Genomic DNA, 72,089 nt, shown 5'->3' with positions numbered 1-72,089 from the left:
CTCAAGGTCTACAATTTCATTAAAGACAACATGTACACATTTTTCTATTTCAAATGTTTTCCGTTTGAAAACTATATATGCTTTGTATATAAAAGAATAGTTCCATTTACCTTGGAATAAAAATTGCTTAATTCTTCTTTTCAAATAATTAGAACAAAAACAATTTTTTTAAAAATTTTCTTAAATATTGTTTTTAAAGAAATTCTAAATTTTAAACAATAGGTACCCAACTATTTTGTATGGGTCCTTTGGGTTAGTTTGAAAATTGAAATCATTTTACAACCCAAATATATCTACCACTTGGAACACCATAATGCTTAATTTTACATTTGTTAGATGTATGACCCTTTTTCATACAATAAAAGCATGATACAACATTTGTGTTCCTATAAGTTGTTCCTTTTTCTACCCAAGTTCTACGGGTTCTATGATTATGTTTATTTTTAATTCTAGGAACATACTTATTTTTAACAACCTTATTTTCATTAGTTTTACTACATTCTCCTGAGGTTGTTTGTTCTAGTAGTTTCTTAAAATTTTCACAAGAAGCACATTCATCACTACTAGTAAATTTACCTTTTTCAAGAAATAAAACTCTATTTTTCAAAGTTTTATTTTCATCAATAATAGTTTCAAAATTTGTTTTTAAATTTTGATTTTCTTCAAGAGTGTTTTCAAAATTCAATTTTAACTCTTTGAAATCCTTTTTCAATTTCTGATGGGCTTTATCTAATTTTTCAGATTCTACTATTAAAGCAGCATAAATTTCATGCAATTCATTTTCACTAATTTGACTAGAATTATCAGAATCGCTGGATGTACTTACTTGGCTTCCAGCGTCGTCATTCACCACTAAACAGATGTTTGCTTCTTCATCTGAGTAGCTTGAATCTGAAATGGTCTCATTGTTGTCTTCCCATGCAATGTATGCCTTCTTTTTCTTGAAGAATTTCTTTTCTTCACCCTTCTTTTGATTTGGGCAGTCTGCTTTTAAATGTCCCTTTTCTCCGCACCCGTAGCATCGGTAATTTGAGGAAGATACTGGATTATCTTTCTTTTCATATCTAAATTTTCCTTTACCTTTAGACTTCATGAACTTGTTGAGTCTTTTTATCATGAGTCTCAATTCTTCTTCTTCGTCTAAGTCTTCATCTTCTGATTTACCTTTGCTTCTTTCAACCTCCGACTTTAACGCCAAACTCTTCTTGTTGTTTTTGGCTTTTGATTCTTCTTCATCAAGTCTTCCGAGGTCAAGTTCATGCTCTCTCAACTTTCCAAATAATGCAGCCAAGGTCATTGTGTTGAGATTTTGTGACTCAAAAATTGCAGTCACTTTTGGTTGCCAAGACCTGTCTAAAGATTTCAGAATTTTTATATTAAGCTCATCAGTATCGAAAGACTTACCTAGTCCAATAAGATGATTTACGATGTTGGTGAAGCGTTTCTGAACATCTACTATTGTTTCCCCTTGCTTCATCCTGAACATTTCGTATTCCTGGATTAAGGTATTCTTTCTAGCTCTCTTAACATCATTTGTACCTTCATGGGTTACTCTTAGTACTTCCCACATTTCTTGTGCAGTTTTACAAATAGAAATCCTGTAAAACTCATCAACAGTTAAAGCAGATGAAATAATATTACGAGCTTTTACATCATTACCAAATTTTTTCTTATCTTGAGCAGTCCATTGGTCACGGGGCTTTGGTTCCTGCATATTGTTAGTTGGAACAAAAGGACCAGATGCAACAGCATCCCAAATATCTATATCAATAGATTCCATAAAAATTTGCATTCTTACCTTCCAGAATGCGTAATTTTCACCTGTGAATAGTGGTGGTCTATTGATAGAGGCACCCTCTGCAAATGTTTGATGTGATCCCGCCATTTGAATGACTATCAAAGCAAGCTCTGATACCAATTGTCAGGAGCGGCTGCAGCGGAATGGTTAGCGTGGGATAACAAACCAAGAGGGTTTTTAATACTAACTTGTGCCTTTTAATTTCTACTCAGTTAAACTTACTTAGCAATTAATATTGACAAACAAAGAGAGTATGGTTGAGAGAAATTTGCACAGATGATTTTATCCTGGTTCGGATCTTACCAATCCTACGTCCAGTCGCTTATCTCAAAACAAGATAAATAGTTTCACTAACATAAAACAATTACAAACTACAATCACAAAGATACAATTTGTAAAAGTTTAGAAAACACCTCTCTTGATGCCACAAGAGATGAGACAACACCTCCTTTGAATCTTCACAAAGGATGAACACCTCCTCCGAATACTTCACGAAGGATGAACACCTCCTCCGAATACTTCACGAAGGATGATTCTCTTCCGAACACCTCCTTAGACACACCAAGGATGAACCGGCTATTTCCTCTGTCACCGTAGCAGCACTTCACCAGCTCCACAGACAAGAGTTTCACAAGCCGAACAAGAACACACAAGTCTCAAGAATTTCTGAGTATTTGAGCACAAGGGAAGAGTTTCTGTGTCTCTAGTTGGTTTCTCTTGAGAGGAAATGAGAGTCTATTTATAGACTCATCCAAAAGCTCTTCCATTTTTCGTTTTCAGCCTTTCACACTGTGTTAATCGATTAGCTACAGTGGTTAATCGATTAGCACCCCAACGGATAGTCCAACGGCTCTTAAAACGGCTAGATTTTCAAACGGCTCCTGTGTTAATCGATTAACAGCCCTTGTTAATCGATTAACGTTAATCGATTAACACCCTCTGTTAATCGATTAACACTGCAATGCTGGGCTTCTTCATGGCGCACTGGAACAATCGATTAACACCCTCTGTTAATCGATTAGCACTGCACAGTTTTTGCTGTTTGGCTTATTTTTACATCACTTTTGAATGTATACATAAAACTACTAATTTTCCTATGTTCATACAATTATTACAAAAGATTACAAGTCTTCAAAAGATCATTCTTCATGAGTCTTGGTTGTTCTTGACTTGATTTGGATATCATCAAAACTTCATCTTCATCATTTTGCTAACACATTGAACCACAATGACTCTTGTTTCAGTTCTGGGTTCCATCTTACGTCCCCATAACCCATGAAATCCCAAAATCAGGTCATGAACGTCCCCATTACATGCAAGCTTTAAGATTGGAAACAAGAATAGTAGCAATTGATAGAAAAGACATATATATATATATATATATATATATATATATATATTCAAATCATTCAACAATTACACAAGATTCAAAGGCTACAACTAACCCCAACAAGATGGGTTTGGCTCCAAGCTTACAACAATGGAAGATGGAAGAAGAAGGAGACCCAAGGAGGGAGAAGGAAATGTTCCCACATGCTCCACGCAGCCTCCAGAGCTCCAAACAGTTAAATCACACCTCCAAACCACCAAAGACCCAAACCCCTTTGCGTTTTAGGTCTAAATAGACTCAAATTGACACATCAGCAAAGGTCGCACTCAGCGCCCTTGAAAAGGCGCTCGGGCGCAAGATTTTCGAAGCAAATGGGGCTTAGCGCCCCTGGAGGGGTGCCCAGGGAGAAATTCTGACAGCAAAATGGCGCTCAACGCCCTCTACTAAGGGCGCTCAACGCGAGCACACCAGAGATTAGTTTCTGGCAATTTGTGTAGGTGGCACGCAGCCCCCCTGAACCAGGGGCCCTCAACCTGATTTTTCTGCACTGCATCTTTTTTTCTTTTTTTGTAGATTTGCTTGCTTCTTGTGGTTGGTTCAGCTCTATACATTGTTGAAGATTCTTCCAAGCACATTTTTAGCTACAAAATAAGGGGATTAGTGATGAATTTATATCAATGTAGCCCAAAACACAATTATTCATAAAACTAAGATAACACAGAGGATTAAGCAAGTTACAAGCTAGAAAAGAGTTGATTTTGCTACTAAATTGATGCTTAGATAATGGTAAGAATTAGCATTATCAGTCCCCCATTTACGTCTTTGAGTGGTAGGGAGTATAATATGTTTAATATTTTGTGGGTTGAGTTTACAGGTGCAATGACATGGAGAGGTATAAAATGATGAGGAACGTTTTTAAGTGGTGGTCCACCATAGTAGACACTTTGTAAGTGATGAAAATGGGAAATTAAAATTTGATGGGGAAACAACACAATGGTTTGGTGACCCAGATACATGAAGTTATTTTGGGATCTTATGTTCAGTAAAAGACTTGGAACATATTGAAGTGAAGGGGCTTTGATACTCTTTAGAAGGTGAGTCAGTGTTGGAAGATAGGTTAGAACTATTGACTAATGATCGTGGTGTAATGCATATGCTTAACATAGCCACGTTAAACAGTGTATTTCATATATTTGTGCTTCATTATACCTTAGAACCTAAGACAATAGAAATGATTGAGTGGGTTGAGTTGGAAGTAAATGGTGAAGGTGAAGAGGTAGAGGCTGATGGTGAAAAAGTGGTGGAGGAGGGTTTCTAGGTGGAAGGTGATGGTCATGGTGAAGTTCCAAGAGAGATGAAGAAGTGTGATGGTGCAAAGGAGGAGGAGGAAGGTGGTGGTGATGTTGATGGAGCATAATAGGTGGATGAAAGTGATGTTGCAAAAGTGGTGAAGGATGTAGTTGGTAAGGGTGATGGGGATATTCAGGATGTAGATGATTTTGAGGTATATGATGTAGATGTGGGTGTAGAGGATTTTGAGCTAGAGGATGTAGATGAGGAAGCTGAAAGTGAATGTTCATTACAGGATGTAGATATTAACAATGATAGTGATTGTTAGTTTGTGAGTGAAGAAAGTTGTTAAGATTATTGATAGGGGGAGCACTGGTTTAGTTGAACCCACAATCTCAATGATAACGGTGTTTTTGATGATGACAACACATAATTAATAATAACACATGTGTGTACTGTGTTATACATGTCATATGCTTATGCTGACTTTGTTATATTTGTAAAAAGTGCAGTATACTAGGAGATAGACCCCTAGGTCGTCTCTCAAGGACCAAATGTGGTTCAAAAATTAGATCAAACACCCAATGGGGGGTGGGGTTATGTGGACAATTTTGTGACTTGAATTTAGCTGAATTAAAAAAGGAATTCAACACAGAAAGAGGGCAGGTTTGATTATTGACTCCACTACAATGAATCCAATCCTTGATTACCAATAATTAATCTCTCAAATTCACCCTAATCCAACGCTGATTAGCCTACTAAGCAAAGACTAAACACAACTTTCATAATGCATACACTTAATCAGCTTGCCCTACCGTAGATTAATCATCTGGGATTCTCATCTCCTGAGCGAAGATTCAATACAGATTAGGAGACTACGTGTACACCAAACTGCAAGCGCAAACAGATTACACAATGCTAGGAAAAATTGGCTTAATCACAATGACAACACAACATCTCATGGATACATTGCAGATTCATCAACAACCAACCCAACACAATTAAGCTTTCATTAACATGACTTCAATGCAGCGAACCAAATGGAAACATGAACATAACACAATGAACACACAACAACGAAATTAAAACGCACCAGAAAAATGCAAAACGAAACCCTTAAAACGCACTAGAATCAACCCTTAAAACACACCCAAAAATGCAAAACGAAACCTCAATGCAGCAAACCAAAACACTACTGGAACAAGAGACCCAAAATCAATTGAGAACATTAAACAGAAAATGAAAATGGAGGTGTTGGAACGAAAATGGGGAAAAACAAAATGGAAATAGGAAGGGGAAGGAACTAAAATGAAATTAGAATGATAGGAAATGCATTAACGAAATTTAATGTAAGCTTCAATACAAATTCAGAAAACAAAAGAGATGAACAAGAGAGAAAACGAAAAGAACCTAGAATGAGCTCTCCAAAACCAAAAACGTGAAAAGAGTAGAATCAGGGAGAGTTAGAAAGTCTCCCCCCTTGGGCACACCTATCTAGGTCAAAATTGTCAAATGAGCCTAACCCCCAAATGGCCAAAAATGGCCCAATGTTCTAAATCTCTCCAAAAAGCCTTAAAAACGAAATTACAATTGAAATTAAATCTAAAATGCTTATGTGGAGAGTGATTGTTGACGTGACAGCCCTTAAATGTCCCAAAATAATACTTCCATAAGTTCCCCTACAATTAATAATGACAATAATTAGCCTAAGATAATTCAAATTAATTAAAATAAGAACTATTGAGCAAATTAAGAACAAATAACAAAATTGGGAAATAATGGACATTATTGCACAATTCCCTAATTAAATGTAGTATAATAAGCTAAGTGAAGTCAAGAAAATATTGACTCATCAATATGTGAACATTATTGTGTTGATTATAGCATACCATTGTGATTGATCTGTGATTTTATCTGTGTATGCATAACATATGTTTTTGGAAATGAAAAAACAACAAGCACAATTTTTGAACTTTAAACTATGGCAAAACAACAATTTTAAGTCGATTACATTATTGTTCAAATCGATTAAAACTCGTGGGTTTGCACAAATATTTTTCAAGTGTGCTGTGATGAATTTTGTGAAGAAAAGTTTTCAAAAATGAGCTAAGTGTTTCTACTTAATAGATTACATGCAACTTGTATTCGACTAAGTTTGTTGTTGATTTGAAAACTGTTTAAATGCTTGACATAACTGTCACAACGGTCATATTTTTAAATATGTTGACCAAGCATTTATGAAAAATTGATTATATTAATTGCGCATTCAATTAATGCATTTGACTGTTATTATTCTGTTAATACTGTCAAATGTATTCGACTACATTAATAGCCTAATCGATTAAAACGCGTCTGTTTTGTGAAATACTATATATTGACACATGATTTGATTTCTGTAAGAAACAAGAAGAAGAGAATTGATCTTTTACACTTTCATATCTTTCAGTATACTCTGTGTGATCTTACAGAAGAGAGAAAAGCTCCAAGAACCAAGAACGACCATGGTGATCGAAGTCTTGAAGGTTTCTTGTGTAGCAAGGTTGATCTGTTTTGGAAACGTCTAATCTTTCTGCACTCAAAGATGTTTTGTACGTGATCAAGAAAGCATTGGCAAACACTTAGAATTGCTGGAGTTCCCTGTGGTGATTACAGGAAGAAGAACTGTGTTCATGACTTTGAGATTGTCTCAAAGGGTTTGACAGCAGAAGAGGGTTTTCTTGCTGCGTGTCTTGTTGTTGTATTGCCTTATTTAGATTAGTGGGTTAGAGAGGTGTTTTACATTTTGACATGAGGTCGCTGTAAAAACCTTTTTGTAAAAACCTAGATCTTTATAGTGCATTGGCTTCCAACTCAGGTTGATTGGAAGGACACTGGATGTAGGCTTGGCCGAACCAGTATAAAAAGCAGCGTTTGAATTCTCTCTTGCCTATCTTTGCATATAATCGATTAATCTGTCATTGCATTCGATTAAGCTTATTGTTGCATTACATACAACCTTGCGTTTCAAGAAAAGTTCAAAGACATCCTTCTTTGCGAAAAATATTTTGAAAGCAAACATTTTTACGAATCACCAATTCACCCCTCTCTTGGTGTGAGAAACTAAGCACTCCTTTTTTAACAAAGGTCTAGTTAATGTCACCATTGAATGGTACATACGTAGTGATATGAATATACAATAGGATGGTAACATTCATTATGAAGTTGGGACTTCTACAAGAAAACTTAAACATAGCAGTTTATCAGGTGACACTTCAAGGGCAAGTGATAGTGATTCAATTAATGATGTGTGTGAATTGTCTGATATTGAGTGGTTATCAGATGAGCTGCTTAATGGTACAGACAGTGAGAACGAAACTAAAATTATAAGAAGTTATGGTGGGTTTCCCATGTTTACAATGTCTAAATGTTTAGATGATTATAAATGGGATGTAGGAACGTTTTTCACTGAAAACAAAGAATTCACAGAAGTCATTCAGATGTATGCATTGTAAAATGAAAAAAACATAAAATTTGTTAAAAATGACAAGAAGAAAGTGTTAGTAAAATGTTTAGGGGAAAATGGAAAATGCAAATGGAATGCCTATTGCGTGTTTATGTCTATTGTGAAGTCATGTTGGCTAAGAAAAATTGTTGATGTTCATAGGTATTGTTGAGATTGTTGATAAGGGGAACACATGTTTTACTTAACCCAATCTCAGAAATATCTGTGTTTTTTATGATGACAACACATAATTAAAAACACATGTATATTCTGTGTTACATGTGTGTTTTGTAGGTTATATGTTGTTCTTTACTGTGTTAATTCTGTATGAGCATATATGAGAACATGACTGTGTTGTTCATTGCATATCACTGTGTTAAATATGTGATTTTATATGTGTATGCATGACATATCTTTTTGGAAAAGGAAAACCACATGCACTTTAGTTGAACTTTAAATATGTGGCAAAACAAAAGTTTTAAGTCGATTACATTATGGGGTGAATTGATTAAAACTCGTGTGTTTGCACAGAATCTTTTCAAGTGTGTTGTAATATTTTTCAAGAAGAAAAGTTTTCAAAACTGTCATAAGTATTGTTGCTTAATCGATTGCATGTGATTTGTATTCGACTAAGTTGGTTGATGTTTTGAAAAACTGTTAAATGCTTGTCACAACTAACATAACAATCATATTTTTAATCGTGTTGACCAAACATTAGATAATAGTCGATTGCATTAATTATACATTCAATTAATTGTTGTGATTGCTTCTAAACTGTTATAAGTGAATGGTGTATTCGATTACATTAGTAGCAAAGTCGATTAAAATGCGTCTGATATGTGTTTAACTATAAATTGACACTGATTTGAATTCTGTAAGAACTTTTGTGATTCTAACACTTTCATATTTTTTATAGAAAGCTGTGTGATCTTACAGAGAAGGGAAAAGCTCCAAGAATCAAGATTGATCGTTGTGATCAAGGATTCTAAGATTTGTTGAGGAGTAGGACTTGCTGTGTTTCAAACGTTTGATCAATCTGCACATTTGGGTGTTTACTGCGTGATCAGGATTTGCAATCTTTTGAAGATTGCCTTGGTTTCCTTGTTGTGATTACAGGAAGAAGATCGGTGGTGTTCTTGACTTTGAGGGTGCCTCAAAGGGTTAGACGGGAGAAGAGAGTGTTCTTGTTGTTGGTCTTGTTGTTTACTGCCTATATTAGATTAGAGGGTTAGAGAGGTGTTTTATATTTTTGACCTGTGGTCTCTATAAAAACCTTGTTGTAAAAACCTTGATATTTATAGTGAATTTGCTTCCTGTGGTTGGAAGGACATTAGATGTAGGCTTGGCCGAACTAGTATAAAAACACAGCGTTTGAATTTTTTGATCCCTACTCTCTTTTATTTATTCGATTAAGTTGTTTGCATGTTCGATTAAATTTCCGTTGCATTGCTAATCGTTTACCTTGCGATTCAAGAAAAGTGTAAAGGCATCATATTTTTTGAAAAAGATTTTAAAAGCTTTTGTTTTTACACTTCACCAATTCACCCCCCTCTTGGTGTGAGATTGATCCTGGAAAATGGCTTTCAATTCTCAAATCTTTGGTGAAGGTGCATCCACAAATAGATAACCACTATTTGCTTGTGAGAACTATGTTTTTTGGAAAATTAGGATGGAAATTTTTCTTGAATCCGTGGATAAAGAAGTTTGGGATGCAAATCTAAACGGTCTATATGAGCCCACTCAAATTGTAAATGAAAAAACCGTTTTGAAAAACTTTTCAGAGTGGACTGAGGATGAGAATTGTAGAGCGTAGTATGATGTTAAGGCTAAGAATGTGATTGCCTCTGCACTAACAATGGATGAATTTTTCAGGATTTCCCAATGCAAGACTTCCAAAGAAATGTGGGAAGTTCTTGAGGTAACGCATGAAGACACAAACGAGGTGAAACGGGCCAGGAAAAAGTCCCTAGTGCAAGAGTATGATTTATTCAGGTTGAAAGTTGGTGAGACGATTTATGAAGTGCAGAAAAGATTTAAACATATAGTAAATCATCTCATGGCTCTCAGCAAGGTGTTTGACAAAGAGGAGATCAACATCAAGATCCTGAAAAGTCTCAACAAGAGCTGGTAGCCAAAGGTAACAGCCATATCTGAATCAAGAGATTTAACTAACATGAATATGGCAACTCTATTTGGCAAGCTCAGGGAGCATGAACTAGAACTTGGAAGGCTGAAGGAGGAAGAAGAGATTGAGAAGAAGAAATCAATTGCCCTCAAGGCCACGAGTAGAAAAGCCTCAAAGAAACTTGAGTCAGAAACTGAATCAGAAGCAAAACTGCAAGAAAAATAACTCATGAACATGATGGTAAGAAAATTTAATCGATTCATGCAAAATAGAAACTCTGTTACTAACAATGCAGGTCCTTCAAGAGGAAGAAAGAATTCAAAAAACAATGTTGTACAATGCTATGAGTGTGGAAAAGAAGGTCATATCAATCTTGACTGTCCAGACTTGAAGAACAAGCAGAAAGCAATCACAAAGTATCCTTACGACAAGAGTAGAAAGCAAAGGAAAACATACACAGCCTAGGAGAACAATGATAATCAATCTTCAAGTGATGATGACTACAACGTTGAAGAGGTGTCAAACTTGTGTTTTATGGCAGGCTCTGCACATTCAGACTATGATAATGGTGAAGAGTTCGAAAATGAGCCAATAGAGGTCAAGTATGACATGTTGTTGAATGCATTTAAGGAGATTCATGCAGAAGCCATGCGACTCCAGTATTAGGTAAATCGATTATGCTCTAAGAGAAAGGATTATGAGTATAGAATTGAAAATCTGGTAGTGGAAAACGGTAAATTGAAAAATGACTTAGAAATTGCCTTGAAATCTGAAAAGACAGTTAAAACTGAGATACAATTTGTTGATAAAAACTATGATAACTGTCCCATGCATATTGAGAAAATTGATTACTTAACCATCACGTTAGTTAAATTTACACAAGGTAAAGAAAATTTAGATGTTGTGTTAAGGTCATCTGGAAGGGCAATCAATAGGCAAGGAATGGCTATAAGGCTAAAAGTAATAGGATAAATTCAAAGAAGTTCATTGATCTTAGTAAGCCTATTACTAATGCATGCTTTTACTGTAATAACATTGTCCATAATGTTAGAAACTGCTATTATAGAAATGTTGGAGTTCCTAAGGGAAAATACAAATGGATCCCTAAGGAACAGTCTCCTGTAAATGACAAGAAAGGACCTAAGTTCATGTGGGTACCATCGTCAAAACCATTCAATTGTTTTGCACAGAAGTAGCTACAACTGAAGCAGTATAGAACTCAAGGATGAATTACAATGAAGAATTTATAAGTTCTTGAGATTCAATTTGTGGTAAAAATAGCAAATTATTTTCATGATTCATGCATCATAAATATTTGGATGAATGATTGTTACATGCATGTTTGTTGTGTGCCTATTTGATTGACTAAATTTTGTGAAAATCAAGCTACTCGTTTTTTAATCGATTGTATTATGCATTAAGTCGAATGTGTTCTGTGTATGTGATTCTCTGTTTTTTTGTAACACTGTGTTAAACACCAAGTCGATTATACTCTTAATGAAATCGATTAATAGTCTCTGTTATGGGCCTTATGTGTTTTGAAAATTTAAATGGGCTTGTTTATGTGTGATTTTGATTTGCGCCCTTATAAGTGTTAAGTTTGAAAAACTATGTTAGCTTTTAGTGTGTTTGGTAAGTATAATCCTCGTAACCCTAGAACTGTGAAAGAGTGTTCAAGAGTTCAAGATCAGATGACTGCTTCATCACCTCCCTCGGGAGGAAATAGAGGAAAAACATTAGCTGTTACAAGAGGTGCTGATCCCTCAAGTTTGATCAGCTATGATGAAAGAAGAGAAGATTTCTAAGAGGAAGAATCAAGATTGTTGTTCCCCCCAAGCATCTCAACTTGAGTCTATTTGAAAAAGAGGGCTTTCACTTTCTAGAATGACTTGAAACTCAAGGCCTCTCTACTTTAGTACAAATGAAGGGTGACTGGTACCCTGACCTTGTGAGAGTGTTTTACAACAACTTGAAGAACGTAAATGGTGACATCCAGTTAAGAGTAAAAGGTGTTAATATCTACATTGACAATAATGTGTGGCTACAAGTTGCTGGATTGAAGGCTGAAGGTCTATTCTCACATTTACCAAATTCCGAAACAAACCGGTGGCTAAAGAAAAGGGATATTTACAAAAATTGGCTGAGATTTCCAAGAAGATATACAATAGAAAGACTCTTTGTACATGAGGTTCTTAACAAAGAAGAAAAGATTACTGCTCTTTGTATCAACTATGCTCTGTTTATACTGCTATACATGTGCTCTGATAGAATGCTGGAATATGCTATTACATATTCTGATATATGCTCTGATATATACTCTGATTGTACTGCATTGTGCATATATGGCTTGAGATTAATACATGCATAATGACTATGGTGATCAAGGATTCTAAGATGTGTGATCTTACAGAGAAGGGAAAAGCTCCAAGAATCAAGATTGACTATGGTGATCAAGGATTCTAAGATTTATTGAGGAGCAGGACTTGTTGTGTTTCAAACGTATGATCAATCTGCACATTTGGGTGTTTACTGCGTGATCAGGATTTGCAATCTTTTGAAGATTGCCTTGATTTCCCTGTTGTGATTACAGGAAGAGGAATGGTGGTGTTCTTGACTTTGAGGGTGCCTCAAAGGGGTTAGACAACAAAAGAGGATGTTCTTGTTGCTGGTCTTGTTGTTTACTGCTATATTAGAGTAGAGGGTTAGAGAGGTGTTTTATATTTTTGACGTGTGGTCTCTATAAAAACCTTGTTGTAAAAAATTTGATCTTTATAGTGCATTTGCTTCTTGTGGTTGGAAGGACACTGGATGTAGGCTTGGCTGGACCAGTATAAAAACATAGCGTTTGAATTTTCTGATCCCTACTTTCTTTTATTCATTCGATTAAGTTCTTTGATATTTGATTAAGTTTCCACTGCATTGCTAATCATTTACCTTGCGATTCAAGGAAAGTGTAAAGGGGTCACATTTTTGTGAAAAAGATTTTAAAAGCTTTTGGTTTTACACTTCACCAATTCACCCCCTCTTGGTGTGAGAATATGAGTCATTCTATTTTAACAGTTGTAACAAAGATTTTAACGTGAAGTTGATGAATGTCAAATGGTTGATTCAAAAGATGGAGAAAGCAAAGAGAAAACCCAATTATGAAGGTGATGGACATTCGAGACAAAGTAATTAGAAAATAGAATCTTGGTATATATAGAAATACGATTTTTAGGGCAAGAGCCATCACAAAAGATAATATTGATAGGTCATACAAAAAACAATTTAGATGAATCTATTATTACTGTCATGAACTTTTCAGAACAAATTCTGATTCAACAATGAAAATAAAAGTTGAGAACAATCATGGTGAGGTATTGGGTTGGAAAGATATCTTCATTTTTTCTAGACCCATTATTGGGTTGGATATATGCTTTTTGAAAGGAAAATATGGAAGGGAGATGCTAACAGTACCTGGAAGAGATGCTAATGAACATATTTTACCCTTAACATATGTTGTTGTTGAGGTGGAAAACAAGGACTCTTGGAGTTGGGTCTTAGAGCTTCTCATTCAATACCTTGATGGGGAAGTTGTGTGTGCATCATGCACATTTATTTCAGACCAACAAAAGGTCAGTTTTTTCTATTTTGATTAAACAAAATTGACATATAAAACAACTAACTTGAGTGTTATTTTTTTATTAAATGTCAGGGTCTTTTGTCAACTATTCAAGAACTTCTACTTGGGGTAGAACAAAGATTTTTTGTTAGACATTTGTATTCAACGTTTCGAAAGAAATTTCTCGGGAAAAATCTTAAAAGTCTCATGAAGAGGGTAGCAAACACCACATATCCACAACATTGAGAGAGTAAGATGTGGAACATTAAAGAGGTCAATTTGGATGCCTTTAAAAACTTGATCGTTATTCCACCCAAGTATGCATTAATTGTTATAAATGGTTTATATACATTTTTGGCCCCTACTTTTCATACTTATATTCAGTAACATACATTAAATCAAGTTTTGGTCAAGATCTAGATTCACTCCTAGATCAAAGTGTGACACTCTTGTCAATAATATGTGTGAGGGCTTCAATAGTGTACTAGTTCATACTAGGTCTAAGCGCATTATTAGGATGTTAGAGGCCATTAGGGTTTACATTATGAAGAAACGAGCTATGAAGGCTCAATCTGCCCCAAAGTTCTAAAAAGATTAAAAAACGAATCATGGTTAACCAGATATTGGATACCAAGGTAACTTTAATGATAGTTATTAACATCCCTTTACTTGATGAGTACTTTAATGATACTTGTGTTATGGATTTCTATACATGACAGGTGGTTAGCAGATAAATTATTTGAAGTAAGGCACATATCTCAATTTGGGGAGCAATTTGTTGTCAATGTTGATAGAATCGATTGCACGTGTAGAAAATGAAGCATTAGTGAAATTTCTTCCTGTTATGCCCTTATTGTAATGAAATTTCAAAATTTAAATCGAGAAGAGTACATTGGCCATTGGAGGAAGTCAATATATAAAGAGACGTACAACTCGATCATTTATCCTAACAATGGTCAACACATGTGGGAAATTAATTCATATCCAGATGTATTACCCTCAAACAAAAGAATAATGTTAGGAAGGCCTAAGAAAAAGCAAAGACTAAAGGCATGTGAGGTCAAGACGAACAATACTAAATTAAGAAAGGTTGAGACCAAAAAAAGATGTGGTATCTGCAAGCAAATTGAACACAACAAAAATCTTGCCCATAAGAACCTCAAACCCAACACACTAAATCAATAATATCTACACCATAACAAACTAAAGCAACAATATTTCCACCAACAGATCTGATTCTTACTCAACAATAAACTCATATTTAATTTGTAGACAATGTTTGGACTTTTATTTTTTTTACTATTACCAGCTTCATTTTGATGTAATGATTAATTACAATTTATGGACATCCCTTTTCATTCAGTACGCAATGTATTTTGATAACTTTAAGGCTCTGTTAAACTATATTATGAGGTTCATTTTGATGTAATGATCAATTATCATTGTTGGATATCCCTTTTTTCTTAATGATTAAGCTTTTTGATGTAATGATTAAACTATATTTGCTTATGGTTGGACACCAATTTCTATTTACCTTTCATAGAGTTTTAAACATTAATGAAATTACCTCATTAATTAAAACACAACAACAACACACTTCTACTCCCTAGTGACAACACATAAAAAATTGAGATTTTTGCTTACATGGATCTTACCTTGAAGTTAGGGAAATCCTAGAATATTTTTCCCTTATTCTTAGGGGTTTTGGAAGTTCGAAACACGACACTCTCACCACAGAAACAAATGAGTTTTACACCCAACCTCCTTGCAGCGCCACTACTATGTTGTATTCCCCAACCATTGTATATGTAAGACGAAGAAGAACGAGACATTCCTCGGCTAAACAATGTTCAAGTTCCACCTTCAACAACCTCTTATTTCACAAGACGAAGAAGAACTAGACATTCCAGCTAAACAACCCCTTTAAATGTTAGGACAAGCATAATAATGTTAGGGCATACACTACGTGTGTAGAAGGAGATGAAAACCACATCAGCCACTGAAATTAATCAACAATGACACATCCTTCACTAAATATTATAGCTCAGCACATCGTGACGTCATTTCTTACCATTCAATGGAAAAGACTTATTTGTTACACATTTTCAAAATTAAGGACCCAATTGAGATAATTAAGACGAGAGGACTGAATTGAGATTTTTATACAAATATGAGGACCACTGATTTGAACCTATACTTTAATAATTTGATATGTTAAACTGTGAAAATATTCACAAAATAGATATCCCAATATTCATTATAAACTATAGTCAATTATCCTAATTGACTTTCAAATTAACACATGAGATTAATAACTAAAATATCCTTTTTATCCAATAACAAAAAATATTATATATATATATATATATATATATGTAACATCCCAAAAATATAGCATAAAACTATATACAGGAGTCATCATTTAATAATATAATAAAACAGTTACTGGAAATAAAGTTAATCTTACAATTATTAAAAAATAATCATAAAATTTAAAACTTTACAAAAGTCTTAAACTATCCCAAAACTAGGTACCTAACTGAATGGTCATTACAAAGCTAGAAATATAGTCGAACGGTTAATATAGAACTATTCTCATCTCTATTACCAAACTTTCCTAAACTGAACAGCAGGGTCCTCGCCATCCAACGCTTGCTCCAACGAACACTCATCTCCCTCTGCTCACACCCACAAGGTGATCATTGCACAGAAGAATTTCCGAACGGAAAGGATAACAAAAGAAGGGTAAGCTAGTGAAATTTAATCAATCATACAAATAAAGCAAATACATAAGTCTATGAACATTAACCACTCAAAGTTATGAAATCATCAACAACACAAACATGCAATGACCGAACGCTTGACTTTGACCATCCAGATTGTATAAAATGTCGAGTTCTAAGGATTTGTGTACTGGTGTGATGAAGTAACTAGAAACTCCATCAGCCATCACACCTGGTTAGTCCTATAAACGCCCTCTTGCCATACAGGCACTTCGGACTCAGACCTCCTACTATTCTCACCACATGACTCATCCCATTCTACTTGAGCATGGATGATCATTAGAATGTCAGGATAAATCCCAGCAAAACTCCGACCATTTATACAGTAAAACACAACAACATTCACCACAATGTAACCTCTCCTTGAGGATAATGATATTATTTCTATCAATCATACTTTAATATCAACACTCTTTCTCATACATAATACGTTTAAACAACTGAAATAAACACTCAGAGTACAACATAATCACAACCTTTTTAAAACCAAACGCTTCCTAGTGAGGTCAACCAAACGGTAAAACCATCACTATTCAGGAACAATACCGAATGCTAAAGATCAACTTAACCGATGATCAAGACCGAACGGAAAACACCCATAACATGCCAACATGACCGAACGGTCATTTATTAGGTAAATCCCTAAAAGACCGAACACAGTTAAGACCAAATATTAGATAAGACTGAACCCTATTGATGAACCGAATACTAGTACGAAGACGAACGTTATGACAAGACTGAATACTACTACTGAAATTGAACGTTAATACAACACTAAGCATTACTCAAACCAAATACTGATAAGATTGATCGTGATTACAAAGTCTAACACTTATATGAAACCTGACACTACTAAACCGAACGCTAATACCTAGAATGTCTAATGGTGAACGCTACTACCTAGTACAAATAAGAACGAACGTTAACACCTAGTACGACTAAGAACGAACGCTAATACCAAAACGAATACTACTACGAAACTGAGTACAGCTAAGACTGATTACCTGACCTAACTGAGCGTTCAACAACGAGCGCTCACTTTTTGCATAATTCTGCAGAACTTCTGCAGAATAGAATACACCCTATAATTTTCCAAAAACTGAATATTTTTCCCAACCCAGAATTCACTCCAAGATCTGTAAAATCTACAACTCAACAATCACAACAATTAACATGTCAAACAAACAATATCGATCACCCAAACATTCAATTTCACCCACATGCAAAACCATCAAACAACGTTTTCATACATCACCAACCAAACCAAATAAATTAACTAGCTTCCCTTACCTTATGAAAGCTTAACCCCAAAATTCCCAACTTGATGCTTGCACCGAAAGAAACTCTATGAACATCTATAGATCACCGTTTGGTGAGAAAAGATCAAACATAGAACCAAAATTGAAGTCAGAAACAAGAAAAGAAAGCTGATGAGAACATGCAACTCGAGACTTGGCTTGCACGTGACAGCAACCAGAATTTCTGAGAAGAGGATGAACTTACCAATTCAAAGATTGCTTTTGATCGATGAAGAAAGAAGCTTTTGACACTCCAAATGCTTAATTACTATTTGATTATTAAATAGGTAGAGTGAGATGAAGAAATTCTAGAGAGAAGAAGGAGAAAAGGAAAACTCAGAATTTTGGAGAGAAGAAGTGCATGCAGAGAATGACACAAAATTTTGAAAAGTTCACTTATATACTACCGTCAAAACCGATCGGTCCATTTAGATGCATACACCTGTCTTCCCCACTTTCTCTGAATTTCTCAGTTTTTACAATATATATTAAAAATATTGTCCAATTAATTAGTAAAATTTGTAAAAAAATAAGTAAATTATTTTGATGTGTTAGATTTTTAGAAATAAAAGTATATATCTAAGTCGAAAATAATTAATTACATGAAGTTATATTTAGCACTATTCTATATTTATATTTCTTAAATAATATAATATTAAAATTATTTTAATTTTAACTTTTAATTTATTAAAAATATATTGACATGTTATAAAATACAGTCAATCCCGTTCATATAATTGATTCACCATGAATTAGATTAAAAGTTAATCAATTCAACATAATTTACTTTTAGGTAAGTTATTAATTTTGTAATATTGTTTCGTGGTGAGTTTATGTATTAGAATATTGACTCACCTAAACATATCACTAGTGCAGTAAAAGGAAACAATAGCGGTTATTTTTGTCTATCCGCACTGGTTTTGCAACCGAGGTATATACAAGCGAGACAAAAAGTCTACCACTTTTTGCCTTGGTTCTGAAACGAGGCAAAAAGGTGTATGATTTTGCCTCGGTTCAAACGAAACCGATGCAGTAGAGGGTGTTCCTTTTTTTAATTCTTTTTTCGCCAGACGTAGAGTAGGTCTTATGCCTCGGTTTGGAGTTGAACCGAGGTAGTAGAGAGGGTTATTTTTTCACCTTTCTACAATAGTGGGTGTTGTTGAGCCTGAAACTTTACTTTGTAAGAATGGGTAATATGAATTTTGCAAACAATGCAGAAAGTAATGTGACGTGTAAGACTTCTACTCTATTATCCGTATCCTACCGTCTCAAACCAGAGAACATCAGGACTCATGCCTTGATTTCTTGACCAGGTACTGAGTCTGTTTAGACACAGGTTGAGAGTTTTTCAACTGAAAAAAGTTATGTATTTCTACTACAAATCTATACTCTATAACCAAAGCTTATACAAATATATGTGATAAATATAAGAAAAGAAAAGGAAGCAGAAGGGGTAAATGGAAGAACAAGTGCAATGAAGGGAAGAATCACATAATGAAGAATATGGTCCAAATTTGTTGACTTGAGGTCTGTCTGTGCATTGTTGTATCCATGATAAGTTTAGGGAGACTTGTTAGACTTTCTCCTCAACACAATAATCCATGTGATGACTTCCAAGTATAAGGCAACTACGCCCGGCGTAATAAGCACTTCAATGTAAGTAGTTTTCCATTTCTCATCAGGATGGAAGATCTTGAAGACCCTGAATATGTTGATGATTCCCAAGATAACCACAGTGTAGCCAGTGTTGTGGTGATATGCGTTCCATATATACTTGTACTTGTGAGTCTTCACTGGCCTCAAGAACAATGCGAAAATCTGCAAAATTTCATAAAGATAACATTGTTAAACTTCATCTTTATTGGATTAAGATATGAAGAAGAAGAAGAAGAACAAGAGTAGATTTACCTATAGAGTGGCAAACCAAAAAAGGGCAATTCCAAGATTACGATGCATAGTGTATTGAACCCCTTCTGATTCGCTTCCAAGTTTCATACCAGTTCCCCATCCAATAACACCAATGACATAAGTAGAGACCTGCGAACCAACATGGAGATAGAACCAAGCTGGATTTGCAAATGGAAAAGTTTTCATGTACCTAGAATTGGAAAAGCATCATTAGCACACTTCCACAAACACTAAGTATGTGTTTCAACATTAGAGAAGTTGAGATTTTTCACCAAGCAGCACTAAAACTGGGGATGGGGATCCTGATTAGAACCCTAGGAGCTGTTATCGAGAAGCTGCTTCACTCCCAACGGCCACCGCTTACTCTTCACTCCAGAGGCGATGCACTCGAATGCGAGGTGGAAGTCGCGCTCGCAGCCGTTATACACGACGAGGTGGTGGTGGCTCCCAGCGGTAGCGAGGCAGGGCTTAGAGTAGGTAGCGCCATTGCTGCTCCCTGAGTCGCGCCATTGCTGCTCCACCAGCTATGCCATCGCAACATCGTCGCTTCTCTCTCGTCGCATTATCGTTGCGCTCTTACTGCCATCGCAGCATCGTCGCTGCTCTCTCGTCGCATCGTCGCTACGCTCTCACCGCCATCGCATCCGCCATTGCAGGACCGTCGCTGCTCTCTCGTTGCGCCATCGCGCGCTCTCACCACCATCGCACATCGTCGAGAAAAAGGAGAAGAGGAGAGGTGCTAGGTTTTTGGGGAAAAGTTTCCTCTTTCGCTACCCAGAGGCTAGGTTTTCCTGGCTTTAAGGTCCCACGGTCCAAGCCCAAGACTTATTAGAAAGGCTTATATGCCTCGGTCCATCTATCAACCGAGATAGTATGCTCTTTAGACATTGATTGCTTAACAACTGAGACATATAGTGTTTCAAAAATTATGAGACTACCACCATATTTTGATACGTTTCGGTTCCAGAAAAACCAAAGCGTAATGTGCGAGTTAAAAATGCAATTTTTTACTAGTGTATTTTATTATATAAGTTTATTTTATATATTTATTGTATTATAATCAAAAGTGAGTTCACTCAATTCATTTATTTATATAAATACAATACAAGATTATTCACTTATTTTAAAAAGTCTTATTATTATGAAGATTATAAGTAAAGAACAAAGTATTAATTTATATAATTTAACAATAAATAAATTAAACAGTTATTAGAATATTATTAAAGAATATTATATTATTTATAAAACAAACATTCAACCTACATATTTATAAATAGTAAGAAATTATAATAAAATTGTAATAAAAATATGATAAGAAAATGGCAAAAGGTTATCGTGTTACATCAACCTATCTCTTTAACCTAACTGAACCTATTTAACGTACAGATTAAATGACTTAAGTTTAGTTTTATTTATATTTTAAAGAAGTATATTCTTTTCCACCCACCTAACTTGAATCATTGATAAGTTTAATTAATTTATGAATTTAAATTCATTTTGACACTTAGTTAACATACAAATTAAAAAATGACACTTTTAGTTAACATACTCAATTTTAAAAAAGGACTAAATGTATTAACTCACTATAAAATGTTATATATATTAATCTAATTTAGTTTGTTAAAAGATAAGTTTAATTTTAACTCACTTTAAAATATATTTGTTAATGTGGAAGCTTCTATTCTTCTCATGTTAAATCGTGAATAGTTTTTAGGTGAAATTAAAAATTAACGATAATCAAATAATAATTAGTACAACAGTGATCGAACACAAATAACATTACTATATATTGAATAAATCTCACTAAAATAAATTTTAATATTAAAAAAATTCAAATATAACTCGTTCTGATAAGACCAAATAATAATGTTAGGTTTCTCATGAACTGCTATATTTTATATTTATGTTATTTTGAAACCGTACAAGAAGACTTAAATAAATGAAGGGCATTTTTGAATTGAAATGAAAAGTTTTGGCACAGCTTTTTGAAGGATCAAAATGAAGCAAAGCAGAGGAAAGGGATTACATGATAGATGGGACCTTTTGTTATTGCACTTCGGAGTTCTCACCACCGGACCCCTCATTCAACTTGACCTAAAACAAAATATTCAAAATCAATGCTAATGATGGCTCGCGGTATAATAATGTTGCTGTACTTGTCGCAATATTTGGTTAGGTTGGGTTTTTTATGCTGCATCTTTCCTATGCTATTATTATTTTTCAATAACTTACATAATAATAATTTATATAAAATGTTAATATTATTGGCATAAACTGGGTAAATAACATTGATGGAAATATTTAATAATTTTATTATCATATATTAATAAATTTAGGTAGTTTGATTATATAATATATTAATTTCATAATTATCTTTTTATATCATATAACAATAAAATATATTGTTAATCTCGTTCAATGGTATATTATCGTGATTTTATTACACATTGTAAGATTTTAATTATTTATTGATACTCTTATAAATAAACATAGTATTTTCTAATAAGTACATCCCAATTCATATTTATTATTATACTTTTATAGGCCTTCAAATTTTCTTATTAACTTGAGCGTAAGAGAGTATTTTGAAGGTAGATCTTCTTTTTATAAAGTCATCAAGATCATCAGAATCATTACTTGGATTCTGCGCGACCTGTCTTACAAACTATGCACTCGATAAAAACATTTGGCACCCACGACCCTCTAGGTTTTTATATTTTCTTCATGTATAAATCACTACCAACTAAGGTAGAAGTGCCTCAGACCCTTTATTAGAATATTACAATTTGATGGTTCATATCATTCTTAAAGGTAAATTTAGGTATGCTTTCACATTCTATTTTATCATGAATTGAAGTATGAGTTCGTTAAAGATAAAATATATTCTTTTGGATTTATTTGATAATATAATATAGAAATCCGCTTATAAGCATGTTTCATTGTAAATATGTCATTAGAAGAATCTTTCTAATACCTTATAGCACTAATTTGCTAAAACTGATTCTATAAAATAATTAAATTTACATTTTTTTATGCTTGACCATGAACCAATAATAAAATTGTAGTCATTACTTTCTTTTATGACCCAAGATTTAAGGAATGTTATCTTGACACTCCATATATTTTTTCCATTTATTGAATATTTTTGGAGAATCCATGTCAAATATGTTTCTACTGTAGTTTTTGTACGAACTTCCTTAAAAGTAAAGAATCGTTTAGCTAGGAAGTTCTTATATTTTAAAACATAAAACTCAACTATAGGTTTTCCAAGAGAATCGTTTAGTAAAGAAAAGAGAAAATCACACAAGAGATTTTATACCAGTTCACTCCAACTGAGCTATTGTTCAGTCTCCTCCACAGAGGGTTCCACTATAATCTTCACACGATTACAAATGAGTATTAGCACCACTCCTGGTACTTAGCTACCTCGCCGAGATTTCCTTTGAGTATTGACATCACTCCTAGTACTTAGCACCCTACAGAGATTTCCTTTGAGTATTTGCACCACTCTTGGTACTCAGCTCCTATCGAGATTTCCTTTGAGTATTCAAACCACTCCTGATACTAGACTACCGTGCCTAGATTCCTCAACTAAAAAGAGTTCAGTTATAAGTATTTTAATTCTCTTCAGAAATGCAATCAACGATTGCTTACAAGTAGTTCAGACTAAATCTCTCTACGAGAGGATTTGATTACAATACAATGTAGTCTAAACACTCGCAGGTGTTTCTCTCCATTCTCTTACAATAGTAAGAAATTTGACGCTTAAGCTTGAAAGTATCTCTTTCTCTTTTTCTCTTCTCTTCTCTTTTCTTTAGCAAAGATGTATTCTTTTCTTTGAGCTATTTTCTCTCTTTTTCTCTTTAGGATGGATATGTCATTGTAAGCTCTTCTTTTCTCTTTGGCTATCCTCTATTCTATCCTCTTGATTTTCTTCTTGAGATATCTTCCATATATAGGCTTCATGAATATTTGTCCGTTAGACTAAGTTTAGAGTTTGTAGCCTTGATACTTGTGTTTTCTCTTTTTTCTTTTCATAGCAGTCGTTGTTTAAGTCAACTTTGTTAGAGCAGACATGTTTTTTCAGTCCTTTTCTTGAAGTGGACTGTGCGATCTTTTTAGACTTTTTTTCACGAGAGGAACATTCCGTGATTATCTCTGTTGTCTCTAATGTCCACATTTGATATTTGATTTGTTGCATTGTGGATGCATGTAGAATAGTTTATCAGCAAAATTAGAATAAATTGTGCATGCAGGAGTGAAAGTGGTGTGCCTTCATTACCAAAATCCACCGTTGTATGTTTTGTTTGTTGTCTAATTGAGTTATGAAAGAAAGAGTTGTCACGTGTTGCACGAGTCCCTTAGGAGAGAATGATATTTATCACTTACTACACTGCGACCAGTGCACTTGTCGTTGGTTTTGCAGTCCAACATGAATACAATTCTATTATTGGTTCATGGTCAAACATTAAAAAAAGTAAATTTAATTATTTTAGAGAATCAATGTTGGCACATTGGTAATAGAAAATGTTGGAAAGATTCTTTTGATGACATACTCATAATGAAACATGCCTATAAATTGGTTTCTGGTCAATACAATCCCTTGAGTTTTGGTTATAAAAGTCCTTTCTTATTTGGACAATATAATAGGCTTGCTATAAATGGTAACCTACTTAAACGTGATTTGTATAGTGTTTTGAGATGCTATCATTCTCTCTAATATTTAACAGAAAAGGACATAAGATATTTTCATATGTCTAAAATAAATAGTGCAATAATACTAAAATGATGGTTTATACCTCAAAAGGGAGTGAGATGACTTTTACCAAGTCCTATGGTTGACACTAAATGTTCTTAACAGAAAACACCATGAGTCCTTCAAGATGTCGTGGAAAGTTTGATCATGAGTGAAATAAGAGAGAGAGACTTCCAGAAGATTCCTCGATGTTCAAGTCAATAAGAACATAAAATATATAAATATATAAAGTGAGTATGTATAAGGGAAATTTAGCCCATACTACATATGATAATGCATTGTATTTATAAAGAGAGGTGGACAAGTTAGTAATTGATTGTCAAGTTAATTAATGGCATATCACTATTTGATTTATTATTTCCAAATGTGTGTTAATTATCAAATTTAATGGAATCTGACATATTATGTCATAATTATATTTACTTAATATTATTTTCTAGTTTGGATGTATGGAAAGTACAAATTTTATTTGAATTTGTTGGATGACAGAAACATATTGCATTCAGTTATTTGAAACAAATATTTTATTGAGATTAATTATTAATTATAAAAGTAAATAAAAATCCAATAAAATAATTAAAAGGTTATCATATGCATAAATTGTCTTTAATTGATGAATCAAAGATTAAAGAAAGAAAGCATTTATCCAAAGAACACAATGCATTTTTATTTGTTTGACGTGTGTAGAAATCTAATGCATGTAACTTTTATTCGTTTGGTCAATGCACATGTCTCCCAATATCCCTTGAGTCTATATTGTTTGAGTCATTTAATGCCTTAGTTGTCAAATGGTTTAAGTTGTCTAGTGACTTTTGGATCACCTAATAACTTAGGTAGTCTAGTTTGTATGTCATAATAGTTTTATCTAGTATCATAATAAGTAACCGAAGCAATACTTACCATCTCCATGTAAATTTGTCTCCTATCTTTATAATTGAGAAGGAAATATTTCATTATTTTTTACATTTTTTATTATATTATCTTTTTTGTATTATTCACTAAAAATACTATATTAGTGAAATTCCTATTATACAATAAAGAAAGGATTTTGGGTTAACATCATAGACCAAAAACAAGATTCATTCTATTTATTAGAACATCTAAAAAGTGTTTTTTAGCAAAAGTGGAGAACATTAAAGATAAAAAATTCTAGGAAGTTATAGGTATACGGACCTTATTTCTCTCACTTAGTCTTTAGACTCAATTCCTTCGTGTATCAGTTTTAAAAGGCTAGAGACTCAATCAAATTCCTCTCTAGTTGTTAAAAAGAACTCTCCATCAACTCATACAAAATTTTACATTCAAAATTAAATATGTAAAAAATAAGTTCAAATTAATAAGGTCAAGAAAATAAAAAAAATCTTATACAAAACCAAAGAATTTAATGGAGAATCTAAAAAGCAGAAAGTCAAGAAATAGACTAAACCATAGATACTTAAAATGTGACAATAAGAATATCACATAAAGAGAAAAACAATTTAAAAAACAATAACAATCTAAACTGGTTGAGTATCTACAACTCCAAGGTGGTTTAGTTCTCCACTTCCTTCTGTCCTGCTAGTAAGCTTTTTTTCTCTATTCTGTTTGGTATTCATGGGTTTCTTGTTCGTCCAATGCCATCTAAATGACACATGTTAAAGGTACTTTGATGTTCAAGTATTAAATATAGTAACTAATGTAACCAATTACTTTATTCGGACCCTCTATTTATACAAATGATAATGGGATTTTACTAACTATCGACTTAATTACAGCCCAAACATCCTTAACTACAATTACCAAGCTGATTTGCACTAATCTTTATATCCTTATGCTAGCCACGTACCCGACCGATCATTCTACTGACTGGTCGGCCTTCATAAGGATTTGACAAGAAGGCACTAAGGGCTTTATTCATTGTCCTAAACGTCTAGCCAAATCAGGCTGGTCGTTTGAAAATGAAGTTGACCCAACAGGTACATGTTACCTTAGTTGGGTACTTACTATACACATGCCCCCATGCTTGAGTAGCAGGGGACTCACTACGATGTGAGTAATGCTCCTTAGACATGATTTGGTAGTAACGCTCGGTGTTGATGACTGATCAGGTAAATTTAAAAAATTGACCGTTAAAGTCTAAGGAGTTGTGATGCCTTGTTCCGCATTTTGGAAATTTTGACATCGGATGCGAAGCGTCAGACGTCTTAATCTGACAGTTCAAAGGACATAATTGTTGGCTTTCACTTCCTATAAATAGGTTTGTCGTTGGCATGTCATTTTCAACATTCTACTAATGGAGCTCTACACACACCGATCGATTTCTATTTTTAATGTGATAATGTCTATAGTCAACATTTCTTCTTCGGAGAGGTCCTTTGGTTAGAATGGTTAGGGATATGTGAACAATGCATTGTCGTCGCCACTACTCGAGTCATCTTTGGGGAACCAAGGGTCAACTAAGCGAAGTATGTCTCAATCACCACCAACACTACAGATGTAAATAAGGAAGTTGAAAATAAGAAACAGGTACTGAAAAGGTTTGTCCAAAATACGATCGACGATCATTTTATTAACTAATCGACCTTCCTAAAGATTTGACAAGAAGACAAGAACTTTATTCATTGTCCTAAAAACCTAACCAGATTGCACCTTTCGAAACTAGAGTTGACCCAATCGATATCTTAATAGGGTACTTACTATATACAAATAACTAAACTAAACCATCAAAATAAAATCTAATATGCTTTAAAAGAAAGTAACAAAAGATATGACTCTAATCAAACCAGGCTGTGAGCCAAAATAATGCACCAAATGAATCAAATTCCACGTATTCAATCAAATTCATCACCATTACCGAGTTCACAAAAAACAAAATGGATATGCTTCAATGGATTTGAGTATAATTGCACCATCCTTGATCCAATTCTTCAAGAAGCTCTATTATGCTTCACTGCAGCGATAAACAGATAAAGGCACAAAGTGAAATTAAATTTGCAATTGCTTCTATCACTAGTGCAAAAAGGACTTTAGACGTCTGTTATTTTGGGCTTTTAACGTCTGATCTCTGTCCGACGTCTATATGGGTGACGTTAATGAGACGTCGGACCCTTTAGGTTAGATGTCTCTATAGACGTCCGATCCATACAGGTTAGACGTCTCTGAGGTTGCTCCTGACTCATGGTGATTCGAGTTTACAACTTTATATTTTAGTTGAAGAGAATGTATTGTACATTTTTTTTATTGGATGGTTTTAAAAACGTAGTGGAGGGAATTGGAGAAGTACAAAACGCAAGAAATCGCCACCATAGAACGCCGCCTAAAGACACGAGAGTAACTGCACCAAAACCCAACGAAAACGCATTTTAATCGGTTCAAATGAAAGATAATGCATCAAAGAGTGATGTAATCGGAGTAAAATTAGTTTAAAACGGTGCAAAAGTGAGAAAACGAACCTGAAAAGCGTAACTCGTAGAGAGAAAACGCGACGAAGATGATGAACAATGAGTGCGCGTAACGATTGTCTCGTGTTCACGGTGTTTTAATGCCAAAATTTAGACGTCGGTTCCCCCAATTAACAGACGTCTAAAGTGCTTCAGAAGTCGGAGTGGCGAGATCAGACGTCTAAATGGAGTCAAAAAGTGACTTTTTAAATTTCTGGGTTTAGGGTTTTGACGTCGGTTCCCCAATTAACAGACGTCTAAAGTGCTTCAGAAGTCGGTTCCCTCCATAACAGACGTCTAAATAGAATAAAAAATTATATTTTTTTAACTTTTTCGTTTAGTTTTGACATCTATTCGGGGGAGTCGACATATATGAGTATTTAGACTTTTTATTTATGAAAAATATTATCGGTCAATTTTTACGTTAAATATTCGAGGATCAGATGTCTAAAGAATGACGTTAAAAGTCTTTTAACACTAGTGTATCTTCATTGAATCTATTGAATTCAATCGTTATTGCAACCGTCTAGATTATCCTGCTGACAGAATTAAATCGCAATTGAATTACGACAACTCTTTGAACTACTTTCAAACACATATTTGACGCACCGAATATGCTTGATAATTTATTATGCACCTCACTGGAATAAAACGCATCAAAACTGCACTATTTTGAATGCACCACTCACCTTAACCGACCACTTAATTACACCGATCAGCATATGAAATGTTTGCTTAAATTCTTCAATGAACCCAAATTAAAGCACCAACCCATTGCTTTCAGTGTACTAGCTAGCTTTACCAATTCATCTAATAGATTGTGTGCCTCACTAAAATTGCGGTAGCAGAAACAACACCGCGGCAAAACAATAAACGCCGGATTTCGAAACGTCGCTGGCGGAGGTCCGACGCCAAGTCTGATCGATCGTCGGATTCATTGAACCTCCAATACAGTTCCGATCACTGGTTTCACCGGAATTTGAATCTAGTTCAGCCACCGTTTTAGCACAGATTCTCACCGTGATCTTCACCTTGGGTTTCAATAAATTGATTGGATCTGAATCGCACTGATTCAATCAGCTCACGGATTTGCAATTTTTTATTGCATTTACACTGAGATGTAGCACCGAATTCAACGACTTGCTTTTTCAGTTCATTGTACCGATTCAATTGAACCAATCACTCAAGCATGAAATTCAACTCCGAAAATTTCCATAACGGCCGGAAATTGAACCGCAAGAACTTTCATTTCCGCTTCTACGGAGACACCAAGACAACTTGTAGAAAAGCCTTGCCAAAAAACGCCGCATCTTAATTTCGATTGTAGAAAAGCCTTGCCAAAAACAACTTGTGCTTCGCAATCAAACGTGAATTTCAGCGTATAGTTACTGGTATTCACGATTCACAATTTCAGATCACCAAAACATAACAATTTGGATTGGAATGCGCCAAGGATAATTCAGAGAGACACAGAATCAAAGAATTTGAAAACAGGTTTTGGGAACACAGAGCAAGGATCAAACCTACTAATGTTACTAGCTGTGTCAAAGGTCATAATATGAACACCTTTTGAATCAATGTCTGTCCAAAACAGCTATGGTATTATTACAAGGAGAGACTAATCCCATCACTCTTCCGTCTTCTTCACATGCATCAACATCTTTTTTCTTCTTCACAAGAACCTAATGAAGATGGTATGAATGATTCAAAGGTGAACTATTGATAATTAGACACATTTTATAAACTTAAATATGTTTTTATTTTTTATTTTTTGACGAATTCATTTGTTTTGGGCAGATGATATTTGAATTATTTATATTATTTTGATAAATTCTAACTTAAATATAAGTATGGAATACGGTTTAACATAACAAAAAATTATATCTATTTATTTTTTAAATTTAAAAACTAAAATCTATCCTTTTTATTATATGTTCATAAAGATTTAAAAGATACTCATATACCAAACTTCTCCCAAATAAGTTGTCTAGTTAACAATCGTATGTGTTTATTGATGGAGTAGTTGTACTAATAAGCTTAACCATTACCGTGAAGCTGAATTGTTGCAGCATGAATATTATACATAACCAGCCGGAGAATATTGGCCATGGGAATTGGCTTCTTAAATGCAATACTGACAAAGTTGTCATAATAACAAATTAATACTTATTTATGATAAGAAAGTGACTAAAAATATTGATATGTGTAAGATAACCTAAATTTTTTTTTTCAATAAACAAAACATTAATTTCTAACAAATTAATATTTATAAAATCAGAAATAAATTAGGCAAATAAAATAAAAATAAAAATAAAGAAAAAGACTAAATAAAAAATAAAACAACAAAATCAGTGCCATATAAAACAAGAAAAGAACTCTTACATACCTGTTTTCATTAATCAAAGCACATGCCACAATGAATTGCAGATTGGGAGCGGAATGCCAGAATGAATTACAGTTTGGAAGTGGAGCATACCCTAGAAGCAGAAGATGGAATAGAAAATCGAGGAACAGAAGAATGGCTTAAATAGAAGAATGACTTATCGATTCCGAGCGAACAGTGAAACCGAAGTTTTGGAACCCAAGAATAGGAACAAACAGTGAAACTGAAGCTTGGCCAGAGATGGATCGTGAGCTTTTAGATTTTCTCTAACCGGGAATTTGCAGAAGCGGGAATTGGCAGCATGGCCAAAGATCGAATGTGAGCTTTAGATTTCTCTAAGCAGGAACGTTAAAATGTGATCCTTTGAGCGGGAACTTGGGTTTCTATAAGGAGTGACAAATTGCACAAATTGCAAAACGTAAACAATTTAATAACTATAATTTATATTAAAATATTAATATAAAATTTATCGTATTTAATATAATTAATTTTTTATTTTTATTTTTCAAATAAAAAAATTAAATATGTGACAAATCAATATCATTTAATATTAGTTAGATAATAAAATTTAAAATTAAATTATATCAATAAAAGATTGAAGAAAAAAAGATTATAATAATAAGTATATATTTTTGAAAAAAAATTATATTTGTACATTTAATAATTAAATACAATGTAATTGTAGTTAATAATGATATGTCGTAGAAGAAGGTGCATAATCAATTGAGTACATCTTCAACACCTCGTACCATAAATGGAATCATAAATTAAAGATTTATGAAATAAAGTCTTCTAATATATTTCATGTGGAATAAATGAAGTTAAAAAAATTATGTTTTACAAATTTATTTTAAAAGTTATATTATTTAAGTTTGAAATAATAAACATTTTTTTATATATTATCTATAGTTAAATTGTTTAATAACTTTTTTTTATTTTAAAAAAGATTTAAGAAAAAATTACTTTATATTTATCTTAAATTTAAACAAAGAAATTACCATAAAGTTGATATGAAAATTAAATATGATAAAAAAATAATTTAGTCTCAAAATAAAATGATATATATATATATATATATATATATATATATATATATATATATATATATATATATATATATATATATATATATATAATTATTATTGGTTTAGATTGGTCTTAAAATTTTATTCACTTTGATTTTTTTATTTGAGTTAAAATAAAATAAAATTATATTAAAAAATTAATTATTATTTAAATTCAAGTAACTTTATAAAAAACGTATTAATATTTTAATTTTACAAATTAATTATTTCATAACAATAATTTTCTAAATTTAATTTATATTATTTATTCTTGAGACATAGATACTTGTTCTTTATTGAGATATTGTTTAGTTGTTTATAGTTTATGCATAGCTTCGATCCATCATCTTTCTTTTTCACTAAAGTATTAGTGCTCTCCAAAAATATACTTTTGGTCTGATGAACTACTTGTGCAACAACTTAATCTGTTTCTTCAGCTCCACTAGCTTAGTAGGGGTCATCTTATAGGATGTTATTAGCATTGATCCTACTCGAGGCACCAAGTTAATTATGAACTACACCTCTCTTTTTGGTGACCACTCAAGCACTTATTCTTGAAACACATTCAAAAACACTTCCATCATTGGAACCTCTATCGTTTGTCCATCTCTAGCATCTACTAGACGGATTAAGACCACAAAACATTATGCACCTCTCTTCCTCCTTGTTTCCCTCCACTTGTAGCCATTGAGTTCCTTTTGGTTAGGGAATCCTTAGCAAAATGTCTCACTTGATGAGGAACAAAACACTTTTTGTTAACTAGCTATAGCTACATTGGACGCAACGATGTTGTCCAAAATGTTTGGTGTTGAGGCCTCGGATAAGGCTTTGCTTGGTGCAATTTGGGTTTTTCCTTGGCAGAACGTTCATGATGGCGAACCACTTGACTAGTCAGCTCAACCTTGCCTTCTCCACCAAGGCAAGACACTCTCTCACACACATAGGATCACTACCCTCTTCAACTCAAGCCTCAACCCTTTCCTTAAACTTTCTACACTTTTAAGTTTTAGAGATAATTTTGGGTGTAGAACCTTGCTAGGGTACTCAAACCTAAAAGGCATAAGAACCTACTAACATCTTCCATTGCTCCAGATGTAGGAACTCAACCTCCTTAGCGTACCTAATGCTATTTGGGTAATGCTTCTCCAAAAACAATTGTTTGAAGCTTATGTAGTCTTCAACTTCTCTCATTTCCTTCAACAGTTATTGGGCTCTTATCCATTTTTACCAACGATTTTAGTTCGTCAATAATTCGTCAAAAAACAGCAATTACTAACAAATTTTTATAGTTTCTTATGGATACTAGCCATCATTAAATTTAGTTTTTTTAAGTATCCTAGGTCATATTTAATATAAGAATAACAGACATATTCAAAATATATAACTTAGCCTATGCCAACTTAAATAAATAAAATATAAAAAATAAATATGGTTAGGGTCTCAAAGTTGACATTAACCTTATTCATTTTTAATATTTTTTTATCAATAGCTTTTATTTAACTGATACTAACTAAATAAATATAAACAATAAAAATAGATAAGGTTAGCATATGTTAAGATGAATATTAAAATAAATAAGATTAATGTTTACTTTGTTAAACTTATTTATTTTTAATATTTATTTTATTTGGAGATAGTGTCCGCTTAACTGATAGTAACATAAAGGTTTAATAGCCTCTTTGGTCCCTACTTTCGTTGCCTAATGTCAAATCAGTCCCCATTTTTAAAAGTATTTGAAATATGTCCACAGTTAATAAAATGTGCGTCAAATTTTTCCCTTCCATCAAGTATCACCAAACGGAGTTAATACATTAATGATATGGCACCAAATATTTACAATGTGTCACTGTATTGATTTGTGAGTGATGACGTGTAAGTGCGCATCTGCGTTTCAGAGCTTCGGATTTGTACTTGAGGTCATCCTCGAGAGAGGAAAAGTGGTCGAAGAGCTCCTTCCTTCCAGAGGAGGGTGCAACTGGTCATGAGAGAGGTTTGACGCTGGAACTCGTCGAAGCTTGGCTTAGTTTAGTGACCTTGAATTCTCAATAACTTAACCATGGCTTCTACCAAATCATGCCTACGTTTCTGCCACTCCCTCTTACCGCTCCTGCCCTGCACTTTCAAGCAACACTGTTCTTCGGCTTCACTTCCCGAACCTCTTCTCCAACCTTATTCAAACGACACATCCCAAATTCCAAACCTATCCTCCGAGGAAACCACCTTAGTAGACAAACTCCACGCCGCCATCAAAGAACACAACCGCAAATACCCCACACCAAACCCCAATGCCCCTCCCCTGCACCCAACTTTACCATCCCCAACCTCTCCCTTGACTTCTTCGCGCTCTCCGCCACTCACACACTTTCCCCCACCGTCGCCCACCACGTCATCGAGAAATACGGCGCTATCCGCCACGACATCCCCTTCCTCCAATCCCTCGCGTTCTTCAATTGGGCCACCGCCCTTGACGGATTTCCCCCCTCGCCAGAGCCCTACAACGAGATGCTTGACCTCGCCGGAAAGCTGAGACATTTCAACCTTGCGTGGCACGTGATCAACCTCATGAAGACTCGCGACGTCGAAATCAGCGCTCACACGTTCGTCGTTCTCGTCCGTCGCTACGTGAGGGCTTGATTACCTATGGAGACGGTCCACGCTTTCAACCGCATGGAGGACTATGGTTGTACTCCCGATAAGGTTGCATTTTCAATTGTGATCAGTAGCTTGTGTAAAAAAAGAAGGGCAGATGAGGCTCAATCGTTTTTTGATAGTCTCAAGCATAAGTTTGAGCTTGATGATTTAGTTTACACTAGTTTGGTTTATGGGTGGTGTCGTGCTGGTAACATATCTAAGGCTGAAGAGGTGTTTAATGATATGAAGATGGCTGAGATTAAGCCTAATGTTTATACTTACAGCATTGTGATTGATTCGTTGTGTCGATGTGGGCAAATTACGTGTGCTCATGATGTTTTCGCGGAGATGATTGATGTAGGGTGTGATCCTAATGTTGTTTCTTTCAACAGTTTGATGTGGGTTCATGTTAAGGTTGGGAGGACTGAGAAGGTATTGCAGGTTTACAATCAGATAAAGAGGCTAGGTTGTCCTGCAGATACCATTAGCTACAATTTCATCATTGAGAGTCATTACAAGTTGGGATTGAATTCATCTATCTCACTCGTCTGCAATCTGAATGAATATAAACATATAGCAACTGAAATTATGAATATTGATGCAACACACAAAAGTCATTTATACCGATTCCTCGCATATAAAATTCGAAAGATCAATTCCTTGAATATTGATTCCTCACACATCCAACAAACTGTCCAGCATTATATTCAAGTGTTATAAGCAATTGATAAACTGAAATTTATTCCTAGCATCACAGGATATCAAGTATTCTTGTTCAGATCAGATTTTAGAAATACTTTCCAGTCAAAACTAAAACCCACATTCATGAAACTATTGATCAGATAGAATCAAGCACTAAGAGCAGAACAAAAATACTAATATTGAATAAAATAGAAATGCTATACATAAATATCACCATATTACATCCGAGTTCGAATCGATTACATTCAATCCCAAGAGAAAAGATCAGCCACTCATCGTAGCCATTAGCATTCTAACAGATGAAGAAGAAGATTTTACAGCTAAAGTGAAAGAACAACCCTTTTGATAACTCTGTGATTTTTTTCTCTACAGCTCCCTCCATCTCTTTCTTTCTGACTCATGAGTATATATATTGCGCGAATTCTCGCTTAAGCTAGATGATTATCAATTAAGCGAGAAGAAACTTCTTGGAGAAGATAGTCATTTTCGCTTAAGCTAAATTATTTTTCCTTAAGCGAGAATGACTTTTAAATCAATGACTTCCTGGATGAATCTAGCTTAAGCGAGATCATTTTAGCTTGGGCGAATTATTGCAGGATTTGCTCTTCTCTCTTTTCTCTTATCTCTTAATTTACCTGGAACATATACAAAATAGGGATCAAATGATTTCCTTTTAATCAAAAACTCGAAAACATATGATTACATTTCATCTTTCTTAGATTGGGACGAATTGATACAAATGTACACAATTTAAAACATAAGTGCCAAAATTTCATATGAAAATTTACTACTTTTTTGGACTTATCAACTCCCCTCAACCTAGCATCTTGCTTGTCCTCAAGCAAAGTAATAAGATCCCAACAGCTTTTCAAAACTCAAACTTTGAAATTGGTTATTTGAGAAATCAATTTCATAGTCCTTACAAGACAAATTGTGCATTCCAAACTACAGATTCAAAATCAGAAGCAAATGGTGAATCCAATTATCAAATAAAAGAAGGATAAAAGTGCAGCAAATTTTTCAAGACAATCAATTGGAAGAACCATTGATTCTAACCAAGGAAATTCTCTCTAGAATCTTACAAGGATGTGTTTCTCTCATTTTCCACTGAAATTGAACAAATTAAAATTGCCAGTCATTTTCAATCAAACCACACACACAATCAGCATGAATCTCAAGGACTTTTAAAGGTTGTAATGAGGTTGGGCTTCCAAGAATTATGGTTTTTCAAGATAACAAAAGCACAACTTTAGAAAAGAGAGCATAACTACACTTTAAACCCACTTCCAATTCTACTCTCGATTCATCCCATCTCATACCTCAAAACCCAATGTTTCTTTTTCATTCAGTATTCACTCCTTCTTTTTCTTCTTTCCTTTTTTTTAGATACATTTCTATACAATACTAAGGAGTGAATTATAATACAAAATACTCAGCCCCTTTCTTTTCTAAGTACAATTCCACCAACCAAATCCCATTTTAAAACTGAATAAAATGCACCTATGCTCTTTATCCCTAAAGTGTGTAAAGGGAAAGGATACTAATTAAAGTTAAGGTGAAGGTGCATAATTCAAAGCAATTAGGCTTAAATGGACTATCACAAAAGGATGATTATTCTGAGGTTGGATGTTTGGCACTAAGTTATTTAAATTCAACAAAACGGCCTTGATCATTTTCCTGCTTCAAGTGTGATGTTATCCAAATGAAAACTCAAGCAATATCAACTTGACAACAAACAGTGGAAACTCTCAAACTGTTTAAGGATTCACACACTCACTAGGTTCTGTGTTTGGTTTCTTTCCTTGGTATATCACTTGTTGTTGCAATTGATTATCTTAACCAATTATCCAACACTAATATCCTAATCCCATTTAACTATGGATTCAACCAAAATTTTCCTTTTTTCTTTTTCAGTTGTACTATCTTAGAAAACTTTTTGAAACTTGATTTCTCTTTAACCAATTTCCTCAAGAAAGATTTCTTATAATTCCCAAAAAAAATCATTTTAGTTGTGTATGTGCTCTGTGCAATATTAAGCAAAAAGTAAAGCAAAAAGTAATTTAAACTGTACATTCTAACCAAAACAACTAAAGCATAATATTACTAAAAAAAAGTTTTGCAGTAAAACAAAAAAAAAATCGTATTTCATTGAGTTTTGGAGGTTGGAATAGTGTTGTGTGTCAATCTCCCCTCATGACTCTATCAAATTCAGCCTGAAACTCCTCCTCTTGAAGGTCCACTCCGACTGACTCTTCCCCCACAACAAGGTCATCTCTATCTGCAACTCTTGATGGCCCCTCACCTGATGTGAATCCATCTGCAAAAGTGTTGTCAAGTCTAGTAGGTCCACTTTCCCCTGGAAAAATTGGACTGTCCCCAGGCCACTGTAAGTATACCAAGAATTTTGGTGGAGTCATGCCTTCAAGGGAATTTAGCAAAGGAAGGAAGGGATTGGTGAGTTAATTGAGCACCATTGGATCAAGAAAATCGCGCCCTATACTTTGAAGGAAGAAAGCACTATGTTGAAAAGAAAGTAGTTATGAACCAGTGCTTCCCTTTCTAAGTTTTAACACAGGGTCCCTTGGTCTCGCTTAAGCTAGATTGGCAGGTTTCAGTTTTAAAAAGTTTCGCCCAGGCGAACCAAGTTTAATCTAAGCGAAAAAGCTCAAGTGGCTCAACCTCATTTGCAGGACATTTTCGCCCAGGCGAGCAAGGTTTAGCTTAAGCAAAAATGTTCCAGAGGGCACGGGAATTTGAAATTCAATTCTCGCCCAAGCGAGTCTTCTTTCGCTTAAGCACAAATATAAGAAAAACTTGTGTTTCAGTTTTCTGCATATCTAGCCCAGGCGAGAAGGTTTAACTTAGGCGAAAATAATGCAGTTTTTGCCACTTTTGAAAATTTTCAACTTTTACTCACCCAATTCATGATGAATTCAGTTTAATTAATCAAGAGACACATATCAATATATTCCTCACCCAATTATCTGTCATGCCCAAAAGTTTCACAAAAACTCTTAAACTCAATTTTCACAATTTGGCCAAAACAAGACAATTTTTATCATTCAATGAACTCAATTTTGGCACCAAAACTTAGTATCATGCATGACACAAACATTTTGGTACAAGAAGACTTAGGTATGCATGGTTTTCCTTATTGAGACATTTAAATGTTAAAACTTACCCTTTCGCAAACAAACACATAATAAATACACAAACACAATTAACACACAAGATAAAATTAAAATGCGAAAACATAATTAAACATTGGGTTGCCTCCCAGGAAGCGCTTGTTTAACGTCACGAGCCTGACAGATGGGGCAATTAGGTTTGATTCATGATGTTGATGTGCTTCTTCCTTTCATGACACCAACATCTTCTCGGTAGCTTTCCCGTCACCAACTTGACTCTTCTTGAATAGGGAGCCTCAATTTCAAGTACTCCATTTGCCTTTATTGCCTTGATAACCCATAACCTGTTCTTAATAATCACTAGTTTGCCAGGTTTGGGTTCATCACTTTCTAAAACAGGGTGTTGGTGAACTAGTTTCTCTTCCTTATCTCCATCCTCTTCCTTCACTTTTGGAGAGAAACAATTAAGGCTTTTTTTTGCAAACTTGGCAACTTGCCTTGGTAGACTAGTAACTGATAAAACTTCATCGTTTGCTTCAAGACTAGGTTGTTCCTCTTTACTTTGTTGCATATCTTTGAAGAAATTAAAAGTTACCTCTCTATCTTGGTCTTTTAATTTTAGTATTCCCTCTTCCATATGAATGACAACCTTGGTTGTCTTCATGAAAGGTCTTCCAAGGATGAGCGGTATCTCTGCATCTTCCTTCATCTCCATCACTACAAAGTCCACTAGGAATTGGAGCTTATCAATTTTTATCACCACGTCTTCTACCACACCATAAGGATATTTGATGGACCTATCTGCCAATTGAAGCATCATTCTTGTTGGCTTGGCTTCAAGACCACCAATCTTTTTAAGCATAGATAGGGGCATCAGATTTATGCTAGCCCCTAAATCAATAAGAGTCTTCCCTATATCATGGTTTCCAATGGTGCAAGGAATGGTGAAGCTCCCCGGATCTTTGAATTTTGGAGGGAGAGTCTTTTTCATGATGACACTACAATTTCCCTACACTTCAATTGTTTCTTCATCTAAATAATTCTTCTTCTTGCTGAGGATTTGCTTCATGTACTTCGCATAGGCAGGAATCTGTTGTAGTGCTTCAGTCAAGGGCCTGGTGATCTCCAGCTGGTTGAATATTTGCTTGAACCGAGCCAATTGTCTCTCCTTGTCTATGTTAGATGGGTTTTTCGGATAAGGAAGGTGTTTCAAAAACTCTTTTTCTTGATTTTTATTTTCTTCTCCTTTATTCACATACTCACCTTTATTTTTCTCTTTCTTTCCCTCACACTCATTTTTCTCTTTCTCATTTACTTTTTTCTCCAAAACTTCCTCCTCCACAACTAGATTGTCTTCAATCCCTCTTCCCAGAATTTTACCACTTCTGGTAGTAATTGATTTACAATGCTCCTTGGGATTAGTTTGGGTGTTGGCTGAAAAATGATTTGCATGTTGATCTGATAGTTATTTAGCCAATTGTCCCACTTGTGTTTCAAGATTTCTGATTGAAGCTTCTATTTTTCTGATTGGTTATAGAAGCTTGCATGAATTTTTCTAGAGTATCCTCCAATTTGGTTGTTATTTCATACACAAATGGATTTTGTTGTTGATTCTGATAAGGAGGTTGTCTATTTGAAGGACCAACATCTTGTTTCCATCCAAAATTCTGACTTTCATTGTTTCTCCACCCTGCGAAAAGTTATTATTGTTAGAGAAATTACATGTGCTTCCTTGATTACTCACATATTGAACTTCTCCTTCTTGTGGGCCACTTTGATATGAACAATGACCATTGGGATGGTCACCTCCACAGAAGTTACATCTCATGGGTTGTTGACTAGAAGAAGATTGTACTGCTTTTAATTGCTCAGGTAGATTAGCCATCTGTTTGGTTAATGCTTCCATCTGCTGAGTCAGAATTTTATTCTGAGCTAAAATTGCATCTATAGTACTGAGATCAAGCATTGCTTTCCGTTGAACTGTTTGTCTATTATGTTTAGCTTGATGGTCTGTAGATGCTAATGCCTCAATGATTCTTGTTGCTTGCTCTACATCTACAGACATCATTATTCCTCTAGCTGCTACATCTAATATCATTTTGGTGTCTGGCCTCAGACCATTGCAGAAAATATTTAGTTGAGCAATATCTTCAAACCCATGATTTGGCATCTCCTCAATAAAGAATTAAATTGTTCCCAAGGTTCACAAAATGGCTCATCTGCTCCTTGCCTAAAAGTAGAAATCTCAGCTTTTGCCTTATTGTAACGAGAAGGTGGAAAGAATCTATTCAAGAATTTATCTTCTACATCACTCCACTTGTTTAGACTTTGGTTTGGATGTGATTTAAGCCATTCGTTTGCTTTTCCTGTCAGAGAAAAAGGAAACAAATGCATATAAACATGATCAAGATCCCTTTCTTCAAATCCCATAGTTACTATCAGTTCATAGAACGTAGAAAGATGAATATATGAATCTTTATTATCCATTCTAGTGAATTGATGAGAATTGATTAAGCTAAGGAAAGCTGGCTTCATTTCCATGTTTTGGTGGTGGGTGGTATTACTATGCTTGAAAAATATCTTGGCCCTTGTTGCATAGCATAGTCTCCCAATGTTCTTCTAGGTGGGGTTGGTCCTTCTTCCGCAATATTTTCTGTTTCCAGATGTGTGATGGAAGTATTGGAAGATTTTTCCTTTGTTTTTCCTTCCTTCTTCTTTGTTTTTGCCTCTACTTCTTTGAGCGGTTTTTTCTATCTCTGGGTCAAATGCTAATTGATCTTTAGAAACCTGACCTCTTAAGAACATAAATCAAAACAGCTCAATCAAGGATTAATACAAAAGAGAAAACTAAATAAACTAAATAAATAAAAAGAAATATATTCACAAATTTGGATGAGATAACTTTATAAATTCAAAAGAAAATCGTTCCCAGGCAACGACACCCAAAATACTTGTTGAACTTTTGGCAAGCGTACCAATAGTCAACTGTAGTATAATGATTTTTAAGTAAGAGTGTCGATCCCACGAGGAACAACTTCAATTAAATAGATAAATTTATCTCAAACAGCATATATACAAGGGTATTGAACTTGATTCATAACGGATTTTGATAATTTATACTATGTTGCGTAAGAGTAAAATATTAACAGCAGATAAGTTAAAGAAAGTTTAATATGAGAAGTTAGGATTGAATTCATCTATCTCACTCGTCTGTAATCTGAATGAATATAAACATATAGCACCTGAAATTACCAATATTGATGCAACACACAAAAGTCATTTATATCGATTCCTCGCGTATAAAATTCATAAGATCAGTTCCTTGAATATTGATTCCTCACACATCCAACAAACTGTCCAACATTATATTCAATTGTTATAACAAATTGATAAACTGAAATCTATTCCTAGCATCACAGGATATCAAGTATTCTTGTCCAGATCAGATTTTAGAAATACTTTCTAGCAAAACTAAAACCCACATTCATGAAACTATTGATCAGATAGAATCAAGCACTAAGAGCAGAACAAAAATACCAATATTGAATAAAATAGAAATGCTATACATAAATATCACCAGATTACATCCGAGTTCGAATCGATTACATTCAATCCCAAGAGAAAAGATCAGTCACTCATCGTAGCCATTAGCATTCTAAGAGATGAAGAAGAAGATCCTATAACAAAAGTGAAAGAACAACCCTTTTGATAACTTTGTGATTTTTTTTCTCTGTAGCTCCCTCTGTCCCTTTCTTTCTGACTCGTGAGTATATATATTGCGCGAATTCTCGCTTAAGCTAGATGATTATCGCTTAAGCGAGAAGAAACTTCTTGGAGAAGATAGTCATTTTCGCTGAAGCTAAATTATTTTCACTTAAGCGAGAATGAATTTAAAATCAATGGCTTCCTGGATGAATCTAGCTTAAGCGAGATCATTTTAGCTTGGGCAAATTGTTGCAAGATTTGCTCTTCTCTCTTTTCTCTTTTCTCTTAATTTACCTGGAACATATACAAAATAGGGATCAAATGATTTCCTTTTAATCAACAACTCGGAAACATATGATTACATTTCATCTTTCTTAGATTGAGGCGAATTGATACAAATGTACACAATTTAAAACATAAGTGCCAAAATTTCATATGAAAATTTACTACTTTTTTGGACTTATTAATAACCTTTCCAGGTCTTTCCAGATCAAGCATTTTAGAATCAAAGAATTACAAGAATTATCACAAATAATGTATAAGTATGCAATTATGTAAATGTAACAGTGAAATATATCAAGTTGCATACAAACACAGTGTAATCGATTTCCAATCTGATTAATTCATCATTCGCAAGGAGTCATCCACACACAGATTGGCAAAACAAAAACTGATTTCATTTATGATCAAGCAATGATTACAATCTGGTGAAAGCAAAAAACACCTAGGTATCTTGCAATTTATGCTAACCACTGTAAAACTATCCAACAAAACAGAAATTATGACTCAAAAACTATGATCCTAAGACCCTTATTGTGATTCAGATATTTCCATAGAATCCTCTTCATTGGACTCATCTTCTTCATCTGATACCAATTGTTAAAATAGAATGGCTTAGTTTCTCACACCAAGATTCTTGGTTCCCTTTAAGTATTTCAAAATTCTTTTTTACAATTGTTAAGTGTGATTCTTTTGGTAGAGACTGAAACCTAGCACAAAGACATACACTATGCATGATGTCTAGCTATTGGGAGTTAAGCACAGTAGAGATCTAATCATACCTCTATACATTTTCTGATCAACCGCTTTGCCTGCTTCATCAAGGTCAAGAAAGAAGTTTGTTGCCATAGGTGTTGGAGTCTTTTTGCAGTCCAACATTTTATATATCTTTAACAAATCAGTGTAGTACTTTGATTGATGAATAAAGATGTCATTCTCAGTCTGCTTAAGTTGAAGTCCTAGGAAGTATGTGAGTTCTCCCATCATGGACATCTCGAACTCATCCTGCATAGTCTTAGAAAACTCTTTGCATAAAGAGGGATTAGTTGATCCAAAAATGATATCATCAACATAAATTTGCACATATAATCTATCCTTTTTGGAATTCTTAATGAAAAGAGTTGAATCTACTTTACCCCTAGTGAATCCCTTCTTTACCAGGAACTCACTTAGACGCTTGTACCATGACCTTGGCGCCTGTTTCAGTCCACATAAGACCTTTTTCAATTTGAAAACAAAGTCTAGATGTTCAAAGTCTTGAAATCCTGGTGGTTGTTCCACATATACTTCTTCCTTGATGTACCCGTTTAGGAAAGCACTCTTGACATCCATTTGGTACAACTTGAACTTCATGACTGAGGCAATAGCAAGTCGTATCCTTATTGCTTCCAGTCTGGCCACTGGTGCATACGTTTCATCATAATTGATTCCTTCTTCTTGACTGTAACCTTTAGCAACCAACCTTGCCTTGTTCTTGATGATTTCTCCTAAGTCATCCATCTTGTTTCTGAAGACCCATTTAGTGCCTATAACCTGAAGGTTTTCTGTTCTTGGAACCAGCTCCCATACATTATTCCTCTTAAACTGATTTAGCTCCTATTGCATGGCCATCATCCATTTTTCATCCGCAAGTGCAACTTCAATGTTATTGGGTTCAATCTTAGCAACATACGTTACATTCATGCAGAATTGATTAAGTTGACGCCTGGTGGAAACACCTCTTGTGATATCACCAATGATGTTGTTTATCGAGACATTCCTTAGTGTTTTACATTCCTTAATCGATTCAGCTCTGGGGGGATCGATTACATTCTCAGGATTTTCCTCTTCTGGGATTTCTTCATTTTCTTCTTCCTCTCCAGCGGAATCATCTGCATGTATTGACTTTCTAGAGTGTACAGGATTAGTGGCAATATCAATATACTCGTCAAAAGCTACATATACAGATTCCTCAACACACATTGTTCTTTTGTTATAAACACGGTAAGCTTTACTTGTAAGAGAAAAACCAATAAATATGGCCTCATCGGCTTTGGAATCAAACTTACCAAGGCTTTCCTTACCATTGTTTAGAACAAAACACTTGCATCCAAAGATCCGCATATGTGAAATGTTAGGCTTTCTTCCCTTGAACAATTCATTGGGAGTCAAGTTCAACATTGATCTTATCTTTGTTATATTCAGTACATAACAAGTTGTGCTCACTGCATCTGCCCAAAAATACTTTGGTAAGTCCCTCTCATTCACCATGGTTTTTGCTAGTTCTTCTAATGCCCTATTTTTTCTTTCAACAACTCTATTCTGCTGAGGTGTTCTTGGTGCTGAGAAGTTGTGAGAGATTCCCATCTCCGCACAATATTCATCAAATGCTTCATTTTGGAACTCCTTGCCATGATCACTTATAATTGATTTAATCTTAAGCTTTTTTTTCATTTTGAATAACAGCAGTAAATTTCTTGAACACTCTGAAGGTTTCACTCTTGGCATAAATGAAGAATGTCTAAGTAAAACGAGAATAGTCATCAACAATTACTAAACCATATAAATTTCCTCCAAGACTCCTAACCCTTGAAGGACCGAATAAGTCCATCTCCAATAGTTCCAGGGGTCTGGTGGTAGATATTTCTCTTTTATTTTTGAATGATTTTTTTGTTTGTTTTCCTTTCTAGCATGCATCATACAATTTTTCAGAAGCATAGCGAATATTAGGAAGACCAATAAAAAGATCCTTAGACACTAGCTTGTTCAATTGACCCATATTAATATGAGTTAGTCTCTTATGCCATAACCATGCATAATCTTCTTTAGACATAAGACATACAACATATTTGAATGAAGTTTTTCTAAAATCGATTATGTAAATGTTGTTGTATCTTTTTCCTGTTAGTAATAACTCATTAGTTGAACCATTGCTAATCAAATAGTATTTTGGTTCAAAAGTTATTTTCAGCCCTCTATCACACAACTGACTAATACTAAGCAAATTGTGTTTCAATCCTTCAACAAGCAACACATTATCAATTTCATACATAGAGGGAGTTTGGATTTTACCAATACCGATGATCTTTCCTTTGTTGTTATCATTGTATGTGACATGGCCAGAAGTCTTGTAAGAAATTCTTGTGAATTTTGTTGGATCTCCTGTCATGAGCCTTGAGCATCCGTTGTCCAGATACCACATGGAATCTTTCACTCTTTGTTCCAAACATGCTTTCACCGTTTCAGATTTAGCCATCATGATGAGATCACTTCTTGATACATTCTCTTGGTTATCATTTTGATGCCTGTGACTTTTCTTCTCATTGAGGAATCTTGTAAACTTTTCAGCCTGCAGATTCATTCTTTCAGCTCTTGATTCCAATTTATCTACCCCCTTTTTCTTATTTTTCAAGAAACCTGTTTCAATAGACTCATAAAAGACATTAGTAACGAAATTCGACTTAGCGTTACAGGTAACATGCACAAGCTTGAAAACGGATTCACTTGTCCTTCTTGTTTGAGAAACAGAGGCCATTTTTCAAGATTGAATCGATTAACCGGAAATAGTAATCGATTTGTTTTTCAAATATTTTATGAAAACCAGCTCTGGTGCCAATTGTTAAAATAGAATGACTTAGTTTCTCACACCAAGAGGGGGGATGAATTGGTGAAGTGTAAAAAATATAATCTTTCAAAAACTATTTCACAAAATAAGATGCTTTTACACTTTTCTTGAATCGCAAGTTAAAAGATATGCAATGCAGCAGGAAACTTAATCGAATATACTAACAGCGTAATCGACTTAATAAAAGAGTGTAGGGATTAGAGAATTCAAACGCTGATTTTTATACTGGTTCGGCCAAGCCTACATCCAGTGTCCTTCCAACCATAGGAAGCAAATGCACTATAAAAATCAAGGTTTATACACCAAGGTTTTTACAGCGACCTCACGTCAAAAATGTAAAACACTTCTCTAACCCTCTAATCTAATATAGGCAGTAAACAATACAGACACGTAGCAAGAACACCCTCTTCTGTTGTCAAACCCTTTGAGCCACCCTCAAAGTAAAGAACATAGTTCTTCTTCATGTAATCACAACAGGGAAACCAGTCAATCTTCACGATTGCAGAAATTTTTGATCACGCAGATTACAACTTTCTGTGCAGATAGATCAGACGTTCAAACCCAACAAATCTTGCTTCTCAAGAAACCTCTAAGACTTGATCACCACGGTCAATCTCTGGTTCGTGGAGCTTCTCTTTTCTCTATAAGAAACCATAGCGTTTTTTGAAAGATATGAAAGTGTTAATTGCACAAAAGTTCTTAAAGAATTCAAATCAGCGTTAATTTATAGTTATGCACACATTAAATGCATTTTAATCGACTTAGTAACTAATGTAGTCGAATACATCTTGCAATTATAGGAAGTTAACATCATTAAAACTTATTAATTGAATGCACATTTAATGCAGTCGACTCACAATAAATGTTTGGTCAATATGTTTGAAAATATGACCGTTAAATCAGTTGAGTCAAGCATTCAATCAGTTTTCAAAATAACAACTAACTTAGTCGAATGCAGATAGCATGTAGTCGATTAAGTAAAATCACTTAGCATAATTTTGAAAACATTTCTCTTCAAAATAACTCACAGCACGCTTGAAAAGAGTTTGTGCAAACACTCGAGTTTTAATCGATTCATCCCATAATGTAATCGACTTAAAACTGTTTGTTTTGTCACACATTAAAGTTCAACCAAAGTGCTTGTGGTTTTTCATTTCCAACACCTTATGTCATGCATACACATATAGAATTACATATTAAACACAGTGATATGCAATGAACAACACAATCATGTTCACAAATATGCTTATACAAATTTATCACAGTAAGCAAAAGCATATAACATGTAATCATAGAACATGTAACACAAAATACTCATGTGTTATTAATTATGTGTTGTTATCATCGAAAACACAAATATTACTGAGATTGTGGGTTCAGCTAAACTAGTGCTCCCCTTATCAACAATCTCAACAATATTATAACTAATTATTCACACTGCTCTTGGTCTTCTTAATCACCGAATAACCTTCTGTTACCCTAGACTGGATGAGTATTCTCACCACTCTTGGTCTCCTCAATTAGCGAATAGCCTCCTGTTACCCTAGACTGGATGAGTACTCTCATCATATCCTACCACAAGGCATACTTTGGCGTCTTCATCCTCGTCAAATGTGTCAAGGTCTTCCCAGGTGCTCATCAACATCTTCTTCTTTTTCGTATCTGGATCCGACTGACTTTTTTCATCTTTTCAGTCTCGAGACATTCTGATCTAAAATGTCTAAGTTTGTTGCAATCATGGCAGAAAGTTGTGTCTTCCGATCGTCTGTCCTTTAGGTTGTTCTTAGAGCCAGATCTGAATCGCCTACTCTATAACATTGTGCCTTTTCTTTTCCTCTACATGGATTGAAGCTTTCACGTAATTAAAGAAAGCTCCTCTTCTTTGTTCTTATTCATGGAGTCTTGTTCATTGTCAGACATCATCAGTCTTGAGAGCTTTGGTGGGTGTCCTCTTGACAACTTTAAGCACGATAATCTTCTCGTTTTTTATGGGACCATCTTATAGGAGTTCGAGCTCATGTACTTTCAAAATCCAGACCAACTCTTCCAGACTCATTCCTTCAAGATTCTTTGACGTTCTAAGAGCTAGTGGTCTCCATTGTCTAGGAAGACTTTGTAGGATTTTATCAATATGATTGAAGTTGTCATATAGCTTCCCAAAGATTTGAGCTCATTTAGGATTGTTTGGAATTTGTTGAACATGCTTTGATGTTTTCGTTTTCCAGCATAGTAAACAACTCATATTGTTTAGTCAACAGGTTCATCTTGTTTATCTTTACTTCATTCGATCCTTCGTAGGTTATGACCAAGTTATCCCACATTTCTTTGGATCCTTGGTAGGCGTGAACCTTTCTATATTCTTCTTTGGAAAGGGCATACATAAGAGATTTGAGAGCTTTGGAATTTAACAGGTAGAGTTGCTTCTGCTCGTCACTCCATTTACTTTTTCATAGTGGTTGTCCATCTTCATTGATGGGTATATAGTTTCCATTTTCTACAACATCCCACATATCAATATGTCATGATTCAAGGAATGCTATCATTATTTGCTTCCAGTCTTGCTAAGAAATAACCTCATGAGGTTAGCTCTGGTACCAATTGAAGTACCTGAAAAACACTACAAGGGGGAGGGGGGGCGGGAGGGTTGAACACTGTTAATGGAAAAACCTTTTTGCAACCCTCTTTCTATAGCACTTTCATCGAATACAAGATTTTCAAGTAGTTGTTGACTTTGTAAATGATATTACTCAATGAATTCTTTTCTTTGTGCTATATAGGATATTCACTGCAATGTTTGTAAGAGCTTTTCTTTTTAATGAATAATCATTTATTATGGAAAGCTCTTGTATTTAAAAGTAAAATGCAATTGCAGGTTTAATAAGAAAAGCTTTTAGACAAAATTAAACAATACATGCATAGGTATTTTTATACTGGTTCAATCCAACTAAGCTACGTCCAGTCTCCTCTATCCCCCGATGTGCTGCCTAGTTGAGTTTCACCCACTCCTGGTTGTATAGTATTTTTCACCACTTCTGGTATCCCTAGTCAGCGAATAACTTCTCATTACCCTAGACTAGTTGAGTATTCACACCACTCCTAGTACTTGACAATCCTGGTATCTTTCGATAGGATGCCTAGTTGAGTTTCACCCACTCCTAGTTTTGCATTATTCTTCACCACTCTTGGTATCCCTAGTCAGCAAATAATTTCTCGTTACCCTAGACTAGTTAAGTATTCGCATCACTCCTAGTACTAGACGATCCTGGTATCCTCTGATATAGTGCCTAAATTTCCTTAAATCCTTAGAGTTTCAATAACAAGTGTTTTAATTCTCTTCAGATATGCAATCAACGATTGCTTACAAATCGTTTAGACTATTACTCTCGTACAGAGGATATATGTTCAATACAATACAGTCTATAGACTCGCTGGGTGTTTCGGTCTTTTTTCTTTTCTCTCTTCTTACAATAGTAAGCAAATATTACAATGATGCTCGAGAGTATTATTTGAATTTTCTTTTTCTCTGCTCAGATATTTTTCTTTTGCCTGAGCTTCTTTGTGCTTCTCTTTTAAATGCTTTTCGTAGGATTGATATTTTCGTTGTAAGTTCTCCTCTTGGGTTATCCTCTTGATTCTTCTTTTGAATGATCTTCTATTTAAAGGTTTTTTCAAAAGGTATTCGTTAGACTGAGTTCTTGGCCGTGATTCTTGTGTCTTCTCTCTCTTGCGTGTGAAGCAGTTGTTGGTTAAAGCCAACTTGTCAGAGCAGACATGCTTTTTTAGTACTTTGCACAAAAATAGGTTGCACTTTGTTTCAAACACTTATGAAGAAAACTTTTTGTGAATGTCTTTTTATTCTCTAACGTCCGCTTCTGATATATTACAAATAAAGTAGTGGATGTGTGTAGTAGGTTATCTGCATAGAATAAAGTAGATTTTGCATGCAGCAGATATGTCTTATATCTTATCGCTTTTGTTTTGAAAGTTAAGGATTTAATGACATTTAATTCTTATTCAGAACAACAAAGTTTTTTTTTCATTTCCTATCGTTGAGGTAGCGTTTACAATTTAAGTTTTTCCTAAAGATATAATTCGTTTAGGAACTTCATCGTTGGACGAAGTAAAGGGTTTAACTCATGGTATTGTCTAGTATGTTTTAAACGCTTTTTGTGATAATGCCTTTTTAGAGCAAGAGCGTTTAACTTCTTTTATAAGTTTTCAATCTTTGTTTAAGTCTTTCAGAAGGTTTTTGGTCAAAGACATTGTCTCAATCCTTTTTGCTTCTTGAGAGTTCAACTGAATATCATTGGGTACAATATAACTTACGTGTTTAGCATAACTCTCTTTAGACGCTTTGACTTGTCAGTCGTTTAGCGTTGTGTCTGGAAGCTTTTAACCTAGTTGTTTTCCTAATGGTTTCCTAAAGTTTTTCCATGTTGATGGATGATTTCATAATCTTGTTTCTAGCATTTGTATTCTACCTATACTATTCTTCAGGTTTAAGTGTTTTCAGATTCTTATCTCGTTTAAAATTATTTGATTAAACTTTAAAACATGAAAACCACATATGAGTTTTATAAACGATTTATTCTTAACAAATGTGATATCGGATTTCATACCAAAAAAGATTTGAAGAATTTATGTATTGAATACAATTGAATTTGTAAATATTAATTAACAATTGAAATTTATTAAATGTATTCAATTCAATTTTTGAGAATTTGAATAATGTGGCAAAAAGTTTTTAAGTTTAAGGTGTTTCAGTGATTCCCCGTTTGAAGAGCTACAGTCGCGCATTATCACTAGTAAGGATTCACTTGTTTCTAAATTATATGATTACTATATTTCTAGAAACAAGTAAATTCTTGAATGAAACAATAGACGACGATGAAAATATATTATTTAATTTTTTTAATTATTAACTTTAATTTAAATAATTAATAACGTAATAAATAGTTATCTAATTTGAATTTGAATTTTTGAATTTTATACTTTTGTATTTTAAATGTTATAAATTCTATTAAGAATTTTTATATTTTGCTATATTTCAAATTTATATATTTTCTAAATAAAACATTTTAAAAAGATTTTTGTACGTTTTTAATATTTTCTTTAACTATTGTTTTATAAATAAACCTAAATATTTTACTTTTATATTATTAATCTTTAACTTTACATTAAATTTCGTTTCAAATATTTACACCTAAATCATATTATTATTTAATTTATTTTTCTAACTTATTATAAAAAAATTAATACATAAATTATTTTAACCAAATAAATATACATTGTAAAAATTAATTTTAAAAATCCAACCATAATTAAAATATTTTATTATGATAATTTTTCCATTACCAAAATTAAAATATATTTAAACTATCTTATTTATTATAATTACTTTTCAAATTTTTTATTCTCAATTAATTTATAAATATTAAATTAAATATATTTTTAAATTTATATTCACATGAGCCTATAAATAAGAAATATGAAGAAATATGAACTAAAATCCAAAATATAAATAAGAAATAATAAATTAATTTAAGATAAAATATAAAGATAAGATAAAGATGATATATCTAACCCTTCCCCTCAAGTTACCAAGCTTGTTATCAATATAATTAATAAAAACTTAGTACAAAGATGACATAGAAGACGAAATACTAACCCAGAAGACTCTTCTTGAACAAAAAAAATTGGGAGGTTGCTCAATATAAATCTCTTCTTACAAATCATCGTTGAGGAATGCAGTGTTAACATCCAGTGGATAAAGAAGTCATTGTTGAAGAGCCATCATTACTAACAAAAACCATTTTTGTCATGGAAGGAAAAACATATGTGGACGGGTCAAATGCAATGGGGACAAGAGGTAAAAAAACAACAGCGAAAGAAGTCATTGATGAACAGAAGAAACCTTAAAAATCTAAGATTCTCCAATCAAGACAACTGAAACAGGAAAAAGAGCGACATTGACACTCTAAATAGTTGTCTAAGAGGAGATGAGACATGTGACCACGCACGACGAACTTGAAAGAGAAAAAAAGCAACCTCGACACTCTGAATCATTGTTTAAGAGGAGACGAGACATGCCACTATGCACGACAAAAAAAGGAGATTCACAACTTTAAAAGGTGCTAAGAGCGCATAAAAGTTTTAATGAAGACATCGTTGATGACACGATGATTGCCTGACAAATATAATCAAAATTGTGTGATCGTCAGTCGAAACTAAAACTCTGTAGTGGTAGTGCAGCCTCCCACGATAGACGATGGTGCTGCTGACAACAGTGGTAGACGACACTGCCCCCGACAACATCAGGTGTAGTGACAAAGGCGACAAAAATGTTTTTTTATTTTCTCAAAAGAATCTTAGGCTCTAGATACACATATAATCCTATAAAAGAAATATGAACTAAGCACAAAATACAAATAAAAAATATCAATAAACTAACTCAATATAAAAGATAAAGATAATATATCTAATACTTTTTATTATTTAATAAAAATTATGTTGAAAGTTACAAAATAATAAGAGTCGAAAAGTGATTGAAAACTAAATAACAATTAAAAATAAACAAATATACATATAGCAAGGTAAAAAAAGTGCTTTTTTTAGAGGTCAAGAATCGATTTTTTTTTAAACTAGCTGTTAAATAATATGAAATGTAAAACTATAATGTAAAAGTTAAAAATAACTAAAAAACTTTAATGTATAAAATTAGGATAAGAGATATTAACAAGAGTAACAATTAACTCCTAAAGTCTATTCAAATGTGAACCTTTGGCCTTTCTTTGCAAATGAGTCAACCCTTGTGCTCATTTCCTAATGTCATCTTTCCTTATTATTTAAAAAAAAAACAAAAACAAAAACTCCTAAAGATTTTTTAATGTCATTATTGAATAATAGGTCTTAAATATGCTCTTATCTAATATTTGTATATAAAAAGTTTTAGTTAATAATAACACGTGTGCTTTAAAAAAATATATTAGTGAGTGTGACGTTTTAACATTTGAGTTTCCAACTTTTTCATTTTGTATTTTGCATTGTGAAATGTGAATTGTGATTACCATATTACTACAAAAGGAAGGTTAAAGAAAGAGGTGAAAAGACCTTTATAAGCCATTTTTGGATGGCATTGGAAAACCATAACAAGAAATACCACACACTTTGTTTATCTAGTTAGGTGGTGCTCTTTCTTGAGAAATCCAAATCCCTCACAGGGAAAAAAATGTTTACTCTTTATAAAATTAGTATATTTCGATTTTAATTCCTATAATATTTCTTTTAATATGTGTAACATTTGAAATACTTATTATAAAAATGTTTGGATTTTAATTTAGGTATTTTTCTTTAATTTTTATTTTTCAAAAACTTTGAACAACTATTTGTAATTCTTAATATTCATTTTAAGATAAATAAATAAATAAAAACTATTCTTTTAGGTTTAGAAATATATTATATATCACAACACCAATCCTTCAAAATATAAAAAATTAAATAAAATTATATATAACATTAGATCTAAGATAGGTTATTATTTTTTCATTAACAAGAAAATATACATACAAATATAGAAGTATTTAGGATATTTCAACTCATATAGCAAGTTAGATTAGTTAATTAGAAACCCTAATGAAGAACCACCAAGAAGATAATTTCAAAAGCTTTCTTAAGTATGTTTCTGAGACACATTTGACTGTTAAGTTTACATTAAAAAAAAAAGCCATAGCAATTAAAGTGAAAAGTAAAACCCTAAGAAAATGGTGTGATGAAAATTAAGAAGAGGGTTATGAGAAGGAAGTACTGAAACTGAGATCCAAGTGCAGATTCTGGAACCGTACCATGCATGTATATAATATAGTTTCTTTTCCCAGGTTGTGAGGTACAAAAGAAATCCAAAGAGCTTAGGTTATGAAAGAGGACCAAGAAGCCATCCATGACTCTGTGTAAACACCAACTACAGGTTACTGAATATACAAACTGATAAGAGGGCAGGGATGACCCCCACTCTCAAACTGCAAACCATAGCAATGCTGTCAGAGATTGGATGAGTTTTCCGGGCTGAAAATGACAGTAGGAGGTACGGTTCTCTCCAATGAACCCTAATTTTTGTAATTACCATTTTGTCTTTTTTGCTCAGTCGGTAGCTAGTACTTTTTCTTCTCTTTTTTAATTCAGAATCAACCCCTTTTCCCCACTCTTTCAATTAAGATTATTCACTGTTTCAATAGTAAACAAAAATATCTGCTTTTTTCTCGTTAACACCCTCCATTCATCACAATTTCAGAACATTGTAATAATTATAAATATTCATATTTTCAATCATTCATAAATAAAACAATTTCTTTAAATTTTATATTGTGACCATGTCTGAAAAGTCTGGATTTTTCAAAAATGATCATGGGGTGTGGAATGTTTTGATTAATATTCAGAATGGAAAGTGCATGTTTTTTATATAAGGAAAGAGAAATTGATCTCTTGATTTTCTTGGTGATTGACTGATTAACTGGTTACCATTTACTATCTTACCTTCCTCGTTGAGGAGTATCAAAACTTATTTGTACAGAAGAAACAGTGAACCGTGTTTGCACCGTTTCACTTCCACCCACCTTTTAGAACCCTTGGGTTAAAAAGTTGAAGCCTCGTCATAGGAAAGAAAAAATCTCAATTTTCCCTAGTTAATTTCTACAGCAATGTGTGATAAATTTTTCACCAGAAAAAAATCCCATATTGGTTGCTCAAAAATTAAGCATTAACACATCAGATATTACGTAGACCTACTTTTAATCTTCAAATTCTGTGAGGGCTAAGTAGAACCCTAACCCTAAGGACACCAGAGACAACAACAGAAAAAAAAAACACACATATTAACGGGTTCAAAAGTTAGACGATTTGACCCTGCTCTGCTTACGTTGCTTCCACATAATGAGGCAAAAAAACCCACAAATTATGTGTCTTGTACTCCGTTTACTTACACTATTACTGTCTCATTCTCTCTCTTTCTCACTCTCACTCACACTCACACTCACACATACACACACAACACTCTTTCTCTCTCTTCCTCGCTGCCAAAGACTCAGGTCCAGCAGATAATCCAACCACATAACAATAGACACTATGCAAGCAAAGCAAATCCAAGTTCCATCATTGTCCTAATTGAAAATCACTTCTTAAGCACTCTTTTTCTCTTCTAGGATGGGTTATAGTGTTAGCATAAGACATAACTAGTCTCTATCTCTATCTCTATCCCTTACCTCAACCCTTTATATTAAAGGGTGTGTTGGGGCATCACTTTGGACCATTAAGTTGGGAGCTGTGGGTTAAAACCAGTTCATTGTTCGGAGGAAGATAGACATACACTTCTTCAAGAGCTAGGGTTTTTGTCCCCTCTCTCAAACTCATTAATTGAAAAGAGAGAAAAAAGAAAAAAATCTTCAAATGTTCCCTTACAGTTCCACCCCCTACCCTTCCTTCCCTTCATCATCTTCTTCCTTCCATCCTTTTCCTTTCCTCAACCTTGAGAATGCTTCTGCAGGAAACACCCTTCTTCACGATCCACTTTCTGTGCCTTACTTACCAACTCATCACAACCCTCCAAACATCCAAGAGGCACTGAGCAATTTGCCAGTCACAGATCATAACTGTGGTGGTGGAGGTTCTGCAATGACCAAACCTGACCCAAGTGGTGGTGGTGCTGCTGCTGCTGCTCCTCACTATGGCCTCTCTTGTTTCCTCACAAAGAAGCCAGTTAAGAAAGACAGGCACAGCAAGATTTACACCTCTCAGGGGTTGAGGGACCGGAGGGTGAGGTTATCCATTGAGATTGCTCGCAAGTTCTTTGATCTTCAAGACATGCTAGGGTTTGACAAAGCCAGCAACACCCTTGAGTGGCTCTTCAACAAGTCCAAGAGAGCAATTAAGGAGCTGGCAAGGAGCAAGAACAGCACCAACAGTGAAGAAGGAGCCAAGAGCTTCTCTTCTTCATCTGAGTGTGATGATGACTGTGAAGTGGTTTCGGAGATCAAGCAGAAGCAACAACTCATCACTGGTGATGCTGCTGCTCCAAACAACCTACAACAAGGGTTAGATTCAAGCGATAACAAGTCACCGACATTTCTGGCTGCAAGGGAGAGGATGAAGTTGAAAAGGGCACAGAAGGAACCTGCAAAGATGAAGGAGTCAAGGGAGAAAGCAAGAGCAAGAGCAAGGGAAAGAACTAGTAACAAGATCATGTGCAATGTTAATTCCAACACAGGGAGGGTGCAACAAGACCTGAAGAAAAAGTGCCCTGCAATTGAAAATAGCCACTCTCATCACCTTGTTGGAAGTGAAGCACCTAGAGATGATTTCAACGTTATTGAGGAATCAATTGTGATAAAGAGAAAGTTGAAGCCATCATTGATGTCCTCTTCTCATCACCATCACCAAAACCTTATGATCCCTAAGGAACCACCATGTTTCAACAACAACAACATTGAGTACCACCACCCTTTCTCCAATTTATCTCCGAATTGGGATGCTAATGGATCCACTGGCCGCTCCAACTTCTGTGCCATAGCTAGCATGAATCTATCCACAGGTATGTGTGGTTGTTGTGTGTTTCATCAAAATGATACTAGTACCAACTGATAAGATCTTCTAGAAACCTTCTATTTTGATGATATTCATAGTTCTGTAAGTCTTCAATTTTCAGGGCTTCAAATCTTTGGAAAGTCTTGGGAGGAGTGCACCAATCCACGTTTACACTAGATTGTATGTGTGTGTGTGTTAGCTTTTCCTTTTCCTTTTCCTTTTGTATTTTTCAGTCATCTTATTCTAATGGAAACTCTTCTAGCTGTTTGCCAAGGAATCATATATGAAGGCAACTTTCTGTGTTTTCTACCAGTAACTTTTCTGTCCTATATTCCCTTTCCACAAAAATGTTTGTACCTCATCTTCTTTTGCTCATCATCACCCAATGGCGTGTGACAGTTGGCACAAAGGTTCCTGCTGCGTGTATTGCTTTCTGACCAATATTTAAACTGCCCTTGGCATTGCATAATTCCAATTAAGTTATCAAGAAACTGTTCCTGCAGATTTTAAATATTTATATATTTGGTTTAGATCGTTCAACAGTGACTATTATTTATATATTCCTTTGTTTTAAAAACATTTCAAGAATTTGATTATATACCTTGTTGTTGTCATTGTTTTTCCCTTCTGTTTGTTGTCAAGCTATTTATGTAGCATGCCCTTCCTGATTTACATTATTAATCACTAAATATGAGTACAAAAAAAAGCTCAATAATATACTAGTTTTCTTAGAGATTTCTTATAGATGAAACTCAACCTAAATACAGAAGGATAGGACCACGTTAAATTTCACATCATACAAGATTGTCAAAATCATAGAGAAATTCTGAACAAGTATGATTTGCTTTCTCTCAAACTTTTTTGTTTCAAGTTAAAATAGTGTGATTCTTTTGTCTCAAAAGGCTTGATCGTTTGGTGTAATATATATTAATTAGTTTTCTAAATGCATTGACAGAATGAAGTATCAGCTATATAAATAAGTATGCGAATGGACACAGGTATTTATACTCGTATGTACCACTATATTAATATCGAAGTCATCATATACTTCATGCTTATGTCTATTTGATGCAGCATGCATTTTATGCAGTTACATATTTCAAAGTCTATGTTTCTGTGTCTTTTCTGAATAATTTCATGTTCTCCATCATGTCATTGACTAATTTTTTTCGTTCAAAGAGAAGATCTTCATCTCTTGTAGATCTTGAATGCGATTATGGACACATTCTGAGCACTATGATGCTTGAACAATAAACGATTTTATATAGCCACAGGGTTAGTTCAGTAAAAAACTAGAAACAATTATATAAATAGAAGAAAATGTGATATTTTACATACCAATGGAATTTTTGTCGAAAGCATGCATATTTAATCTTTTGTCACTTGGTTGAAACAAATGCATGAGTTTCTTCCTAAGAGTAAATTGAAATTCTGAATTGCCAACTGTATATTAATATGCCCACCTAGAAATAATAGCATTAATTGTGCAATTAACATTCATGAGTATAAAAAGTCTAATTTAGAAGAAATAAAAGTTTTTCTATTCAGGCATTTTCTTCTCTCTGATATCTAAACTTTTTAGTAGGTTAATTATTGCTAAATAAAATGACAAAGATTATTACAGATGCTGTACTGTCTTTGAACATTTTATATTTAACCAATGTTGTTGGCAAAGACAATCTGGGATGTCAGATACTTCATTTGATATGATTTGATTTGATTTCCACCAGACTTTCCTAATTTTTATGTTACGTTGATTCGTTTCTACTTGTACAAACCTGTGTTGCATTTCTTTTCCCTCACAAATTCTCAATGCATCTACAATAAATGCAAACGTAAAGAGTCTCTCGTGTACAAGCCTCATACATAAAAGTGTGGCTGAGATTATCTTTGCTTTCATCATTTTAACCTAAAGATTTTAGCCACTCATTTAATGCATATGATGATATTTAAACCTCTAACCGTATACTATTATTTTAAAGTTTCTTTGCTAAAAACATATCCCGATGAACAAAGAAAGATGTAGATATTCTTAATTTGAATATATTATTATTTTTATCCCAAAATTATTGATTAACAACTCATCACCATATGATAAATAATTAAAACGCAAAATGAAATGGAATTAATTTTGAACATCTATATATAATTGTGTAACTAAGATAATTTGTTAAAAGTTTTGCTACGATTCTATGTTTTGGTGGAGAAGCTTTTCCATGATTACAACATAGTGGAGAAGCTTTTTTATGAAATGTGGAAATATATGAATGATATAAATCATGAGTATTACACATTACACACTAAAACACTTGATTATGTCCCAACATAATTTTGGTAAGTGACATGGAGTTTTCAAATGGCCTACACACATTTTCTTGTCTTTAAAATTTGGAGTTTGATTGGGTGTCAAAGTTTACAAGTTAAAATGGAAAATGAATAACAAAAGGAAAAAAAAACATGCAACAATTATTTTTCTAATAAAATTCACGTTAAACATTTTTTTTAATGTTAAAGAACATTTATCCTTTAACATTAAATGAAATTTTATTAAACAAAATATAAAAAAAAGTACAAAAAACATGAAAGGAACAAACTAAATCCATGTAAATTAAAAACATAAAATAACTTTTCCATTGAACCTAAATAATTTTGAAGCAACTGCCTTTTTTTTTCTTTGTCAAAACTTTATTTATTTTCTCTTACACCACTAATCTTATTTTTCATTGTCTCTCAAACTTTTTCTTGTTTATCTTATTATCAGAGTATAAATACATACAGCTACATTTGAGAACATAAAATTTCATTTTAAAAGAAAAAAAATATATAAATTAGAAAGACCAATAAATCTAATTAATTAAAATTTTGAATTGAATGTAATATGAATTTCATTTGTAGAAATGATTTTTTTATTGATTTAAAGCAAAAGAGATAATACACCTGTGAAATTCTTTACAAATGTCTAGATTTATACTGCTTCTGGACAAGCTAACTAGGAAAAAAATCAATCCGTAACCTTTTCAATAATATATATATATATATATATATATATATATATATATATATATATATATATATATATATATATATATATATATATATATATATATACTCAATTTATATTGCATTCGAAAAACTAAGCTATATCTTTTTATCTTGTTTTGTAATTTTAATTTGTCCATAAAAGGTAGAATTATACTAATGACATTTGGAAGCTTTGAAGATAACACTTGTGTTAAACAGTTGACAAGGAGGAAAAGTTGCTCCTCAACTTAATTCTTTATTCTCTTTTAGTTTAATACTTTTAACAAATAACTTATATTTAATATTAAATTAAAATAAAATATACGATGAAAAAAAATGGAATATTAATTTTAGAAGATTTCAAATATAATTTAATCATTTATATATCATTTGACCTACTTGAACATGCAAACTTTAAATGAAGTCTAGATCTACTTCTTCCACTTTCACCTTTTAGTAAGAAGTATATAATTTTCTTTATCAAACTAACCTTTTTCTCTATCCTTTTCTTCATTTACTTCCTCTGTCCCTCTTTGCTCCTCTGTCTCTGTCTATATATCTGTTCAGACAACTCCATTAGATTTTTAATCAATTTTTAAATTCTAGATATCAATATTTTATTATTTAAATACCTAAGCATTTTATTCTTTTTGTGTTGACAATGGAAGTATTTATTCAACACATCTTAACCTAATTTTAAAACTCGTGACATATTATATTTAAAGAAAAAAAAAAAGATATAAAGAAGAAAAAAGATTATTCCAAATGTTATTATTCACTTAACATTAATTTATGTACAATACTATGTATCAAAACTCCATTTATAATCAGATTTAATTAAAATAATAATAAAGGTTTCATAAGATTTATTTTAACTCAGCCTTTCTTATTCTTCCCTCCAAACCTATCAAATCAATTTTATAATTTTTAAATATTAATATAAAAGTTAAACTCACATCTTTCTCACTTTTTCTTTCAGTCACTTTTACTACTAAATCAATCTTATAACGCTCTTAATATTCTTCTAATATTTTCATAAATCACATAATCACTAGCTAACAAGTGCATGTGGAATACATTAATTGTAAGAGTGCTATACCTTGTGCTATATTTGGTTATAAATTACTGTAAATGTGTTTATTAAGTGTTTAACCATATTATTAAGAGATTTATCTCTCTCACATAACAGATACATAATACATAACAATACAATAAAAACAAAACAGAAAAACATTGCAAACAACATCATTAAAATACATTTATAGACTTTCAAGACTAATTAGGATGGGGCTCAAACTTATAATTACACGATAATTCTAATTAAGTGTTGGTATTAGGCTTAGAACTACATTTGTTAGTTATGGAACAATTATGCTTCCTTCTATGGCCATACATACACAGCCCCTTGTTTATAAAATGTTGAAAACAGACTATAATATAGCTTCCTTTTTCACACGTGGTGCTGCCTTTTATGCCCATTCAATCACAGTTAATGGCCTCACATAAATATTTTTTTTCTCATATTAATTATAAGTCTGGATGAGTGTTTGCTTGTCTGGAAATATTTTAGAAAATTGAGAGCGAAATATTTTAACTACAGAAATTTTTATTATATTTAGAGGTCAAGAAATATTTTAACATATATACAAAAATGCAATGAAAATCAATCCTCGACAATATTTTTATTATATTTCTAGTTTACATTCCACACTATGTCATAGGGTAATCTTGTTCATAATAATGTTTCCCAATAAATTTTTAAATCACAAAAATAATACAAAATTTTACTACATAATGTACACCGTGTTACTTTATAAATTATTAAATGAATAAAAAAAGTAGCTGTCATGGAATAATTTCGTCTATAATAATTAGTATAATTTACGGTTTTTTTAAGAAAAATGTGAATTTCCTTAAAAGTTAGTTAATATTATTTTCTTAAAAGTTAGTTAATATTAGATAGGAAGGTATTAATGTTTCTGTTATTGTAATTAATGCTCCTAAGAGCAACTTTTTGTCTTAGGATTTTTAGATTATGGATTTCTATTTTCTCTTAGGGATTCTAACTTTTTTTTTTCTTTCTCTTTCTTGTTCTTACTGGAATCCTATATAATCAGGGTTCCAATGTGTTGTCTAATGTAAGAAAAGATATTCAGTTGCAAAAATTTGATTTTATCAATAAGAGAAATATTTAAAGTTCTTTCTTACCTTCTTCACTGCACCTCTTCTTCTCTGCAACTGGCTGACCTGCTTCCGCTCAACCATTGCTGCTACGAGCTCTGCCGGAGTTTCGTCACGAGTTCTCTTTTTTTCCTTCTCTCTCTCGCGAGCAACACAAGAAGTTGGACTCTACCAACTCTTTGACGCGAGGAAGCTTCTAGTGAAACTTTAGTTTCACGCTCTTGGACTTAAGCGTTTTGGGCCTTAAATATTTGGAACTGTACTTTTAATATAAGGGATTGTTTAAATTAAATGAGAATGATGATATAGTAAAATAAAGGGTTAAATATACTTTTAGTCTCTCAACTATGGAGCGTTTTTTGGTTTAGTCTCTCGTCCAAATTTTTCTTCATTTTCATCCTTCTCCTAAATGAAATTGTAATAATATTTAGTCCTAAAAACCAACAATGTTAAATTTTCAGTGAGCTGGCTAACGGTGTGCCACATTTCATGCTATGTGTACATTTAGAAATTGAAATTTTGAAATCCTCCTTCACCACTCTCTTCTCCCCCTCCTCCTCCACCACCACCACCTTCCCCTTCAACTTCGTCCTCGCGCAAGCTGCTGGTGCAACCGCAACAGAACCAAATGCAGCAACCCTAAATCACACTTCAAAGAAGAAACTCATCCACGTAAATCGCAACGCCATTGCAAGCTTCGTCTTTGTAGGAACTCTTCGCACACCATGGTGTCTTCTCCTTTATGCAACCATCATGATGCCTTCGTTCACTACCAAACTACGAACCTTAATAGTAGAGGGACAATCTCCAAATCGTTTCTCGTAGCAACCTGCAAACAAAGCAAACCTAGAAACTCAAACAACATCGTTGCAATTGCGCAACCAAGACTCAATGCGATGTATGAACCATATTCATCTTCCTCGCGAGAAGCCATAAACCAAGTTTGTTCCTCCTCCTTCATCTCACCGCGAACCAAAAGAGGAAAAAGAGAGGAAAACCCAAAAAAGAAAAACAAACAATAGAGAAATCCCCAATTCGCGAAACCTAGAATCGCGCCACCACCAATCTCCATCGCGAAGCACTTTGTCTTCCATCCTTCTTCACACCTTCAGGAGCCTCCAACCTGCAATCAGAAAACAACAACCATGTTGCAAAACCTTGCCTTAACTGGAATAATCACGCTACTATGATCAATTGACGTGAGCCTCCATTAGAACCAATGCCTCCATGTTCTCGCGTGATGACACAACCCCCTTAGCAACTTTTTGGAAACCCTAATTTTTGGAAGCTCTAAACCCTGTGCTGAAGAAGTCCAATTCCTACAACGAAGAATGTTTTTGTTTTTACTTTGCTTTAGTTTTATTTGCAGGAGAAGTAGGTTTGGGATGAAGGAGGTGAAGGCGAAGGTGGTGGTGGTGGTGAAGGGAAGAAACTTTCAATTTCAGAATTTCAATTTCTAAGTGTACACATGACACGAAATGTGGCACACCGTTAGCCAACTCACTGAAAATTTAACGTCGTTGGTTTTCGAGGACTAAATATAACAGTTTCATTAAGGAGAATGATGAAATTGAAGCAAAATTTTGAAGAGGGACTAAACCCAAAAACGCTTGATAGTTGAGAGACTAAAAACATATTTAACCCTAAAATAAAAGCGTGGTGACATTATTGTAATTATAATAAATTTTATAATGACAATTGTCATTTTAATTGTTGTTATAGGTTATAAATGGAGAAACAACAATAACTAATCCAAAGTTGGTGTTGAAAATTTTAAAAATTTATATTATATAATTCCTTCAAGGTATTATATTGTATCATTCATTTCTTTTTGTATTATTTAAATTATCAAAAAAAATTTATTATGGGTGTAGTGCAATAAACAAACTAGGAGTTATGAGTGTGACTATATTTTCATGCAATCAAAGACAACCAATATAATGGTTAATTATCAAAGTGATTCAGAATTTTAAAGACGACCAACCATTTGATAAATAAACATCAAAATGCATGTTAGTATTTCCTTCTTAGATATAAGAATACATAATAGATTAAGTTAGAGTTAGATGGTAATATATATATATATATATATATATATATATATATATATATATATATATATATATATATATATATATATATATATATTAGTTGTTTATTAAACTTTTGAGATTTTTGAATCATTTAAATAGGTTGTTTGAATGTTTTTTAACGGTCTAAATGTGTTTGTCTAAATGTGTTTGTTTGAAAATTTCTGACAAATTTGTGGTAAGACGAAATTGTAAGCACTTTATTTTAAAAAAGAACGTCATTTTTAATTAAAGATCATATCATAACCATCGTTATTATATAATTTCTTCAATGACCGATACAACCAAAACCGCGACAGTTTATTAATTCTATGTTTTTTTATATCAATTATGATGATTGTCATAAGCACAACCCTCGTGGTTTTTCATTTCTAAATTTTTTTATTCTTAAACTTAAGACAACATATGACGATGGTGTTTGGAAACCATTGTGGTTTGGGAAAAATTGACGATGATTTATTTAAGTGTCGTCATTTTTCCATAACTTTTAATGATAATGTTTCCAATGACAGGCCTGAGACTGTAGTAAAAAGTTATATTTAACTGTCGTCAAAAGATCTGTCTACAATAATGATGCCAATATTAAGATTTCTCATTAATATGTGATAGTTTTGTTCTCTTATAACTTTTTTCGAGTTGTTTTGTTTTTATTGTTTTTTTACCAAAAAGTACTTTTAATTATATTATTTCAAAAATAATAAAATTCATGAGGGACTCTTTTTCTTTCTCATGAAGGTTGGAAGATTGAAAATTTTAGTTTTAAAAAGTGAATTTATTATTATTATTTTTGGCATACTGTTGGACATCCCACATCGAATAGAGATAAGGTGATTTCATAATATATAAGTGAGAGCAAACTTCACTTACAAGTCAATTTTGTAAAGTTGAGTTACATTTAATGTTTACTTCTCAACATGGTATCAAGCCATCAGTCAGAGCTTATCTTAGCAAAATTTAATGTTTGTTGGCTCTAATTTTTACCCGCTATCGATCCATCCATTAATGTCTAGTCTCATGATCGAGATGTATATTTCTCAACATTAGCGAAGTGCGTTGGAGATCTCACATCGATTAGAGATAAGGCAATTTCATAGTATATATATAAGTGAGTGCAAATCTCACTTTATAAGTCCATTTTGTGGGGTTGAGTTAGACTTAAATAAACTTTTAACATGATACAAAGCCATGAGTTAGAGTTTATCCTAACAAAGTTTTTTGTTTGTTGGGTCAATTGTTCTATCCAGTGGATCACCCATTGATGTCTAATCTCACACACGATATGTATATGTCTCAATGTGGGGGAGGTTTTGGAAGTCTCACATTGACTAGAAATAAAACTTATATAAGTGTGTGGAAACCTCACTTTACAAGCTAGTTTTGTAAAGTTGAGTTAAACTTAAAATCAAGTTATTATCATATATATTAATTATTTAAAGATAATTTTGAAAAAACATATAATCACTAGTACAGGAAGGGGAAATTGCATCGGTTAATTTTGCTTATAGGCACCGGTTCTGCAATCGAGGCATATACGAACGAGGTAAAAAAAGAGTAGTTTTATGCCTCGGTTCTGAACCGGGTTAAAACGATATCAGATTATGCCTCGGTTGTTAAATAACCGAGGTAATAACATGTTTTTTTTTGTCTGCAGAGTCCTTCTTCCTTCCACAATCCCTCTCCCTTCCACGTCCCTCTTCCTTCCACAGTCCCTCTTCCTTCCACATCCCTCTTCCTTTCACAGTCCATCGTCCAAGCATAATTCAAGCACAGTTCAAGTAAAATAGTCCAGAACAGTCCAGAATTCAAGCACAGTTCAAGCAAAACAAAACAGTCCTACCAAATCTCAAAAATACAGAACAAATATCAGAAGCAAATCTCAGAAGCAAATCTCAGATTCAAATCTCATATGCAAATCTCAGAAGCAAATCTCAGAAGCAAAAATACGCCCTTGCCGCAACCTCACCGGGACCTCGCCACCACCTCGCTACCGTCTCGCCGCGACCTCGCTGCCGTCTCGCCGCGGCCTCGCTGCCGTCTCGTCGCGGCCTCACTGCGGTCTCGCTACCGTCTCGCCGCGGCCTCGCTACTGTCTCGTCGCGGCCTCGCTGCCATCTCGCCGCGGCCTCGCTGCCGTCTCGCTGTGACCTAGCTGCCACCTCACCTCCAAGAAACGACCGCGATTCGTTCAACCCTTAGATCGGCGAGCCACCATCGCGTCCCCTCTGCTTTCGCCACCGGCCACCATCGTGCCTCCCCTCCGCTTTCGACGCAGGCCACCATCGCGCCTCTCCTCCGCTCTCAACGCTGGCCACCATCGTGCCTCCCCTCCGGAGCGCAAGCTGCTGCAATGGAGGAAAGAGCCTCCTCGCGCCGTGGCTGCCAAGTGGGAGAAGAGAGATTCCCCTTTTCTGCTGCGAGAGTTTCTGCTTCTGCTCTGCGAGAGGAAAGAAAAGCGTTTCTGGAAAATGAAAAAGGAGATACGTATGAGAGTATAGGTCTGCGAGAGGTAATAGGCCTCAGTTCTCTTTTATCCGAGTCAATACCCAAATTATAGAACTCGGTTGTACCTTTAACCGAGTTAATAGGCTGGAATGTGTGCTATATGCTTCGGTTCTCACTGAACCGAGGCATATAAATTCATCAAAACTACAAAATTGCCACCGGTTTCTGATAGGCTTCGGTTTTTCTTAGACCGATGTCTATTAAGCGAGTTAAAAAGCATTTTTTTTACTAGTGAATTATGCATAAATCAAATACTATTGAATAAATTGATAATTTTCTCAATAACTATGAATTGTTGTAGTGTTTTATTTTTAAGGTTTAATACCTATTTTGGTCCCTAGGTTTGGTCAAAGTATTCAAAGTGGTCCTACCTTTTTTTAGATGTTCACAGTTGTCCCATATTTTGTAAAAATGGTTCAAGTTGGTCATTTTTGCTTACGGCATTAAAAATGCTAACGGTGTAATTGCCTTCATGACCAAAAGTGAATGAGTTGTCTAGTTATTGATTGCGTGGAACGCTAAGGTCAATTGACTTGGCAATGTATGTGAAAATGTTAAAAGTTGAAGTGAGTTGGTAAAAGGAAAGAGTTAGGGTTTATGCAAGTTCTTCCCTGAAGGGAGCAAAGTGATTGCAGCGTTTTTGGGTTTCCTTTTCTTGTGTTTCAAATCTTACAAGTTTTAGGGATTTCAGATTAGGATTTTGAATCAAGGTTGATTTCGCGTTTTTGGATTCTTTTCTTTGTTTGCGAATTGTGTTTCCTTTTTTCTTGGGTTGATTTCGCGATTTGGGTTTTGGTGTTCATGATCTTGCAATTTAGGATTTTCTGTTCTTGTTTCCTCAATTTTCGAATTTGGGATTTATGGTTTGCAAGTTGTTGAATTGGATTTTTGGATTCCTACTTTTGTGTTCTTGATTTTTCTCTGCTAGTTTAGTATTGCAATTCGAGGCTAGGGTTTTAATTAAGATTTTGGAGCTTTGCTTGATTTTCCCTTACATGGGGTGTTGCGGTGACAATGAAAGTCTTTTCTTTGGTTGATTTTTCCTTACTTAAAGTCTTGCATCTTTGCTGTATTGAGATTTTAAATGGAGATCTTCAACAAATTATTTTTGTATTGGGGAAGGGGGAAATAATTGACGAGACAGAAGGAGAAAATGGAAAGAAGGGTTAAGGAGTGAGAAATCAAGAGAGATTGTACCGACGTGAGGAAGAAAGAGTAAGCAAAATAATTTGGGTAAAATTAAGAAAATTGTCACGTCAATTGTCTTGAGCTTGCCATGCAATCAATAACTAGACAGCTCATGGTCAGGGGGCAATTACACCATTAGCGTTTTTAACGCCGTAAGCAAAAAAGACCAACTTAAACCGCTTTTACAAAACATAGGACAACTGTAAACATTTAAAAAATATATAGAATCACTTTGAACACTTTAACCAAACTTAGGGATCAAAATAGACATTAAATCTATTTTTAAAGATGGGAAAGTGTACCTAACAATTAATACTCAGATAATATTATGTGTTTTAGAAATAAAAACAAAGGTGAAGACATGTACTTTTTGCATTGATGTTTCCTTTTAAATTTTGTTTATTAGAAGAGAATAATTGATACTGTTATGAATATAGTATTTATGAGATTGTTAATCTTAATATATGGGGTTGGCCTACAGGGTTTGGTGTTTGATTGGTTAGGGCTTTTGTTGGGGTAGAAGGCTTTAAGTTCATTTTCATTTGTCTTGCTTGTGTAGCCTCTTTTATCAGTTTCTTAAGGATATAATGAACATCCTAATGCTTTGTCTTTTTTCCGCGTCTACCACAAGAATGTGAATCAAACTACTTACAACTTTGAGTTGGCCATAAAACAGATTCTATTAGCGTTGGCTAAATAGAGAAAATATAAAAAATTTAAAGTCGATCCAACCCACTCTAAAAACTTATAAAATTAAAAAAAAAAAAGAAGTGTCAGCAAGATAGAAAAGTAAAAATCTAGGTCAAAATGGTTGAGGGAGGTGGTTTGAACACTAAGTTTTTCCATGGGATAGGGTGAGAAACCAAGGTCAAAACTATGAAAAAAGATTTACTAAATGTATAGATATTAAAAATAGATTGAATAATGTTTTCCACAAATAAATAGGCAGGATAATGACTTACGAATCAGTACATTTTCTGAGGAGGAGATCAGGATTACGTATGGGACTATGAAAACAGTAAGAGTCTAGGTCCTGATGGTTTTTGTTTTAATTTATTTAAACAATTTTGGGATATCATTAAATATGATTTAGTGAGGGTTGTCAATTGTTTTCATAATTGTGGAAGATTGCCTAAAGGATATATATAATGCTTCTTTTATTAGTTTAATTCCTAAGATTGAGAACCAGCAAGGATTTGAGGAGTATAGACTGATATTTTTAGTGGAGAGTATGTATAAGATAATATAAAAAATCTTATAAAACAATGCAAAATGCTCTTCATAGAATTATAGATCACAAACAATCTGGATTCATCAACAATAGGGAAATTCTTGATGGTGTGGTGATGGTTAATGAAGTTGTTGAAGAATTAAGGAGGAAAAAAAGGAAAATGCATTATTATTAAGGCAAATTTTGAGAAAGCTTGCAATTTAATTGACTGAATTTTTTTTTATATGTTTGAAAGTTTAGGATTTTGCCCTAAATAGGTAAAATGGATTAGAAACTACATAGAATCGTCAACTATATTTGTTTAAGTAAATGGGAGTTTAATGAGACAATTTTCACCTACAAAGGAAGTAAGAAACAGGTAAATATATAGATTTTCGTCAGTATGATGTAGTTTGCATATTATAATATAATTGTGTGCAAATCAGAAACACAAAACAAAGTAATTATAAAGAGCACTCTTAGATGTTTTGAAATATCGTCGGGCCTTAAGGTTAATTTCCATAAAAGTGAGCTAGGAAGCATAGGGGTGCAATTAATAGTTGAAAGGTTCTCAACCATTATTCAAATATTTGGGTATTCCGGTGGGGACAAATCATATAAGGGAAGAATTTTGGCAAGATATGATCTTGAAAGTAAAGAGGCTAGCATTATGGAAAGGAAAGCATTTATCTTTTGCTGGTATATATAGGGCAACTCTCATTCAATTTGTTATTTCCTCCATTCTACTCTATTATTTATCATTGTTTAAATTACCTTTTAAGTGTTGAGAAAATATTTAGGAGAAATACAAAGGGATTTTTTTTATGGGGATGGGGTTCTGAAGGAAGGAAAATTACATGGGTAAAATGAGAAGATATATGTAAAACTAAGGAGGAAAGTGGATTATGAATAAATGATCTGAAATTGTTTAACATGGCTTTACTAAGAGAATGGAAGTGGAGACTAGGAAATGATGATCCTTGTTTATGGAAAGAGATTCTTGAGTAGTCAAAGTATGAATCTTGGAGAGCTTTTGGATGAGGAAAAAGATTCAAATTGTGAGTCTAGGCAGTGGAAAGATATTACGACATTATGTGGATGAGGACAAAGGAATATTTTGTTTGTTAGCAATAAAAGGTGAAACAAAGGCAAAGGAAATAAAATAAAATTTTGGAATGACAAATGGATAGGTGAAATGTAAGTAAAAGAAATGTGATGATTCCTAAACAGGAAGATTATCGATAGTATCATAATAGTGCAACAATTCACATTATTCAATTTACACACCTAGGAACAAATACCAAATGTAACAAGGTATGAGGGTGTATGTAGATGGCTATTGTTTGGGGTATTTGGACATAGAAATGATGTTATCTTTAGAAATATAAAAGTAGATATGGACGAAATCTTTATAAAATTTTTATGTTAGTTCAAACTAAAAATAGGCTTTGATCACTGATGATAAGTATTCAATAAAAACTTTTTCTTAGTTAGATAGGTGCTTGAGTCCTATTTCATGTACTTTTAATCTAAAATATTAAAGGACTATTTGTGTTGGTCTCATTCCTTTTATTTTTTGATCTCCATGATAGTTTTTCACTTGTTGGACTGACTTTGTTGCACTTCAATAATCTATACCAAATATTATGTTCATCCGGTATCCATAATGAATTGTACGACTCGAATCATATTGGTTAGTGGAAATCAATCTCGGTAACTAGTAAGGTTTTGATGATAACAAAGCAATCACTCTACCATACGAGTAAGTCTTTGGTTAATAGTGAAATAGCATTAAATGATTATGACAGGATGTCTAACATATGTAATGAGGCTAAGTAATTGATCAATACGTCCTAAAGATAAAAATATATGACTTGTATTGTTACTTATTTTTGCTTAAAAATTAATATTATATATGTTAGCGAAAGCAGGAAGTTAGGCAAATGCAAAGGCCAAGTCTTAACATTAAACGATTTTATGCAATAGACAAGTACATAAATGGTAATCATCAACCTAGAGGATTAGACGACTCAAGTCATTAGATAACCCCTCAGTCTTTAAGTAACACAAGGTGTTAGACGACGACCTAGGTGACACAAAGCATTAGACGACCTAGGTGACACAAAGCATTAGACGACTAAAGCGTTAAATGATCTAAATAGTAGAATGAATTATAATTGGCCTTCTTATTCTAAATGCTTAAATCTTTGATTGATCATGAAATTTGATATATTGATCTAAGTATTTAAAATAGAGAATTAATTATCCGAGCTATAACGTTTAAGAAAATTATCTCTAGATAATTACATTCTTAAAGAGGAAAGCGTTTGAACCAAATATTCAAACCAAATGAAAATTAGGAAATGATTAATGAACAAACTATTTGATTGGGTGTGAAATATTATTGCTCTAACAATTCAAATGCAGAAACATATTAAACAAAGTTTCTTTATTAGAACAATTGTGAACATTGAAGAAAGAGAAGAATTCGAATTAAGCCTGAGCACACTTAAGAAAAGAATGAAGATATTTTGAATAACATTAACAAATTCAAAATTAAAGTTTCCTTAATAAGACAAATGCACAAAGTTTCCTTAATAAGACAACTGTGAACGTTGAAGAAAGAGTAGAATTCAAATTAAGCATGATCTCACTCAAGAAAAGAAAATAGATATCTTAAAGAGCATTAGGAGATTCAGAATTGAAGTTTTGAGGAATGACGTTGAAGATTCACGTTGAAAATTCATATTAAAGAATTGATCAAGTCATTCCATATCAAGAAGATTATGATGAAGTGCAACAATTCAAATTCTCAACGAATAGCAAGTGCAACAACTATACAGAGGATTCAAATCCTTATGATTAAGAAGATCAATGAAGCTATTTCAAAAGGATCAAAGTGTTAATAAATTGTCATTTGTGATTAGTGAATTGAGTTAAGAGCTTACATATTGTAAATCCTTCACTTAGAGAAGTTGAAAACTGTGAGTTGAATTATACACTCCTATTGAGAGAGTGTCATTGTAATTGAAAGTTATTGATCTTAGGGGAGAGATTGAGAAGGATACCTAAAGAAGTTGATAACCAGTATAAATGTCTTGTCTGCATTTTCTATATCCCTACTCTTTACTTTTTATAGCCTACTTGTTTGTTTGCTTGGTTGTTTGTGTGTGAACTTGAATTTGTTTGTAGGCTCTATTAATCCTCCCCCTTATAGAGCCATCGTATGCCAACAAGTGGTACTACAACTTAGTCTCTAGGGAAATTCCTTAACCGGAAGAAAGATTTGATTCAATAAACAAATTCAGTGGAAGGAAACGTCTAACCAACAAATTGTCCTCCAATATTCAAAGGTGAGAAATATCATTTGGGAAAATTGAAAATGCCAACATATTTTGAAGCAAAGAATATTGACTTAATAGATATCGTCGAGAAAGGAGTTCCCTCCTTACTGGATGACAAATGGCAAGTCCTACTATGAGGTAAGTGAGATGGATCTAAAAAAGTTGGTATGTTAGTTGAACGCTAAATTAAAACACTATTAAATTTGTGCAGTGTCTAAAGAAGAAATTTCTAAAGTACATGCCTTGTTTTAAGTTAAAGAAATGTAGGATACTTTAGCTTTGACTCAGGAGAACTCCAAAGAGGTAGGAAGAAGCAAATTAACTAAATTAAGGCATAAATATGAAAATTTTACTATTAAGCAAAATGAGTCAATGCTTACAAACTTTACTTAATAGTTTGAGTCCTCTTGGCAACATATATTGTAATTATGATGTAAATGACAAAATCTTGCGCATATAGCCTCCAAAGTGAAGAGCGTAAGATACAACTCTAAAAGCCTCCAAAGACGTTGAGGAATGTCTCTCAAAGAACTCATAGGAAATTCTTGTTGTTCATAAGTAGATTCTACAAGGCTACGAGAAGAAGTAAAAGGGTATGAATATTGCTCTCCAAAACTAAGTAAAAAGGTAAGAAGAGCAAATCATTCAAACTTGTGGAGACGTCAACTAAAGATTCAGATGAGTCAAATTCTAAAA

The 72,089-nt window shown here is 33.6% G+C and overlaps 1 protein-coding gene and 1 pseudogene across 1 annotated transcript; both read left to right on the top strand.

Annotated features, from left to right (window-relative positions):
- The first annotated feature begins 33,292 nt into the window (after window positions 1-33,292).
- LOC108344420 (pentatricopeptide repeat-containing protein At1g20300, mitochondrial-like) lies at window positions 33,293-34,587 on the top strand (annotated as a pseudogene).
- Window positions 34,588-54,333: 19,746 nt separating this feature from the next.
- Window positions 54,334-56,173, top strand: LOC108344421 (transcription factor CYCLOIDEA). The gene is made up of 2 exons (XM_017582866.2): window positions 54,334-55,864; window positions 55,979-56,173. The coding sequence occupies exons 1-2, from the start codon at window positions 54,724-54,726 to the stop codon at window positions 56,032-56,034; spliced, it is 1,197 nt and encodes a 398-aa protein (XP_017438355.1). The 5' UTR covers window positions 54,334-54,723; the 3' UTR covers window positions 56,035-56,173.
- The last annotated feature ends 15,916 nt before the right edge of the window (window positions 56,174-72,089 follow it).

The sequence above is a fragment of the Vigna angularis genome, chromosome 8 (assembly GCF_016808095.1).
Source record: "Vigna angularis cultivar LongXiaoDou No.4 chromosome 8, ASM1680809v1, whole genome shotgun sequence".
In the NCBI taxonomy this organism is placed as follows: Eukaryota; Viridiplantae; Streptophyta; class Magnoliopsida; order Fabales; family Fabaceae; genus Vigna; species Vigna angularis.
Note: the sequence above shows the minus strand (reverse complement) of the source record. Positions and strands in the feature narration are given on the sequence as shown.

Excerpts from the sequence above, each read along its gene's own strand:
- LOC108344421 (XM_017582866.2), top strand. The coding sequence starts at position 54,724 with ATGTTCCCTTACAGTTCCACCCCCTACCCTTCCTTCCCTTCATCATCT. Across the intron at positions 55,865-55,978 it reads TAGCATGAATCTATCCACAG|GGCTTCAAATCTTTGGAAAG; the intron begins GTATGTGTGGTT and ends TTCAATTTTCAG.